The sequence below is a fragment of the Mirounga angustirostris genome, unplaced genomic scaffold, assembly GCF_029215605.1.
Source record: "Mirounga angustirostris isolate CCGP_5_RB_7025 unplaced genomic scaffold, mMirAng1.0.hap1 SCAF_1, whole genome shotgun sequence".
Lineage (NCBI taxonomy): Eukaryota > Metazoa > Chordata > Mammalia > Carnivora > Phocidae > Mirounga > Mirounga angustirostris.
Window position 1 is genome coordinate 194804013 of NW_026991709.1, and position 68830 is coordinate 194872842.

General features: G+C 57.5%; 2 protein-coding genes across 5 annotated transcripts in view; one reads left to right on the top strand and one right to left on the bottom strand.

Annotated features, from left to right (window-relative positions):
- The first annotated feature begins 2038 nt into the window (after window positions 1-2038).
- Window positions 2039-27350, top strand: TKT (transketolase). The gene is made up of 14 exons (XM_045862177.3): window positions 2039-2251; window positions 11532-11649; window positions 12500-12613; window positions 13360-13457; window positions 17131-17322; window positions 19338-19456; window positions 20868-21061; window positions 22388-22552; window positions 23636-23792; window positions 23933-24063; window positions 24678-24761; window positions 24867-24960; window positions 26261-26383; window positions 27068-27350. The coding sequence occupies exons 1-14, from the start codon at window positions 2145-2147 to the stop codon at window positions 27241-27243; spliced, it is 1872 nt and encodes a 623-aa protein (XP_045718133.1). The 5' UTR covers window positions 2039-2144; the 3' UTR covers window positions 27244-27350.
- A 16732-nt stretch (window positions 27351-44082) lies between these two features.
- The window catches only part of PRKCD (protein kinase C delta), a 28236-nt gene continuing 3488 nt past the window's right edge, over window positions 44083-68830 (bottom strand). The window contains exons 2-19 of one of the 4 annotated variants that reach the window (XM_045862179.3): window positions 68664-68772; window positions 56451-56584; window positions 55196-55395; window positions 53817-53877; window positions 53483-53645; window positions 53361-53392; window positions 52177-52262; window positions 51796-51925; window positions 50994-51085; window positions 50469-50556; window positions 50151-50248; window positions 49818-49991; window positions 49522-49613; window positions 48904-48966; window positions 47738-47876; window positions 47393-47581; window positions 46660-46788; window positions 44083-44586 (exon numbers count right to left, since the gene is read on the bottom strand). In XM_045862179.3, the coding sequence (XP_045718135.1) occupies window positions 44428-44586; window positions 46660-46788; window positions 47393-47581; window positions 47738-47876; window positions 48904-48966; window positions 49522-49613; window positions 49818-49991; window positions 50151-50248; window positions 50469-50556; window positions 50994-51085; window positions 51796-51925; window positions 52177-52262; window positions 53361-53392; window positions 53483-53645; window positions 53817-53877; window positions 55196-55395; window positions 56451-56565 (2010 nt within the window). In that variant the 5' untranslated portion in view covers window positions 56566-56584; window positions 68664-68772 and the 3' untranslated portion in view covers window positions 44083-44427. Of the gene's footprint in view, window positions 44587-46659; window positions 47013-47392; window positions 47582-47737; window positions 47877-48903; window positions 48967-49521; window positions 49614-49817; window positions 49992-50150; window positions 50249-50468; window positions 50557-50984; window positions 51086-51795; window positions 51926-52176; window positions 52263-53360; window positions 53393-53482; window positions 53646-53816; window positions 53878-55195; window positions 55396-56450; window positions 56585-68663; window positions 68773-68830 lie in introns of those variants that run through there. The other 3 variants (XM_045862178.3, XM_064595167.1, XM_064595176.1) reach the window with 3 other exon arrangements.

A 68830-nucleotide genomic window follows, 5' to 3' on the forward strand; every position in this document is an offset into this window, starting at 1 on the left:
ATTAGAAGACACAGCCCTCTCAAGTAGTTTCAAAGCTGTGTCTTCTTTTTTTTTTTTAAAGATTTTATTTATTTATTTGAGAGAGAGAGAGAATGAGAGAGAGAGAGCATGAGGAGGGGAGGGTCAGAGGGAGAAGCAGACTCCCCGCCGAGCAGGGAGCCCGATGCGGGACTCGATCCCAGGACCCTGGGATCATAACCTGAGCCGAAGGCAGTTGCTTAACCAACTGAGCCACCCAGGTGCCCCCACAAGACCTAGTTTAAATCCTTTTTTTTTTTTTTTAAAGATTTTATTTATTTGACAGAGAGAGACACAGTGAAAGAGGGAACACAAGCAGAGGGAGTCGGAGAGGGAGAAGCAGGCTTCCCGCCGAGCAGGGAGCCCGATGCAGGACTCGATCCCAGGACCCTGGGATCACGACCTGAGCCGAAGGCAGATGCTTAATGACTGAGCCACTCAGGTGCCCCTAAATCCTTTTTTTTTTTTTTTAAGATTTTATTTATTTATTTGAGAGAGAGAGAATGAGAGACAGAGCATGAGAGGGAAGAGGGTCAGAGGGAGAAGCAGACTCCCTGCCGAGCAGGGAGCCCGATGCGGGACTCGATCCCAGGACTCCAGGATCATGACCTGAGCCGAAGGCAGTCGCTTAACCAACTGAGCCACCCAGGCCCCCGCTGTGTCTTCTTTTAACAAACTGTGAGCAGCCTGAGGGCAAAGGTGGCCCCTTCCAGGCCTCTGACCATGGTACAGATACCTCGCCCTGATTCTGCAGCCCTCACCAGCTATGGGGCCAGCCTTGGGTGGGTGGACCTGTGCAGGCTAGCTGCCATGACATGCCCCTCTTGGGGTCTGACCAGGCATCTGGGAACCAGACCAGTTGAGGAGCAGCCAACGAGCATCTGGGGGTGGGGTGGGGGACTCACTGTCCCCCATGACCCAGAGCCCTGAATGTGGACTAGGCAAAGGCCACAGAGGGGACACAGGCAGGGCGTGTCCACTGGTCCCTCCCTTGGCTCTCTCAGAGGCTCAGCATCAGGCAGTTCTGGTGCACGCCCCTGCCCAGCCACCAATTTGAGAGGCCCCTCTTTATCTCTCTGTAAAATGGAGCTTCCTTCTGTGTGAGGCATCCACCCTAAAAGGTATCAACCTCATGGGGCATGGGTGTTGGGCATAAACAGTGTCTGTGATGGCAGTCCCCTCCCTACCCGCCACTATGGGGAGCCCCATTGCCCTGGGGGTCAAAGGGTCTGGTAAGAGCAGAGGTGGGTGCACCTGTCCCTACAGACTTGGATCCAAACCCAATAGTCTCCCTAAGGGTCATCAGTGTTATTAGGCTCTAATAATTTGTGAAAGGCCTACCACTTGTAATTTCTCAGTTAACGTCAGCTGGTAGTATCATTACTACTGCTGTGATTCTCATTTTCATAATCCCCATCCCTCTTACAGGCCCCTAAAGCCCTGGGCTTGCTCTCTTGGGGCTGCGGCTTGTAGATGGAGCCATTCTGCTAGGACAGAGCCCCGCATCCACCAGCTCTGTGACCTTGATTGATCCTGCAGGTCTCAATTTGCTCATCTGTAAAATGGGTTACCAATGAGGGTTTCCCCCTCTCAATTCCACCCAGGGCTGCGTGGAGGGGAAGAAGGCGGTGAAGATGCGAGTCAGGCAAACTGTGAGCCCAGCCTAGAACCTGGAGTGACTATTATTACTTGTATATGTAGTCAATTCCCGCAGGGCAGTTCTGCTTCAGGAGCCTGGCAGCCCGGGGGAGGGGCCCAGCAAATGCCGGGGGACGGGCCGGGGGAAGGGAAAGTTAGGCAAGTGGATAGACTCGGGCTGGGTCCCTAGGCGCGCCCGGGCCTGGGCTTCCCGGAACGGCGCCGGAAGGCTCTGGCGCAGCTCGGGCGGCCGGGGGGCGGGGCGGGGCGGGGCGGGGCGGGGCGGGGGCGGGCCGAGGTCGGCCCACCGCGGCTCGGAGGCCTGGGGTGATGCCGGCGCCCCGCCCCCGTGGGCGGGCCCGGGGAGTCTTAACGCGCCCCCGCGCGGTGCCCGGCCTCGGCCGCCGCCAGTCGCCCCCGGAGCCGCCGCGCCGCTTGTCCGTCTCCGCGTCCTCGTCCTCCCCATCCTCTGCCCGCCCGGTCGCGCCATGGAGGGCTACCACAAGCCTGACCAGCAGAAGCTGCAGGCCCTGAAGGACATGGCCAACCGCCTGCGCATCGGCTCCATCCAGGCCACCACGGCGGCCGGCTCGGGGTGAGTGCCCGCCGCGGAGCCCGGGAGGGCGCTGTTCCGGAGGCCGCGGTCACTGCGGGCGCGCCGGCTCCGTGTCGCGCTGCACGAAGCCTCCTCGAGGGAGGCGGCCGGGGCGCGGTCAGGTGGCGGGGACGCGCGCCTCGCCCGGCCCGGGCCGGAGGCGCCTTCCGCTGCGGCGCGCGCTCTCGCCCGGGCTTCCGTCCGCTGGGCCGCGGGGCTCCCGCTGCGCCTCGGGCCGGCCCTGCCCCTGGCCGGGCGCCGGCTCCGCAGCTGCTCCGCGGCGCGGGGACGGGGCTCGGGAACCCGGGCGGGGAGGCCCACCGTGACTGCGCCGTCGCCGAGAGCCCGGCCCTGCGCGGTGCGCTCTGCACGCGCGGCCCTGTGTGGGCGCCACTGCCTACGTTCCACCTTGCGGATGGGGAGGGAAACCGTGGCCCCGAGTTTGAGTCAGTTGCCCAGTGCGACACACAGCGAGAGCTGGAATTGAAATGCAAGCTGCCCGACGCGAGAGCGCCTGTTTTAATCCCTCATTTTGCAGGGAGACTGGGGCCCGGTCCTCTCCCCACCTCACACGACTCCGCCCCTTCGCCGCTTCACGTTCCTGCCAGCCTTGGTTTGGGGTCCGAGTCTGGAGCAGGGCCTCTGCTGAGATGCCAGGCTTGGGGAGTGGGGAGGAAGGTGGTCATGTGGGTGCAGAACCCGGGCACGCGGCGTGCAGGGGAGGTCGAAGATGTGACCTGCGGCTGGAGGCGGGAGGAGTGGGAGGGGAGACTTGCAAGGCTAAGAGAACCGAGGACCGAGTTCCAGGGCCAGGCCCGCTGCCAGATGCACTTTCCCCAAAGGAGGGACAGGAGGCCCATCCCCCAACATGCTTTCCCGCCAGCCTTTCTGGCTCAGAAGGTGCAGAAAGGCAGCTGCTGATCCCAAGGAGCCTCCTCTGAAGGTAGCAGGGACGCTGATAATAACAGGCCACCTTGCAGCTGGAGGTGTTGGGGAGGTGGTTGGGAGGGTGAGCCAGTGAGTTACTTCAGAGGCTGTTTCCCACTCTGTAAAATGGGAACAATAGTAGCTCCCATGCACTGGATGGTTTCAAGGGTTCCAGCGCCACCCTTGGGCCCTGGCATGAGGCCTGGGAGACTGCACTGTGTGGGACTGAAGTGATAGGGGGTAGGGGGTGATTTCCAGGAACCCTTCCAACCGAGCTGTGTCCTGGGAACAATGACAAAATTCTAGCTTCTGGCCAGTGTCATACAGGATATATTGTTAATGAGTAAATCTCTTTTGACTTTCAGGATGGGTACTCACTCACCATTTGTGCCTTTAAGACATCCAGTTCTCAGAAGGGATTAGACCTCTCCTGGCAGGCGGCTTCTCTCCCACCCCAACCCCATGAATGCTTTGGATCCATTATCTCCATTGGGTTTATGTCAAACTTACCCATTCTTTGTGGTGTCGCTTGCTTAGGCAGGGCTTTGGCTTACTCGCGGTGCCCTCTCCATAGCCTGGCACACAGTAGGTCCGCATACCTTGTATTGCTTGCTGGGTACTACTGGGTCCCCTTCCCTTGACCATTTCAGGGGGTCACTCACCCCGAAGGGCTTTATTGAGCCCTACTGTGTGCTAGGAACTGTCTAGCCAGGCTCTTGGGGATCTAGCTGGAGAGACAGCAGTTACCTGATTAAGTAGTGTTACATATCTGAGCATCTTGCAGGGCTAGACATGACCTGCAGACAATTACAGGGTCACCAAGCACCCAAATAGGTATCCCTGGCGTGACACAGAGCATCCTTTATTGCTAATCTTTCCTCGTGCAATTTGAGAATAACTGTTTGAGGGAGATGCTCTTACATTTCCTGAGACCAGGGTGTTCGGCGAGTTGCCCAAGCTGGTCTTTGGTGGCTGTCTGTTCCGCGCTGCCCAGCGAGGGGCTTGTCTTGATTGTAAGACTTCTGGGGCTGGCCAGGCAGGGCCAGGCCGGACAACAGAAGTTGGAAAGGAGGACAGGTGCAGTGATGGAGGGTATCAGTCGGGTCAGCTTGAAGGCACTCGGAGAAATGACCTAACATTACAACCTTAGGGGGCTCCCAAAGGGAAGTTGGGACGACCAGGTGCAGCAATAGCAGATGTCAGTCAGTCTGGGGGCGCTCAGAGAGAAATAACGCAACATTACAGCTGTGGGGAGGCTCCCAAAGAAAGGGGTGTGGGGTGGGTCTCCTGGGACTTTGTTAGGTAGTTAAAAACCTACAGGCAAAAGATACAGTTTGTACTGGCTGAGAGTTACATGCAGGTTTACATTGTAATGCCTTTGGAGGAGCTCCCTGAGCTCAAAAGTGTCCAGTCGCCAAAACAAAGAGTGTCTGAGACTGATTCCTGTGTGTTTGCCAGTGTGTAAAGACGCAGGAGAGACTTAGAGAACAACTTTGTTTTTCCAGTAGGAAGTAATGCTGCTACACAACCACGGTCACAAGAGGGGTGGTTAGGGGTGTGTGCTGAGCGTTGTGTGCGCGCCCGAGATGGCTGCAGAGGACTTGGGGACAGGGCGCTCTTCCGATCCCTGCATGTTCACCTTGAGGCCCTGGCCCAGTCTGGGCAGTAGCCACAGCCCAAGTGAGCCTCCCCAAGGATGCCCCTTTTGTGGGGAGCTGACGCCCTGGGGTCTTTCCGTGGTCCCCCCCAGGGACTGTGCTCACACGTTCCGGGTTCAGGATGCGGGGAGGTCCCGATTTCTTGGTAGCTTTCCCATTCCTGTGCCATCACTGACCCGATGTCCGCGGAGCTCCGCAGGCCCTCGGCAGTGAGGACACCGGCCTCTGTGTCGGAGGAGCTGAGGGACAAAGCCCTCACAGAGAGCCCTTTATGGGGGCAGCACTGACAATGGCCGGAGCTGCTGCGGGGTCCTGTCCCTCCACGTGCTGCGGGAACGGTGGCAGGAGCCAGCTCATCCAGGCTTCACAAAAGTGAAACCTGGTGGCCTTGTCAGAAGTGGCCCGGCTGCTGAGGCTGGTGATGAAGCTTTTCTAGTTCTCATCCTCCCAGGCTCGGCTGTGGCGTTGTCCAAACAGCGCTAAGTGTTGTCTGTGGACCCCTTCAGGGTTAGGCCTGAATGGCGGTGGGGGCCGTGCCTTTAACAAGTCCCCAGGGCTCTGACCCACAGTGTTGGGAGGGCTGCCCGGGGCTGTCATGTCTGGCCAGACCTGGCTGGTGGGCACCAGGAGACAGGAACCTAACCCCAGCTCTGTTCTGAGCGGCTGTGCCCTTGTCAGGAAGGCCCTTCCCATCCCAGGGAAGTTTCTCTATCTTTAAAGAAGTCCATAGATAGGTGGTTTTTCCAAGTGGATCCCTCAGGAGTGGGACTGGGGGAGTGGAATGAGCAAGCTCTGGGGTCCTGCCACCTGCTCTTACGGGCTTCACATCCTGGAGGCCCATGTGACTTTGAAGGGGCTGGAAGCACCTGCTCCCCAGCTCTGGCTTTTGGGGATGCTTTGGCTGACTGCTCAGAGGGCCCCTTCATGGCCCAGGCCCCTTTGAGTCTCTGGCCCCAGGGAAGCCCTGTCTTTCTGGTCAGAAAGCTGCTGCCAGGGCCTCCTCCTTTGGGGCTGCTTTCTACCCCAGCCTGGTGCTGACTGAGGCAAGAGTACAGCCCGTTGAGATTGCCCCAGCAGCAGCATTTCCCAACTCGGTGTGAAAACACGAGGCTGTCCTAGAGTGACTCAGTTCTTTGCCTGAGTGACCTCTGAACTCAGCAGGGCTGGTGGTCCGTGTTTCTGGAAACCGGAAATCTGCTTAGGGTCTGGCTGAGATGTTTTCATGGTTTCTCATCAGCCCTGCCTGCATTGTGGCCCCTGTCAGAGCACTGATCCCTGGACTTTGTTAGGCAGGCCTGTGGTCACTAGAGCCTGGTCCCACAAAACCCGGAACTTTCTTGTTGCCACAGACCACCGCTATCTGCCCTGGATGTCAGGGGCACTCTGAGGGCTGGGACCTGCCCAGAGGTGGGTCCTTAGGCAGTCTCTGTGCTCTTGTCCTGAACGATGAGGCAGGGTCTGCTCAGAGTTGAGGGGGGCCTGTGGGGGCCGAGGGGATAGACTCCAGCAGCAGGTGGGTCTGGCTGACTAGGGCATGCACCGTTCAGGCTTCTTGCTCAGAAGTTGCACTTGGAGCCTGAATGAATCTCTGAGGGCTGCACAACTGGACGGGGGAATGTGGACATTTGAGAACTTCCTCTACTGGCTGCTCCCCATCTTTTATCCTCCTTTGAAAAACAAACCTGCAACAGCTCTGTTGAGGTATAATATGCAAATCATAATATTTTACGTGTACAGTTCAGTGGCTTTTAGTAAACTTAGTAAATTTTTTAAAGATTTTATTTTTTTGAAAGATCGAGTGCGAGCAGGGGGAGGGGGAGAGGGAGAGGGAGAAGCAGGCTCCCTGCTGAGCGGAGACCTGACTCGATCCCAGGACCTTGAGATCATGACCTGAGCTGAAGGCAGATGCTTAACTGACTGAGCCACCCAGGTGCCCCATAAATTTAGTAAATTAACAGTTATTTACAATAAGTTTTAGGGAATTTACCACATCCAATTTTTAGGACACTTCATCACTCCTGAAAGGTCCCTCGTGCTCATTTGTACCATCCCCAGCTCCCAGGCAACCACTAATCTACTTTTTGTAAATCTAATTCTTCCAGACATTTCGTATCAGTGGAATCATACAGAATGGGATTTTGGGGGTCTGACTTTTTTCACTTAGCATGTTTGGAAGGCCCTGCATATGGTCATGTGGCAGTACTTAATTTTTATTCCTGAATATTCCATTGTGTGGATGTACCTCATTTTATGTGCTCGTCAGTTTCTCTTAGCATTTTGCTTGTGTCCTTGCCCTTCTAATGGTAGAATCTGTGACCTTGGGCAAGTCACTTCCCTTCTGTGGGCCTTAGAGGTTCCATCTTCAAAATGAGGAAGAGGTTAGACTTAATCTCTGATACGTTAAACAAAAATACTGAACAACTGCCATTTTTCTGGGAACTGTGCCAAGCTCTTTACACACACACACTCCCTCATTCGGCAAGGTTCTGTTACTATTCCCAAGTTCACTGAGGCTCAGAGAGGTCACATCCCTAGGATCTCAGAGCCAAGATACATCATTTATTCATTTGTGCACTTTGTGCCAGGTGCTGTTCAGGCCCAAGACTACAACAATGGAAAGGCTCAAAGTCCCTACCTTTGTGGGGCTTGTGTTGCAGTAGGATAAACAGGCAGTAAATAGCCATGTCATGTCAGGTGGTGGCAGGTGTAAGTGAGGGGAAGAAGAGGTCTTTGTAGATAGTGTGGTCAGGGAGGGCTTCTCAGAGGAGGTGGCATGGGGGTTAAACCTCAGAAGAATTACTGTGAGGTCTGGAGGCAGAGTCTTTCCAGCTAGGGCAGTTCCGGGAACAGGAAGAACAAGGACTGCTTCCAAGGGTCACTTCCACCCTGCATGCTGGGATTCCCTTCTGAGTATTTTTGTTTAAATAAATATATACCTCAAAAAGAGTGTAAATGATGCACGTATGTTATAAATAATACACCTAGATGTGCCTACCACCAAGCTTAAGAACTAGGACATTGCAGTGCTTTAAAACTCCTGGGTGTCCCTCCACCTTCAGAAAGAGCTACACCCTGAACTGTGCATTTTCATTCCATTGTTTTCCTTCTCGTTTTATAACATTTGTATATTTCCATAAATAGGATGGTCTTCTCTGGTCTGCAGATCTTCTGCAGTGCACTTTGCTCGCATGGTATAGTTGTGAGAGAAGGCTGGTGTTGGATCTGTGTAGTTCACTCATTGTCACTGCCCTGCAGAGCATTCTGTTCTGTGAGCGGAGTGTGATTACCCTATTGTGCTGATGCACACGTGGGTGCCTCCCGGTGTGGCCACTGCAGACAATGCAAGGACAGCCCCTGTCCTTCCTGGAGCACATCTGAAGCGAGGCACGTGCACATTTGGCTGGGGGAGGGTTTCTGTGATGCAGTTGCTGGGCCTTAGGGAATGTGCATCTGCCCCTGCTGATTGGTTTCTTTGTAACCGTTAAAAGATGACTCGGGTTTTCTATTTCTTCTTGAGTCAGTTTTGGTAAGTTATTATTATTTTTGGTAAGTTATTTTTTCCTAGACATTTTTCTGTTTTGAAATTTATTTGCATCAGGTTGTTTGGAGTAGCCTATCATCTGTTAGGCCTGTCCTTCCATTTTTGGGACTTGCCCTTTCTTTTTCTAGATCCTGCCTTATCAGAAGTTTACTAAATTTATACTCTTTTTTTTTTTTAGGAGCTAACTCTTAGCTTTTTTTTTTTTTTTTGGTATATTTGCTTCCCATTCCATGAGTTTCTATTCTTTATTATCTCTCTACTGTCTTTTTAAGTTGTTTCTTAGCTATGGGTTTTCAATTCTTGTGGTTTTTAGTTTCTTCGTTGGGTACTACATATTTCTTTTTCACAGCAGATTATATCTCTTTGTACTTCTACACACTGAGGCTTGCCTCCGTGAGGCTGTTGTAGGTGCTTGGCCTCCCTGGTTTGTTCATTTGCCGAGGAGCCTTGTGGCTCCTTGTGATGTGGGCCCAGCTGGAGTATGGCAGAAGAGGGGTCATTTTATGGAGCTAGCAGCCATATGTCCTAGTAATGGAGAGCAGCCTTGCCAAGGGGTGAGGGACCTTCTCTCTACTCCTGCAGGGAAGCTGGTGAGCAGGTGGAGTGTGTGCTAAAGGGAGGAGAGTGGGAATGCCTGGAAGAATGTGTCTTCCGCTAGGTGGGACCTTTGAGACACTTAGGCCTTGCTCTCCCCATCAGTGCCCCCTTCACAGACTGGCTAAACTGGGACTGGGAGTGACTGTTCAGGCCAGTGCAGGTTTGGGACAAACTTGTAGCCCCCTGTGCGTCACAAAGGGTAGGACAGAAAGTGTCCTCTCTCCCCCACGCTGCGCCCCGCCAGCTGTCTAGCCAGTTTGCATCCATGGGTGTGTCACAACACCCGGGGGGGGCTCCACCCACAGATGTCCCCCTCCCCCCAGACAAGTTGGGGTTGCAGGGGAAGCCACAGGCTCCATACACTCTCGGCCCTGAAGGTCCTGTAGTAGGTTGAGCTCACAAGTAACCATCTCAGTCTTTGGCTTGGTTCTTCCCTCCCTCCTGTCCTCAGGGCGTCACGGTTCCCACCAGCACATGAAGAGTTGGAAGCACCGGGCGGTTTGGCATCTGGTCTTCCAGGAGATGGTGGTGGCCAGTGATGAACTGGCTTCAGATGCATTATCTTATAGGGCCTCCTCATGCCCCCACCTAGCATCCCCATTTACAAATGAAGGACCTGAGCCTCAGGGAGGTGAAGCACTTGGTCTGTACGTCTTGTCTCCGTGGGTACGAGGACAGGCAAGCAGCGAGGCCAGGATGTGGGCTCTGGAGGGAATAACCTTGTAGGCTCGCCCCTCATGGGCCTAGCAGGGAAGGGTTACTCTTCAGCTTCTGGTGTCTCTTCCTACCTGACCTTCTCCCTCCCACCACATCTCTGGCCAGGCCTGGGCATGCTTCCACCACGTGTAGAAAGGGCTTGAGCCACATCATCGATCCCTGAAGCCCCTGTCGGGGAATGTTGCCCTGGGCTCACCGGGTGGGCGGGGCAGGGGGAGCTCCTGCATCTGTCTGCTGTCTGTCTGCCCACCTTCTCCCCTGCGCAGGTTGGCCCACTCTCCACCCACCCCCTTCCCCAACTTCTCCTCATGGGGTCAGCACATTTCTGAGACAGGATCCTCAGAGACTGGGCTGCCCTGGGAGGCCGGGGAGGCAGGAGGTCAGCCTGACTGGTGTTGACTGGGCTGTCCTCCAGCTAAGTTCAGCACGAGGGACAAGGGAGAGGGGTCCCAGCCCCGCAGAGCAAGGTTTCCTATTTATGTCTCCTCACCTCCCTCTTTCAGGCCTAGTGTCTTTTCCCCATGACCGGGAGTTCATAGAGATGGCTAAGTATAAGCTGAGTGTATGCTGGGAACGTGGTACTAAACCAGCATGGACAGTTCTGGGATTTCTCTACTAATGTGTCTGCGTGGGGAGTGACTCACCCCCTAACCCAGTATGGGGGGTCAACTGGCAGGGGAGGAGGGAGGCGCGTGAACTCCAGGTGCTGCATGTGCCCTTGGGTTTGGCATCGGGCATGTTTCCGTGTCAGACCCCTGAGCAGCGCCAGGTGCTGCATGTGCCCTTGGGTTTGGCATCGGGCATGTTTCCGTGTCAGACCCCTGAGCAGCGCCGAGGGCTGCACTAAGCTGCATGGAGCGGGCAGCTGGGAGGCCCGTGCCCTGAGGCTGTACCTGTTCACAGAACTGTGGACCAGGAATTCCAGCATGTCCTGGCCCCCCGACTGGCTGACTCACAAGGGTCCTAAGAGACCTCATCGAGTCTCTGCTAAGGTGTGACCCTTGCATTTTCTGTTGCTCATGCAAATTGTTACTTGTAAGGAACTGCATTTAGTAGAGCAAAAGGCAAAAAAAAAAAAAAAAAAAGGAGGAGACCCCTTGACCCCACCACTCCAGGGCTGGAAGGGCAGCCTCTTGCTTTTGTCAGCAGCCCCTCTGCCCCTGTGACAGGCAGAAAGGGTTGTTGTTTTTCCATGATCGGAGCCTTTGTGGAAGATGAGATAATATGTGTTGCCTTTTAAATTCTGCACAAAAGCTTGGCTCCTAATGGCTAGCCTTTCCCATGCCAGTTGAAAAACGGCCAAGTAGCTCAGTGATGCCTCGGAGAGTCCGAAGCCCCACTTTCCTGGCTGCCAACTCCAGGTACTGAGGCTGCTGGGAGCTTTGTGGCCATTCCATGAGCCTTCACCCTTGCCGCCTGCCCATGGCCTGAGAGAACCAGCACCTCTGGCGGCTGGGAAGGCAGGGTGCCCCTCGCGACTGGGCAGCATCCTGAGCAGGGCCCCTGGGACGTAGCTTGCTGGTCAGACACAGCGGGGCCCCCGCTCCTCGGCTGCTGCTAGAAGCCTAGAATCTAGGCTCTAACCTCTAGCCTCCGCGCTGCCTTGCATGGGGTCCGTTCTGGGCTCTGGGAGAGGGTGACCCCGTGCCACCCATAGTGGCGTCCTTAGGACCCCACGCAGCCGTCCCAGGAGCAGGAGTGTGTGGCTCTCTGATTAGCCAGGCCTGCGGCTCCTTGGCATATGTACCCCTAGGTCCCCGTATGTGGGCCTGGGGTGAGCCCTGTCTCCCCAAGGCTCGGGGCCGTGATGCATGGGTCTTGTCTCTCTCCTGGCCCACAGCCACCCCACTTCATGCTGCAGTGCCGCGGAGATCATGGCTGTCCTCTTTTTCCACACCATGCGCTACAAGCCCCAGGACCCCCGGAACCCCCACAACGACCGCTTTGTGCTCTCCAAGGTAGGAGCCCAGCCGGCCCCCCTTCACCTGGGCCAGGTGGCGCATGGGCCTGGAGCAGTGAGAAGGTGCTGGCAGCGAGGGATCTCTGAGGGGACCTCCCCCCTGGTGTCAGCCTGGCCCCAGCCCTCCCTTTCCACCCGCACTCCGTCTGCCGGCCTAGCCCGGCCCCGCTCCTTGGTGCCTTACTCTGTGCTGACCCAGCCGCTGTACTTAGGAAATAAACAGCTGAATCCCTCGGGGACTGTGAGAATGATCTGCCAGATCTTCTGCCCCTGTTTCATATGAATAGGCAGGACTCAAGTGCAGGTCTGGGGTACAGCTTTGAGGCTTGGTGCACATGTGTTTCTGGGCCGGGCCGGCGCCCCAGGGCCCGCGCTTGCTGGCTGGGGAGTGGGGGAGCACTGTAGCAGGCTTTGGGCCGAGGCGCCCGGTCCCACCACTCATGCATGAGACTCCCAGCCAAAAACCATGCCACGGACCCCTGAAATCCACCTGCGCCCAGGCCTGGCCCCGTGGCCTCTGGGCTCCCAGGGCAGGCATGAGAGCTTAGAAGTCTGTCCAAGTCTGCTCCCATGCCAGAAACCGGGGATTAGGGCGGCCGGCTGCCTGCTGGGGTTTTGGCATCGGCGGGCCTCACAGCTGTGCGCCCCCTGCACCTGTCCCAGGGCCCATTCGGCCTTGGCTGTGGTTAGCTTCGGGCTGCAGAGGGATGGAAGGGGGATGTGGCCTTCACTTGCCACCTCCCTGAAAGGGCTGACGGGCTCATCCAGACCCCACTTTCAGTGTGCCCCCCAGTATTGACGCCCCAGCTGACGCCCCCTCCGCCGCTCATCCCCCCCACCCTCGACAGGGCCACGCGGCTCCCATCCTGTACGCCGTCTGGGCCGAGGCCGGCTTCCTGCCCGAGGAGGAGCTGCTGAACCTGAGGAAGATCACCTCTGACTTGGACGGGCACCCCGTCCCGGTGAGCACACCCCAGCAGGAGCAGCAGAGCTCTCTGTGTCCACTTCCTGTTTTTCAGGGCATGTGGGAAGGGAGGCGGGGTGCCCGCCGAGAAACTGAGGGTGTTGAAAGTGGGAGAAGAGGGCGTTGAGGTGAAGAAGGAAGGAAGTCGGTGTCTCCAGGGCACACTCTTCACCCCAAGCAGGTGCTTAAGGGCAAGGCCTTTGGAGGCCCCAGCCCAGGGGTCAGCTGCAGAGAAGACCTCTCCCCAGCCCCATGCGCCCAGCCTCCCTGCCCCCACGGGGCCGCCCTGGCCTCGTCAACACAGCTGGGGAGAAGAGGTTCACCGCGAGGTCAATAAGGGGGTCGCAGCAGGTGCTGGGGACACCCCAGGGAAGGGTCCCAGCTTACTCCCTGAGGTGCTGGCGCCTGCAAGTGTTTGGAGTTCATAGGTTACCATGAAAACTCACCCTCCATCTGGGCACCCGGTGGGGCTAGGTGTTTCATGAGTCTTGTCATGGGTGGGGGTGAGGTGGGTGATGTGGGAGCCTGAGGTCGCCCAGCTCCCTTGTGAGCACTGCTGGTATGTGAACCGCACCCACCGTGACCGTTCCCGGAGGGTGAGAGCTCACACTCCAGGTGCAGGCTGCCCTGGGGCTGGGCCTTTCTGCACACCCAGCCTGCACCTGGATCACCTGGGAGGGTGGGTGGGTTAATGCTCCTGCCTGCTCTTTGCTGTGACTAACTGTGGCCCTCTTGCTATGACAGAAACAAGCCTTCACCGACGTGGCCACTGGCTCCCTGGGCCAGGGCCTTGGGGCCGCTTGTGGGATGGCCTACACAGGCAAATACTTCGACAAAGCCAGGTAAGGCTTCCACTCCCCAACCCTACCCTCAGTAGTTTTGGGAGGGGTCCTCAGTGACCAAGCCTTAACCATTGCCCCCAGGTACCTCCTCTTGGGCCCCATGGCCCCATTGTCTAAAGAAGCGCCACATGCCAGGCTCGAGCCACTTGCCTTTATCTTGGGGAAGGAGATTATGTGTTCTGCAGGGTTCTGGGCATCCCCAAGCCCCACCTGTCAGTCAGAGAAGAGACAAACATTGGGGAGAAGGACCAGCAGAGGGTGGGCAGGCAGCCTGGTCCAGCACGGGGCAGTTTGGAAGAGAACCCCGTTGTGGCAGATCTCAGTCACAAGGCTGTGTGGTGTGGCAAGATTTGGCCTGCAGACAGGGATCTTTATTGGTAAGGAGGGGAGAAGAGTTGGCCTCAGACTCAAGGAAAGCATGAGTCAGATGGCTCCTTCATTCCTTTACTGACTGGGACCCCGCACTCGGTGTTTTATAGGGTTTCACCCCGATAAGCCCCCTGAGGGCTGGGTGGTGACATGAGTACACGTACCCCTCTCACAGATGGGAAACTGAGGTAAAATGCTTGCCTCGTGGTGGAGGCAGGATTTGAACCCAGGGTGTGTATCCAGAGTATATTAAGAGTCCCCAGGTTGCTCTGAGGGACCCGTGAGTAGGAGGATTCCTGGAGGAGGGGCTAGTGAAGCCTGGCCTGCGGGTGGCAGGAAGGGCCCAGCTCTGCAGCTGGGCTTCCCCAGTGCCCTACAGTCCACCCCACTGGCAAGAGAAGGGCCGTAGGCAGGGCAGTCATGATGGTGTGGTGGTGACCGTGGGCCCAGAGAAGAGAGGGACCGCAGTGAGCACCTACTTTATGCGGTGGCGGGGGAGGGAATCCTGAGACCGCTCTCTAGGAGTGGAGCTGAGGCTGTGAGGCCTTCCAGACCCTCTTGGGGCCAAGCTCAGCTCCACCAGAAGTGATTCACCGTGAAGTGAAGAAAGGCACAAAGAATGGGATGTATGTTTAAGAGTATTTTATTTGGCACAGAACCAGAGATGTGAGTTAATTATTCCCTACAGATGCTTGAAGTAATTCCCTGTGAAGGGTCATTTCCTGACCCTAACATAATGGAACAAGCCAGTGTAGGGAGAAGTTTAGCTGGGTTCCCAGCAGCCAGGGTTGGCTAAGGCTCAGGCCCTTGGACTGTACCTTGCAGGGAGGAGGGGGCGGGGCTGTCCGGGGAACTACCCTGCTCCTGGAGCTGGGGGCCTGATAGACTAGATCTGGCCTCTGGTCACGTCTCTCCTGTCCACCTACCAGGGAGCGTAGGTCAAGCTGGCTCTCTTTCTTTTCTCTTTGAAATAATTTTGTTTGAATTATCGAATACCAACTCATGTGAAAAATATGGAAACGCATTAAAAGGAAATGAACGTTTTCCTATTCTCAACTACCTCCCATTTGAATCTCACTTAACATATCCTATTTCCTCCATGTTATTGTGAGAAGAAACTTATGGATTGGTAACCTCGTGAACTCCTCAGTGGCCAAGCCTTAACGTTAACATTGCCGCCAGGTACCTCCTCTTGGGCCCCATGGCCCCATTGTCTGACGAAGCGCTTAGTATGTATACAGTTGTACATTCTTCTTTTTAGAAAAATAGAAAACTCTAAACATGGTGCACATTTTCTCCCCTAACTGTCAAGAGCTGGTTTTAACGATTGCGTAATGGTCTTTCTGTTTTATGGATCTGCTGTAACCCGTTGGGCAGGCCTGTTGTGGTGGGACATTTGAGGTGCTTTTCAAACACGTCTGGGGCACACGTTAGGGTCCCTTGTCTTCAGGGTAGTTCATGACTGTGGGCCTTGGCAGCCCCCTCTCCAAATCCAGCAGCTTTTTTTTTTTTTTAAAGATTTTATTTATTTATTTGAAGAGAGAGAGATCGTGAAAGCAGGAACACAAGCAGGGGGAGTGGGTGAGGGAGAAGCAGGCCTCCTGCCGAGCAGGGAGCCCGATGTGGGACTCGATCCAGGGACTCCAGGATCATGACCTGAGCCGAAGGCAGTCACTCAACCAACTGAGCCACCCAGGCACCCCAAATCCAGCAGCTTTAATACACAGCTTCTGCAGGCCTCCCCGGCGTCTCCTCGGGGACCCTAGCACGCCCTCGTGACTGGAGCCTGAGGCTGTGTCCACCCTTGGCCCCAGTCTGCCTTCCACAGCAGGGGGTGCGGGCTGGGGAAGGCGGCCGTGTGTTTCCCTGGAATCCCTTCCCAGGTAAATCAGATTCCCTCCAGTCTCTCTGGCCTTGGTGCCGTTAGGCGGCTCACTCTGGGGAGCTGCTGAGCCAGATGCAACCCCCTGCAGCGTCCCTGGGCCCCCACTGTGGCGTGCCGAGGGGAGAGGAGACCAGCCGCGGGGACAGACCCCTGCGAGTGCGGGCCCCGAGACCCCTGCTCTCGGCCCAGGCCCCGGGGGCCTGGCCTGCTGAGGGCCACAGAAGGGAAGGCAGGGCAGAGGGAGGATGCAGGAACCTCCCTGACCTGGCAGCTGGCAGAGGTGCTGAGTCATGCCGAGTCATGCTGACGGCGTGCCCTGGCGGTCCCTCCCGCCTCTTTCCCAGCTCCAGGGCTGTTGCCTGCTGCAGCGGCAAGGCGGCTGTGTCCCCTCTGAGCCTGTCCCTGTCCCCGCACGAGCCTCACCCCGTGGGGCCACACAGCTGGACGCTGGGCCGGGAGGGGGAGAACGGCCAGGCCCTGCGCTGCCCCAGCTGTGCGCGTTCCTGGACAGCAAGGAGTGGACCGCGCGGGCCAGGCGGTCCGACCTGTGTGTGAATCCCCGCTCGGCTGCTCCCCAGCTGTGTGACCTTTAGACAAGTCCCTTGACCTTTGAGCCTCTTTTCTTATCTGTGTGATTTGGGAGTAACAACTGTACCTACCTCAAGGACAGGGCCGCTCGGCTCGGGGAGCCCCTGGGTGCCACGCACCGGCCTGGGGATGATGGGGCCATGTCTGACACCCTCCCTGGGGTCAGAGCAGGCTCTGTTCACTGGGTAACTTGCCCCAAGTTCAGTGCTCTTTTTACCAGGTCCCACTGCCTTTGACGCCATCGTGGTTGCCTTGTTGACCCAGGACAAGGCCCCTGGGGTGGAAGTGGGGCTGGGCATGAATCTTGGGGTGAGAGCCAGCCTTGGAACCTTGGGGACAGCCCATCCTATGAGGCACTGTCCCCACCATGATCCCGGTCCTCAGCTGCCCTTGTTAGTGACCCATCTCCCACCTGACAGCTTACCCTGGGTTGCCCCTGGTGGCACATCTTGGCCCCCCCAGCCCACTCCTGGGATCAAGTTCCCAGGGCTCCCCAGTACTCCTAGTTCCTACATGGGTGGAGAGAAGCAGACCCACCCCATGCAGGTGGCTCAAGCCCTGTCCCCACAGTGAGAGTAGTCGCCCCCTCCCGCCACCAGTTCTTGCTCATTTTACTAGCGCCCTAATAACCCCTGTTCTCTGGATCTTGGAGAGCAGAACCCTGGGTGTGGACGCGGGGTGGCCAGCAGGGACCTGACGGACAGCACTGTTGCGTGTCACATATGGCTGCTACTCCCGTCCCCAGGGGGACAGGCTCTCCAGGAGGGACAGTCTGGCAGCATGGTGCCCCGGGTGAGGGGGGCTAGCCCCTGACCCACCGCCTCTCCACAGCTACCGCGTCTACTGCATGCTGGGAGACGGGGAGCTGTCCGAGGGCTCCGTGTGGGAGGCCATGGCCTTCGCCAGCATCTACAAGCTGGACAACCTGATTGCCATTCTTGACATCAACCGCCTGGGCCAGAGCGACCCCACCCCCCTGCAGCACCAGGTGGACGTCTACCAGAAGCGTTGCGAGGCCTTCGGGTAAGTCCGGGGCTGTGGCCCGAGCGGGGAGCTTTTCAGGTTCAGGGCCTGAGTCAGCAGGAGGCCACGCCCTACCTAAGAAGGCGTCTGTTCTTCAGCGTTTGGCTCACAATTTCAGACTTAAAAGTGGCGACCCAGGCCACCAGCCTGGAGCTGTGGGCTGAGGCCCAGTGTGAGTGAGTTCCTTTACTGGTGAGGCTGTGGGACAGGATAGTCCTCAGAGCATCCACATCCACGTAACATGACTGCACCCTTCCTCGCTTGGTCCTTGGCTGAGGTGGGACGAGGGGCCCCATGTGAACCAGGCCAGCTCCGTGAGGCTAAGGGACATGTGGCTCTTGAGGGTTTGAGACTCCGTCTGGGGGCCGCCTCCTGTGCCAGCCTGAGGGGGCAGAACAGGCCGCCTCTCTAAGTGGGACACGGGGTTTTCTGACCTTCACCGTAGGGCATGAGTGGTTGAGAATTCAGAGTTCCATGTTACAAAGCAGGGAGGTCATCTGGGTGGGTGTTAGCCAGAGGGGCCCTCACCTCAGTGTCCCTCTCCTGCCCCAAATAAAAGCCTAGCTGCTCCTGGGGCTCCAGGGGACCTGGGCCCCCATGCTCAGCCTCAGCTGAGGAGTCTGAAAGACCCTGGGCCTCCGGGGCCACGCTTTGTAGATGAGTCTGCCTGGAGAAGGTCGAGGTGGGGTTGCAGTCCCTGGTTACACAGCAGCCGCAGGTTTGTTATCTCTGATGACTGACCTGATAGAGAAAGCGAGGAGAGGAAATACTCTTGTCGGACAGGGGAGGAAACTGGGCCGCCAGGTGTCCCAGGAGCCTCCTCAGGCCACACCGGTTGGGGACCTGGAGCATAACCCTGGCAGCGTCCCTGGGTCTGTAACCTGTGTCCTGAAGTCCTGGTTGTGTCACCAGCTTGCCTTGTGTTCTTGGGCAGGTTATCCCAACCTCAGTGTCAGTCTCCATTTATGTGTCTATAAAATGGGGGCAGCCACAGCACCCCAGGGGTCATACTGAGGCTTCGGTGGGTTCGTGTGTGTGGCGCTCGGCCCGGGGCCTGCACAGAGCGGGCGCTCAGTGCACGTTAGCTGCTACCTTATTACTCTTGATGTGACCGAGGCCCAGAAAGGACTGCCTTAAAGGGAAAGTGCGCCCTGCCCCGGCTCCTTCCCTTACATGTTTGGTGGCCTGGCTTGTTTTTCTTTTCTTTTTTTTAAGATTTTATTTATTTATTTGAGAGAGAGTGAGAGTACAAGCAGGGGGGGCGGCAGGCAGAGGGAGAGGGAGACTCCCTGCTGAGCAAGGAGCCCGATGCGGAGCTCAATCCCAGGACCCTGGGATCATGACCTGAGCTGAAGGCAGACGCTTAACCGACTGAGCCACCCAGGCACCCTGGCCCGTTTGATAAATGTTTCCAGCACCTCACATCCAGCATCTGTGGAGTGACCAGATGCGTTCCCTAAACAAAAGTCAGGCCAAAACGTTCTTGAAGAATCTAACAGCAGACAGATTCCAGACCCAGGGCATTGTCCCCAATGCAGCATTCAGGAAACACAAGTAGATCAGGAGCAAAAGAGAAAATAAATGAACCAAGCTTTGAAAGAGAAGAAAATCTTAAGAAAGAGAAAGAAAATCTGTTCAGAGGCAAGTAGGAGGAAGTAAAATAATTTAAAAAGGATAAAGAAAAAATAAAACCAAAAGTGGAAACAAAGTCTTTAGTGTTTTTGTTTTTTTTTTAATATTTTATTTATTGATTTGACAGAGAGAGCCAGAGAGCACAAGTGGGGCGAGCAGCAGAGGGAGAGGGAGAGGCAGGCTTCCCGCTGAGCAGGGAGCCCGATGCGGGGCTCGATCCCAGGACCCCGGGATCATGACCTGAGCTGAAGGCAGATGCTTCACCGACTGAGCCCCCCAGGCACCCCTTTAGTGTTTCCCAGGCCGCAGCCGTGTGGCAGAGCGAGGGCAGCCCTTCCCGGGGGCCCGGCCCCTGCCGCTCACTCTCACCCATCTGTCCGTAGCTGGCACACCGTCATCGTGGACGGACACAGCGTGGAGGAACTGTGCAAAGCCTTCGGCCAGGCCAAGCACCAGCCAACGGCCATCATTGCCAAGACCTTCAAGGGCCGGGGGCTCCCAGGTTCGTCCTCACGCCCTTCTCCCCCCGACCCCTGCCACTGGGCCCTGTGGCCAACCGAGGTGGTGGGACCTCTCTGAGGTCCCATGTCTGGGGAAGTGCCAGGCCTTTGGCACCTTATACCAAGTGCACTGAGCTGGGGAAGGGGGAGCCAGGGACGCTGTGCCCCATGAGGTAACTCAGCGGTCCGCGTGGCTGAGCCAGGATTGGAGCCCAGGTTGGGCGGGAGGACCCGCGGGTAAGGAGAAAGGACAGGTGTGACACAGTCCCCCACACCCTCCTCGGGTGTCATCTGCACCGCATCCAGCTGTCTGCCTTGAGCGGAAGGGCTGACACAGAGTCCGGAGAACCTGGGAAGACCAGGTTCTCCCCAAAGAGGTAAGCGGGGTATCCTGCGCACCGTGGTAAGGGGCTTCCAAGGTCCTGTTGGGCAGAGAGCCCTGAAGGGTCTGGAAGGTGGTTCCTGGCTGGGCCTGAGAGTGGTGCTGCCGCCCAGCACGCAGGCCCCTTGGACTCCAAACCCCTCGGGCGGAGACAGCCCTAGCCCGTTACACATGGGAAAACATGGCTAGAAGGGGTCAGGCACGTGCCCAGGCACATGGGGCCTAACTGCAGACCCAGCTTCTCTGTGCCACACGCCCCCCTCTGGCCCACCTGCCCACGTGGACTTGGGGCAAATGAGGACATGCACTGCTGTGTGGGGGAAGGTACATGGCTCCGGAACCTTCCAGGGAGGGGGCAGATGTTGAGGAGAGGACTCTGGGGTATTGTCAGCACCTGGCATGGATGCCTCAGGTGTTAGCACCAAGTAGGGTCTGGAAACCTCAAAGCTTCTGGGGGCTCCTGGGGGCCTATAGGGGGGCTGGGTGCTATGTGGGAGAGTCAGTCCTCGGCTCTGCCTGGGCTGAGGTGACCTCAGAGGAGGGGGCTTGCTGGTCCCGACACAGCAAGGCAGCGTGGTGAGGGATGCCCCTGGATGCCATTCTGCTGCACACCAGTGCACTGGGGGACCTGGATAGTGCTCACCCTGCTCTGGGCCTCAGCTTCCCCTCTAACGGCCAGGCTCCCTCTTGACCGACCCATTCAACAAACCGAGCAGGATTTCTGCAGCAGGTCCCTCCCTGCAGGTGGGGAGGTGGTGCGGAGGCTCATGCATGCCCCCCTCCCCCCCGCACTTGGCTGTGAGCCAGCTCCTGGAGACCTGGCAGCTGTTCAGTGGGTGCCGGGCACACAGACTCCTGGTCATCTGACCAGGGTCACCCAACACAGGACTCTGCTTCACAGCATTCCTGCCCTGGCCAAGGCCTCCTGGCTTGCCCTCAACTGTTGGAGAGTCAGCCCCACAGAGCAGTTTCCTGATCCTCGGGAGCTACGGTCTTACCAGGCCCTCTGCCCTCCTCTGTCGTACCCGCAGGGATAGAGGATAAGGAGGCTTGGCATGGGAAGCCCCTCCCCAAAAACATGGCTGATCAGATTGTCCAGGAAATACACAACCAGATCCAGAGCAAAAAGAAGATCCTCGTGACTCCTCCACAAGAGGATGCCCCTTCGGTGAACATCACCAACATCCGCATGCCCAGCCCACCCAGCTACAAAGTTGGGGAGAAGGTACGGAGTTGGGCCTTGCTTTTCTGGTCTGGCTGGGGTGGCCATGATTCTCTGGTTCCCTGAGGCTGGGGCCGAGATGTGTCCCTGGGGGGCTGGGAAAGGGAGAGAGGAGAGATTAGTTCAGGGAGAGGAGGAATCCTAGGTGTTGATCCTGCCATCTCCTCCATGGGGACAGCCAACTGTGAAATTATTTACCTGCAGAGGCTCAGAGAGGGCAAGAGACTGGCCCACAGTCACACAGCAAGCTACTGGCAGCGCTGGGATCAAAGCCCATAGCACCTGATCTTATCCCCTTATCTCTGGCCCTGTAGCCTGAGTCCCTGGGTCTGAGCTCAGGACTGCCCCGTGTCTGGCCTAGCAGAGCCTAGGCAGGCCTGTCCTGCTCCAGGGCCCTCCCCCATATGAACCCACACCAGGCTTGCGGACTGCCTGGCCCTCTGTGTATTCCTGTGCAGGGTGGGGTGAGCTCAGACCTCTGTCACAGGGGTGTTAGAACATCTTCTGCAGCTCCAGTGGCTCACAGCTGGGCTGGGAATCAGGGCCTCTAGGGACTTCGGAGACATCCAATGTAGACGTTCCCACTGGCATTTGCAACGACGTGGATGGAACTGGAGGGTATTATGTTGAGTGAAATAAGTCAAAAAGAGAAAGACGTATCATATGATCTCACTGATATGAGGAATTCTTAATCTCAGGAAACAAACTGAGTGTTGTTGGAGTGGGGGGTGGGGTGGGAGGGATGGGGTGACTGGGTGATAGACATTGGGGAGGGTACGTGCTATGGTGAGCGCTGTGAATTGTGCAAGACTGTTGAATCTCAGATCTGTACCTCTGAAACAAATAATGCAATATATGTTAAGAAAAAAAAAAAAAAGAAGAAGAAGGTAGCGGGAGGGGAAGAATGAAGCGGGGGAAATCGGAGGGGTAGACGAACCATGAGAGACGATGGACTCTGAAAAACAAACTGAGGGTTCTAGAGGGGAGGGGGTGGGAGGATGGGTTAGCCTGGTGGTGGGTATTGAGGAGGGCACATTCTGCATGGAGCACTGGGTGTTGTGCACAAACAATGAATCATGGAACACTTCATCTAAAACTAATGATGTAATGTATGGGGATTAACATAAGAATAAAAAAAAAAAAAGTTCCCACTGGCAACCTTACAGAACTTACATTTCCCCGGGACTGTGTGTTGTTGAACTTCCCTTTTCTACCCTTATTTTAATCCTTTTCCTCCCTAAAAGCTGTGACCTCCAGGGGCTGACCCAGGCTTCAGGCCACATGCCTACCCCAGTGCTCAGGGCACTTCCCATGCTCTCCTCCCCACAGATAGCCACCCGCAAGGCCTATGGACAGGCCCTGGCCAAGCTGGGCCGTGCCCACGACCGCATCATCGCCCTCGATGGGGACACCAAGAATTCCACCTTCTCAGACATCTTCAGAAAGGAGCACCCAGACCGCTTCATTGAGTGCTACATTGCTGAACAGAACATGGTGGGTGCGAGGGGTGGGCAGGTGGGCACAGGGCCAGCCACAGCCTGGGGCTGAGGTCCGATGGGTGTGGGGCAGGGCTGAAGTCCTCCTGCTCCTCTGGGCTATGTTGGCAATGCCAGGTGTGTGCTGGAGGCGAGCCCGGGGAGACCCCAGGAACAGCTAGGACCCGGCACTGACCTCAAGTGACTGCAGCGGCGAGGGAGAGGCATGTATGTGTGATGCTCGGGAGCAGACGTACTAGATGAGTGTACAGACAGGAGAGCTGAATGGGCTGCAGGTGCAAACCGGAAGTGCTGTCTGTAGGCCACGTGTGGTGGTCAGTGGGCTGTCTCTTGGGGTAAAGGCCTTCCAGGTGGTGGGGAGCCCCAGTCACAAGGCTGGAACCTAATGGGTCCAGCAGCCACGGTCGTCTCGCCGAGGAGCCCAGCCTGGCCTGCAGGCCCCTAGCACCTAGAGCTTCCTCTCTCTGAAGGCCGCCAGGCCCTACCATATCCAGAGTTCCTTCTCCAGCTGTACTTGAACTTGTCTCTCTGGGGCTTCTGGTCTTGGCAGCTGGAGGGTTCGGACTAAATGGGCACGGTGTGTGGGCTGGGGAGGCCACAGCAGGTGGCTCACATCAGGGGGCAGGTTCCAGAGCTGATTTGTAGCCACGGCCTGCCGGGATTTGGGTCTGGAGCTTCCTCAGGCATAGAAGTGCAGAGGGAGGCCTGGTCTCCACAGAGGGCTGGGGTTGGCGAGGACGATGGGGACGGGGTTTGCAGAAGCCTGGGAAGGATAGAACGTCTGTGTCCGAGCCTCCTAGCCTACTCTCTGAAAGGCCTTCCTTGTTTGCTAGGAAAAAAATGATCCCCAGGAATATAATTTCAAAGAATTTTTGAAGGGGTCATTTCAAATCAAAGGAGTTTGATATCAGACAGACTGTGGAATCCATGCATGCACAGGAATCTCCTGCATGGGAAGAGGAGAATTTAGTCCCTAGGATGACTGAATCCCCCAGCCCTCAGGAGGGGCATGAGCTCCTGGGCTCCCCGGCCACCCTCTCCCTCCTCTTTGGGGCTGACGCTGTCCCCGTCTGCTCCCCAGGTCAGCGTCGCGGTGGGCTGTGCCACGCGCAACAGGACGGTGCCCTTCTGCAGCACTTTTGGGGCCTTCTTCACGCGGACCTTCGATCAGATTCGCATGGCGGCCATCTCTGGGAGCAGTGTCAACTTCTGTGGTTCGCACTGCGGTGTGTCCATCGGTGAGTTGAACGGGTCCAGGAGGCTTGCACCTGTAACTTCTCCAGGCTTCTGGACCAGGAGGCTGGGGGGGTGGGGGCGGGCCGGATTCCATTCCATGGGTGAGGGGCTTACTTCCGCTGTGTCCTGTCCCGTACCCCAGGGGAAGATGGGCCCTCTCAGATGGCTCTGGAAGATCTGGCCATGTTTCGGTCAATCCCCACTGCAACGGTCTTTTACCCAAGTGACGGGGTGTCTACAGAGAAGGCGGTGGAATTAGCAGCCAATACAAAGGTTGGTCACATGGCCGTTCGCGACGTGGGGCTGGGGGTCAGCATGCCGGCGTAGCGCTGGCCGTTCACTGCCCCACAGGGTGTCTCCTGACCTCGCCGCTCGCTGGTGCCTGTGGCTTGTGGAAGTTAGACCAGGAAACGCAAAACACACGCCACGCTTTCTGCTGCCGACCGATCACTGAGCCCGTGAGGATCCTGGCAGCCCGTGTCTGTCTGGCTGTTGATGCCTGTCTCCTCCCGGAGTTGGGTTCTCCAAGACAGAGAATGAGCGGGGAACTATGAGCCACAATGTCACAGACCAGAGCACCGTGCGGGGTGCAGGCCCACTGAGAGACCAGCCTGCCTGAAAGAAAAGCCGTTTTCCGTGTGGGGCTTGGGGCTGGCAAAGCCACGGGGCTGCTCTCCCTCAGGACGAGTGTCCGGAGGGGGTGCATGCTACAGAGGACAAGACTGTCCCTTTTCCGGGGGTGGGGGGGTAGCCGGCATGAGGTGGGGACGCTGGCGTGGTGGACATTTGCGAGTGAGAAGCAGTGGCCTTTCTAGAAAGAATCCACTCCCCAAGGCTGCCCGTGCATGCCACATCCTGTCATCCTTTGTCACTGTGTTTCATTCTAGGGCATCTGCTTCATCCGGACCAGCCGCCCAGAAAACGCCATCATCTATAACAACAACGAGGACTTCCAAGTCAAGCAAGCCAAGGTCAGTCCTGCGCACGCCCCAGTGAGACCCCAAAGCACGTCTGAAGCCAGGGCCCGCCCCCGGCCACCAGTCCCTGAGCCTCACCGGCCCCGGTGTCCTCCCCAGGTGGTCCTGAAGAGCAAGGATGACCAGGTGACTGTGATCGGGGCCGGAGTGACCCTGCATGAGGCCTTGGCTGCTGCCGACCTGCTGAAGAAAGGTGAGGGGAACCCAGCCAGTCTTAGATCAGGCGCCGACGGCGGACACGGTCTCGGGAGTGAGAAGGAATTTCATTCGATTAAATGCTGATAGTAATAAAAGGCGCCTTGTATCAACACAGGGCTTGAACTCACGACTCTGAGATCAAGGGTTGGACGCTTAACTGACTGAGCCGCTCAGGCGCCCCACTGAAACCACCTTTTGAGCACTTTTGACTGTGCGGCCAGTGTGATGGGGAGAGCTGGGGCTGCGGTGGCCACAGGCCCTGCCCCTGCCCCTGCCCCATGGCCCTGGGGTTGAGGTGCCCCAGCACGGTGGTCCGATCAGCGGTCCTAGAGCCTGCCAGGAGGCCTGAACTGATTATTCAGCATCTCCATGCCTCAGTTTCCCCATCCACAAAGTGGAGATAATGTCACCTTCCCAGGAGGGCTGTCCTGAGGATTTAATCCATGTGACCTAGCATTATTATTATTATTATCATCAGCATTGCAGGCTCACAAATGTCAGCTACTGACACGGTAGGGGACGTAGGAGCTCCACAGAGTCACAGCGGCCGCCACGGTGTAGCCGTGCTGAGCAGGAAGGAGAAGGCAGACAGGGGTGTCCTTAGGAAAATGACCTCAGATGCGAGTAGGAACTGATAAGCAGAGGCCCGGGCAGAAGGAGCCACGTGTCCAGAGCTCCAGGGAGCTGGAGAGAAGCCAGGGGAGGCCCAGCCCTGTCAGGGCTGGAGATCCCGGGGGAGGGCTTGAGGAGGCATGGCAGAGACGGACTCGTCCTTCTGAGGCCGTTCAGCTGGGTCCTCGCCCGACCTGGCCCCTGTACCTGCAGCCGCAGCTCCCCTCCCCTCCTCCGGTGAGCCCCTGGCCCTGTCTCACATCAGACACTGGGAACTGTCCTCCGGCTTCCCCTGCATCTTCAAAGGCGTCTGGGAAGATGAAGTGAAGCTGTGTGGGCCCCTGCCAGGCCACGCAGTGTTCTTTGATGGTCCAAAGGCTGAGATCCTCTGGCCCCGGATGTGAGGGGAGAGAGAAGGGCATTTCTCCTCTTTGAGACCAGACGCTCCAGAATCAGTGGGTGCAGGATGCTAGAGGACATGGGCATCGCGGATAAGCAGAGGGAGGGGGCAAGCCACTGGGGGGGCTGCCCACCACCACCCAGGTGATGGGAACAGAACGACAGCTGGTCTCCCCAGCATAGGGATAGGCCCAGGCTTTTAATTATGTGACAACTCTTGGGACACCCCCACGGCACCCAGCGCCTCCCCCTCAGCCCCGCCCCTGTGTTTTCTCCTCTCACAGAGAAGATCAGCATCCGTGTGTTGGACCCCTTCACCATCAAGCCCCTGGACAGGAATCTCATTCTTGAAAGTGCCCGTGCTACCAAAGGCAAGATCCTCACCGTGGAGGACCATTACTATGAAGGTAACAGGCCGTGGGCCAGAGAGCCAGGGGCAGACGCGTCAGGGAAGGGCTGGGGGCCCAGGGCCACAGGCAAAGGGCCTCAGAGGGCTGGACGTCCCTCCTCCATCCTGCCCCAGGACGGCAGCTGGCACCTGGCCTCCTGTTGGCCCCGGGCTTGGCCAGGGACCCAGCAAACTTGGCGGCTGCTGGCATGGCTCCTTGGAACCCCTGCTGCCCTGGGAGCCCAGAAGGATCGTGACTTTGCTGCTAAGAGGAGAAAGGCGCTTGTGTGCCTGACATAGTTGAGCGTTCGGTCCGTTGTGCAGAATTTCTGTCTTCTACGGGTCCTTCGCAAAGCAGCCCTCCGCAAGCACACACCGCCCCTCCTCCAGGGCAGGATCCGGGGAAAGAGATGGGCTCAGACTGTGGGGTCAGGTACAAATGCTCATTCATCCAGGACAGCTTCCCAGAGCTTGGGGTTCAGAATGATTCAGAGGCCACATTTGGGCTTAGGAGGACGCATAAGTATCACGATCGATTGATGATGTCTGCTCTGGCTATGGGCATGGGGGAGGGTGATGGATGTGCTGTGTCCGCCCTCCTTGGGCAAGGGAAGGAACTCGGGTTGGCAGAGGGCCGAGGACGCCGCACCCACTGCCCACCCTGAGGCCGCGTCTCCTGACTCGTCTCCTTTCCTTTACGCAGGTGGCATAGGGGAGGCGGTGTGCTCTGCCTTAGCGGGCGAGCCTGGCATCACCGTCTCCCGCCTCGCTGTGGGCGAGGTCCCGAGGAGCGGGAAGCCGGCCGAGCTGCTGAAGATGTTTGGCATCGACAGGGACGCCATCGCACAGGCTGTGAGGGACCTTGTCGCCAAGGCCTAGGGAGGGTAGGGGGATCGAGAGGGGGGAATCTTCACATTCCTGAAATTCTGGCAAAGGTGCTCAAAGATGTACGGAGAGGAGTGATAAAATGTATGTTTTGAGAAAAATGAATTGGCCCGGAAGTGTTTCTTTGAGGAGAACGCAGCCAGTGCTGGAAGAGGCGGAGGTGAGACTTCCGAGTCTTGGGCGGTCACCTCCCCTGGGCCCAGCGTCTGCCCTCAACCACCAGACCTGCTGCTCCCCCCCAAGCACCACCGGGAGACCTTCGGCCGCAGAGGCTGGAACCCACTCTGGCCTCACCCTCAGCCGGCTGGCCCCCGCCTCCCCTCCCTCAAGGCCCCACGCCCTGTGGTCAGAGATCCCCCCCGGGGAAGGGAAGTGCATTTGCTTATAGGCCCAGCTCCTCCCCATAGCCTCCCGAACCAGTAACCTCAGAGGAGCAGAGGGAAACGGCAGTCCCCGTCCTGGGGAAGGGGACCCTCAGGTTGGGTGGCATCAGAGCGGCGGGGGGCGAGGGGAACCGGGAGGCCCGGCTCCCGCCCGGCACCACCACCCCGAAGTTCTCAATCCCATGTGCAGAACTGCCTCCCCTCAATTTGCTAAGGCGCAGGTCCCCGGGCCTTGCCTCTGCTGCCTGGGATCCCACCTGACAGCTGGCCCAGGAGCTTGTCACACCGAGAGGGGCTGGACGCCGCTGGGTCTCACTCCTGTGACCGCAGGATTCTAGCGCCCTCTGCTGGCCGCGCTCCGCCGCCGGAGGCCTCGCTTGTGGCCAGACGCACAGAACCCGGCCCAGGACACACCAACGCTGGGGAAAGACTGGATGCTCCCGGCCACTGGTGGGGGGGGCCCCAGGAAATTAGCGCCCTTGGGGAGGAGGAGACGCATTTGTAGACATGCCCGCTTGCCCGTCCAGCTATCCGCTCCAGCAGTATGAACCAGTCAAACCCACAGAGGGTGAACAGCCCCTCACAGAGCCCCTCAGCCTGGTGTGGCTGTGCTGGGGGCCATGCCCGCCTTCAACACCACCAGTTCCAGAAGGAGCCAAGAGCAGGGCTGGCCTGTTGTCCAGCTCGGGGCCAGGGCTTCCCAGCCTGCTAGCATTAGCTGGAGGTGACCAGCACTAGGCGGGGAGGTCGAGGCAGGTGCCAGGCGCCGCACAAGGCCCACGTGGGGCTGGGGGGCAGCTGTCAAGCCCGCTCTTCCTGCATGGGAAAGTGAGGTAGAGGGGAGGACAGTTCACAGCCAGAGCTCTGGGTCCTGACACAATTCTAATACCCCTTCCTGTCAACTAAGAACAGTAAAACCATAGAATGAGGAAATGCACAGCGGCGGTGGGTGCGCCACCTGGTGGCCATGCCTGGTACCGCACCGCCTGGTACGACGCTGCCCGGTACCGGCTGAGGTCAGCCGGCCCCACGCCTGCCGCAGGACACACTCCTGGTCCCAGTGAAAGGTCCTCCCCACCCAGCTGGCGGAGGCGGGGGACCCCATTACCTCACACCACACAGTCACCACATGACATGGCTGGAGGGGGCATGGGGGGGTCCTTTCCACAGTCCCCAACCTCGAAGGAGGCTGCAACTCGCAGAGCCTGACCAAGGGTGACAAAGCCTGGCCGAAGCCCTGCCAGTGTTCTGCTCCCCCCGGGGCTCATCTCCCCAAACCTCAGTTTCCTCATCTATGAAATGGGCTGGCGGCACCTCGGAAGGCTGCCGCGAGGACGCAGGAAGGGGCGCAGGAGTAACCCCATCGGCCCTGGGCCGGGGAGCTGGGCTCCGAAGCCATGGACGCGGACTCGGGGAGCACAGGCTCTGCCTGCAGAGCTGGGGCCTCGGGCTAGAAGCCGCCCACCTCCGGGCACCGTGCGGGGGCTCTCAGCACATGGACGGAGCCGCGCGGCCATCACCACGGTGAACTGCAGGACACGTCCATCCCGAAAGAAACTCCGTGCCCTTACCGGGCAGCTCCACACCGGCCTCCTCCATTCCCGGCCACTGTCGTGGGCTCTCGGTGGCTAATCCGTCCGCCTGTTCTGGACGTGCCAGTGAGCACGACAATAGGCCGTGGGGCCTTCTGCTCGGGCTTCTTTCGGTTGGCGTGCGCGCCGGCGTCCCCCGTGTGTCGGTGCTCCATTTGTTTTTATTGCCAACTACTACTCTGTCGTCGGCGAGGCCAGATTTTATTGCTCCATCCATCGGTTAGTGGACGCGTGAGTTGCTTCCCCCTTCCGGCTGTTAGAAATAATGCTGCTGTAAGTATTTGTGGTGGGGGGTTTTCACTTCCCTAACGGTAGATTTATATATAAACTAGATTCTATATACTTAGGAGTGGAATTGCCGGTGACCCTCTGTTTAACTTTTTGAGGACCGGTTTGGTGGCTGCACCCTTTTGCATTCCCGCTGGCAACGCGTGAGGGGCCCACTTCGTCTACATCTTCACCGCCAACATTTGTGGGTCATTTTTCTTTTTATTATTCGGTTGTTTGTGTCCCCTCAAAATGTGTATGTTGAAACTCTGATAATCCCCAGGGTGACGGTATTTGGAGGTGGGGAGTTTTAGAGGTAATTACAACTCAATAAGGTCATGAGGGTGGGGCTCTCAGGACGGGATTAATGCCCTTTTATTTTTTATTTCTTTTTTTTTTAAAGATTTTATTTATTTATTTGACAGAGAGAGAGACAGCGAGAGCAGTAACACAAGCAGGGGGAGTGGGAGAGGGAGAGGCAGGCTTCCTGCCGAGCAGGGAGCCCTCCGAAGATTCCCTACCAGATGGCGTATTGTAGGTAGGGACTCAGGTCCCATTACAAGAAAAACCACGACCTCAAACAGCCTCTCCTGCTTCCCAGGCTCCAGGGTTTTGGAAGGTATTACTTTAATAACTGAAGCATTTCAGAGGCAGGCTCCAGCTACACCCCACCCCCAAGAGGATGGCCTGCCTGGGGCTCCCTTGTGCCCTCTGTCCCCCTCTGGGAATGGAGAGAGGTAATAGGAGATCAAGGGGACACTGGGCAAGTGCCCTGGGCAGGATTCCAGAAATCACTGACCCTCGGGAATCTGGGGGTTGTGGATCTGTGGATTGGAAGTACAGATCACAGAAAATAAAAGTACAGGAAGTGGGAAGAAGGCACAATCCTAAGGCTCCTTCCCCTGCCCCAAGTGGCAGCCCAGTGAGGCCCCCCAGGCCAGGTCTCCTGCTCCCACTGTCCACTCCAGAGAAAGGGGGTCACCCAGACACGGCCCCTAGGGCAAGAGAAAGAAAGTTTCCCCCGAGTTGGGTGCTGCCAAGAGGCCGAGGCAGCGGCTGCTTGTGGCCCAGGCTGGGCGCACAGGGCATGCATGTGCGGGTCCCTGCCGACACGCTCTAGGCCAGGCACAGTCGTGAGAAGAGTGAGCCTTGGGTCCGGCCGGAAAGGCTGGGGGAGCTTTCCAGGGCTGTCCTCAGGGTTGAGCGTCCTGCGACTGGCCCTATGGCCTGGGCCTGACCCAGGAGGTGTCCTGCTCCCAGCCCCTCTGGGACCTGAGAGGGACAGTGTCAGCGGCAGGGAGCCCAGGCCCCTGTGTGTCCGTCAGCTCGGGCCGCCACCACAAGATGCCTCAGGCTTGGGGCTTACACAACGGAAACGAAGTTCTCACAGTTCTGGAGGCTGGGAGGCCCCAGATGGACATGCCAGCCGGCTTCTGCGAGGGGCAGTATGGTGGCCTGTAGATGTGGCCTGCTTCCCTCTGTGAGCGTGCCCCTGCGGTCTCTTCCCTAAGGGCGCCAATCCTGTGGGGTCAGGGTCCCACGCTTCTAGCCTCACTTAACCTCACTCCCCTTCTTGGAGGCTCCATCCCCAAACCCAGCCACACTGGGGGGTTAGGGCTTCAACCTAGGAGTGTAGGAGGGATGTGGTCCAGTGCGTAGCAGCCTCCACATCGGCCAAGTTCACAGCGTACCAGCTGCTCGGGCCTGAGTCTCCATCCCTGCACCGAGAGGGAGTTTATTGGTACACGAGTTATACGTGACCCGTCTGTATGCTCTGGTCGGCGACTCCAGATCTGAGCATTCGATAAATACGCTTGTCACATCTTTTCGCAGCAGGGGTGGCGGGTGGGGGGCAGCTGACCAGAGTTTTAACAAAAACTTCCCGTCCGTACGCCACGCCTTAAATTCAGGAGGCTTCTACCGCTACTGCTCCATGCTCAAGAGGCTGGCGGAACCACCACCCAACTCAGAACTGGATGAGAAGCTTTATCCCCACGAGAGGGTATTTGGAGACAAGCCAGGGTCCAGGACGGCAGGAGTTGGGTTGGGGGGGGGGTGTCTAAAGTTTGGACCCCACCTGGAATTTCACGCTAGCTGATCTCAAGGACACCAGCTCAGCAGCTAGCCGGTCTGGCCATCCGCAGAGGTCCGGGTTGCGTTGCGAGGGGAGCAACCTGCGCCCCCACCTGCAGGGCCAGGGAGGGATGGACTCATGGACCAGAGACCCCGGGCTGCAGCACCGCCTCCTGGCAGTCACACGGCACCAAAACTGCAACAGACATGCTGGAACAAAGAGGAAGCTTTCAGGCAGCTCCCCCCGCCCCTTCCCGTGAGACTGCAGAGGGCTCTCCCCCACTAACTCCAGGTCCTCTTGAGTTGACTTCCTAAGTGACCCCAACGTGCCACCTCCTGCCTCATCCTGGTCCAGACCTCCATTACCTCTCCCTGTCCAGGTGACAGTCAGCGGCCTCCAGCTGCCTCTTGACCTCCTTCCATGCCCCCAGCTCATTCTCTGTGTGGCAGCCCAAGGAACCTTCTAGAACCTGGCACAAGCACTCTCTTGTTCAACGGCCCCCTTCCCACGGCTCCCACTGGATGAGGCCCAGATGCTGGCTGAGGCCCTGAATGGCTTCCTCCTGCCCCCCTTCCAGCCTCATTTGAAATCATCTCCCCCGCGCTGTCCAAGCCCCAGCTCCAGCCTAGCTTCTCTTGGTTCTCTCCCACTTCCTCTTCTGCCTCCTACCCCTCCCCCGTCTGGGCGGCTGCCTGAACACTTAAGGGCTGAGGAAAACACAAGTCAGTGTGGCCCAGGAAGAGAACAGGGACCAAAGAGGAAGAAGCCAGAGCTTGGTGGGGGTGGGGGGTGTAATCAGAAGAGACTTCCGGGAGGAGGCGGCATCTATGGGACAAACTGGATTCTGACAGAGCGAGCTGTGTGTAACCCGGGGGCGGGTAAGGGCCTTCCAAGAGGAGGGCACAGCCTATCTGGGCAACAGTAAGCATCTAGTTTGACTAGAGGCCTCACGGAGGGGTGCAGTGACATGCCCTTGAACGTTCACGTCATCATGCTTGAAAAGACTTCCAGTTTTACTTTTGCAGGAAGAAGAACGTCTTCCTTTCCTTCTCCAGTGTTTTACTGAATGCTTTCCGTTGCCCAGGTTCTGTGCAAAGAGGAATCCAAAGGGGAGTCAGCCCCAGTCCTCACCTTCCAGGCCCAAGGCTTCCGGAAGCTGGCTAGTGAACAGATGGGAGATCTCCACAGACATTGAGCCTAGGCCCCAAGCCGTTCCCGTGTGGCTTTCCTTCACAAAGACAACGCAGGCTAAACGTCTCCGAAAGGAGTTAGCTAGACCAAGATGAAATAAACGCAGAGAGCACTGGAAGTCTGAGATTAAATCCAATTTGGAGTCATCAGACTTTCCACAGGGTCCTGAACCTCCCACACCAGAGAGTCCTCCATCTTTCTGCTCACCTCCCCCACACACTGAGAAGTCTGCACAGAAAGCTGAAGCACCATCATCATTTCCAGGGCCGCTCACCCTCTCACCAGATAGCTAATCTCCATATCCTGGTGGTGAACACGATCTTCCTCCACTCTGCAGCTTCTCCACCCCTTATCAGTCCTCTCTTCTGCCTCAAACACAGTAGAATAACAGAAGGGGGGCCGGGGCAGTGAAGGAGAAAGAAAAATTTTAATATTTCACCAGAAATTTAATATTTTCATCAGAAGTTGTCAATAAACGACAAATCAGATGCAGCCTTTCTTAATGAAATATATCTGAATTCTCATGCTTCTGAGGGTTACCTAGAAAATGGCCTTCCTTAGATCTCTGGCTAGGAGAAATCTCTTCCTCCCCCACCCCCTCTATATTTCTTCCTTTCATAAGGGAATTATATTTATTACTTTCTATCATGGCGATGTGTTCTGGACTGTGAAATCCTTAAATCCTGTGTAATCTTCTGGTTCATCTTTTTTTTTTTTAGAGAGTGGGAGAGAGAGAATCTTAAGCATGCTCCATGACCAGTGAAAAGCCTGACCCGGGGCTCAATCTCATGACCCTGAGATCATGACATGAGCCAAAATCAAGAGCCAGTCGCTTAACCGACTGAGCCCACCTAGGGGCCCCTGAATTTTACCTGATTGAGTTGGTTATTTTTTTTAATTCCCATAAAAATTATCAGGCTTTGTTCTAGGATGTACTTTCTGGGTACTCTATATAGTAAACCCCAAATCATGAGGTTCTCCATTTTGGGCTTCTAGGAACAGGCCCTATTCCTAACCTGTGTGAGTTCTGAGGATCGTTAGCTCCAATCCACGCAGAGGGTTCTTTCCGCCAGCCTTGGGTCTTTTCCCTACACGCCCGTAGCTATGGGCACTCAGCTGAGTACTCAGAGAAGATCCTCGGCAGCTCTGCAGTCTTCTCTCTCTCATCTTCCGTGGGATACACTGTGAATTCTAGTCACCTTGGCTTCCCTGAACTTCCAGCTGCTTCTTCTCAACTTGGGGAGCCCCTTGGGCCCCACCTGTGTTCCCCCTCTCTATCCTCAGCCTGGAGACTGTCTGCAGGCAATAAAGTGATGGCAATCACAGGGTTCACCTCCTTTGTTCCCCATCTCCAGGGAGTACTAACCTTCATTGCTTAATGCCCAGCATCTTGAGAACTGTTGCTTCATTGATTTTATCTTGTTTTTTTAAGGTTTTTTTTCAGGCAGAAAGGTAAATCCAGCCCCTTTACCCCATCTTGGCTGAAAGCAGGATTCCATATCATTTATTTGGATAAATGAATGGTGGTAAGTTTGTATGATGGAATATACAACCACGAAAAGGAATGCTTTAACCAGAAGATTATATATTGCATGATTCTATTTATTTTAAATGTCCTGAATAGGCAAATCAATTGTCAGAAAGTAGATTAGTAGCTGTCTAGAGTTGGGGTATGGGAGAATTGGGGGTAGTGGTTAAAGGATATGGGGTATCTTTTTGGGTGATGAAATGGTTCTAACATGGATTGTGGTGATGGTCACACAACTCCATGAACACACTGAAAACCACTAAATTGTACTCCTTACGTGGGTGGATTGTACGGTATGTGAATTTCAAAGCGCTCACAGAAAGAAAAAATGCACTTGGCAAAAATCAATTTTGAAATCATGCCAAGGGGATATCCAGGGGCAGAAGGATCCTCGGTACACAGATACTGTTCATATGAAGCTTAAAAACAACTCCCCAGACTATGTTCAGGGACACAGAGAAGTGCTCCTCACTCTGAAAGCAGGTTCTGGTCCCTCCAGAAGAACACAGACAAAAGGAAGAGGCTGTGGGCTAGGGAGGGAGGTCTGAGGGGGGGTCTGGGGCAGAATCCTCTATACTTTCCTCTAGGTCTGAGAATTTTCTTAATAGGATTACTTGTCAGATCAATCACGGCACATCCGGCTGACGTCAGTCAGGTGCACCTGCCCCCTGTGCTGTCCCCACCCCGTGCCCAGGCTCTGACTTCCCGTCACGGACGCAGAAAGAACACCAAAGGTTTAAGAACCCAACCTTTGCCGCTTGAAACTTGTTTTTGGCTTCCTCCAGAGTAATGCAATTTTGCAATCACCCTTGCACGTGCTGGGTCTCCCCCAACCTTCCAAAAGTCCGGGAAAACCTACCGAGCTCCTAAAGACAGCCACCAGTGGAACCATGTGGAGTACTCCTCTGCGCCTCCGCCCAGGGCCGCTCTGCCCTCTCCTGCCTGCCCTTCCCCACTAGCACAGCCACCCCCCACCCCCCACGCCAAGAAATGCCAGGCTCCCAGTAACCCCCACCTGCAGGCCACACACCCAGCAGATGCTGGTTGAACCACTTCTCGAAGCCATCCCCTTACCTCCAGTGGGTGTCCCTCTCGGAGAGCTCACCTTCCAGCCAGCCTCGTGCAGGCTTGGGGCTGAATCAGGCCTGGCCCTTTTGGCAGCTGGGGAGCAGAGGGCCCCACCACAGGTAGGCGGGGGCTGGGAGCAGGGCTGCCACTCAGAAGACCAAGTAGCCCTGGGCCCTGCATATACAGGGCTCTGCCCAACTCCCAGGCCTCTGCTCTCTTCCATCCCTCTGCCTGGGACTGTTTCTCTGAACCTAGCATCTCACTTGCTCATTCTTTCTAACTTTTAAAAACTAAGATGTCACCTCCATCAAGAAAAGCACATAGAACAGATATACAGTGTTAACAAATCATTCTAAAGAGATACCTGGTCACCAGCAGTCGGGTCAAGAGACAGAATGCCTAGCTGTTCTTTAAAAAACACCTCTAGGGCTGCCTCAGTGGCTCAGTTGGTTGAGCGTCTGACTCTTGATTTCCACTCAGGTCAAGATCTCAGGGTCTTGAGATCAGCCCAGGGCAGGCCCCGTGCTCAGCAGGGAGGATGCTTCTCTCCCTCTGCCCCTCCTCCCTCTCTCTCTCGCTCTCAAATAAATAATCTTTAGAAAACACCTTTAAACGTTATGAAACGTTTTGAACGTCAAGATAGGCACAGAGATTAAAATAGCATCCACAGACCGTCCACTGAGTTCTATGAACCTCTAAAGGTTTTCCTTACATACATAAAACATTTGCTTTAAGAGGCAAAACATTACAGCCCTTCGGGTACCCTCCAGCCCTTCCTTACCCTCCAGTGGTGGCCAGGGTCCTGGTCCAACATTCCCACCACTGCTCTGTGAACTTGTACCTCACACAGAAGTGCAGCCTGAGCTCGGGCTGCATGATTTCATCACCCTGCACACTCGTCCTTCCCCATTGTGCTTTGCCCGCAACAGGGGTTTGAGATTTTATCAGCATTGACGCACGTGGCTTTCTCCCACAGAGAAAGTGGATGAGCCAGTATTCTGCTGCCCGAATTCACCTGCAGCTCCTGATCTCATCTCCTGTCGATGACATTCGGGCTACGTCCAACTCAGTATTCCATAGACTACGAGCCAATGCACATTCTTGCACCCGTGACTCTCGATGTCACCACCACGACTTTCACCAGCACAAAAACTCTGGGTCTTCGGTACTCCCAAAGAGTGCCAAATTGCCTTCCAGGGGGAGCGGGCCAATGTACATCCCCAGCCTCGCTAACAAGGACCCACAGCTTCTTTGCATTTCAGCAATAAGCAGACTGTAGGTGTTGCGGGGACCTACTTGTACTATAGGTCTCCAGATTAGATGTCTCTCTCTTCCTCCAGAAGGCCTTTCCAGGTCCCTGCTGCTCTCCCAGGAAGAGCCAGGATGTCCTCTGTGTACCCACAGCCCAGTGGGCGCCCCACCCCAAGCCCCAGTCATTGTCTCCTTCCGCACCTGCCTCCCCCAAGAGACCATGAGGCCTGTTCCTTGCTCCCTGCAGAGGCCCCGAGATGCAGTCAGCAGTTACTGAATGCTCACAGAATGAATCGAGTCCAGCCTTCATCTCAGATCAGGACCACAAATGTACAGGCAAGCCCCCAGCACAGGATCTGACCTTAGTAGATATTCTAGAAACATCAGTGCAACCAGCCTGTCCGCAGCCCGGATGCCACCCACAGCACATGCATTTGGGGACCTCCGGCAGGGTCTCCAGCTCTGCCTCTGGAACAAACTGGGGAGGGGCATGAGGGCTGAGGGGAGACTTTAGTGTGGGCTGTAAGACCCAATAAGAGAGGGCAGCGAAGTCTCTGGGCGCTGGCTGTTCTTTCTGCGGCAGCCTTAACATCCCACAGAATTTCACGACAGTGATAATTACTGCCTTTCATATCATTTGGCTTTAACTTGAGCCAAGAATGGTGGCATTTGACATTCAAATTTTCTTTTTCATAATTTAAATCTACACGAGACCCACTCGCCATTCATACCATTCTTAGACACTCATTTTCCTGCTGTCGAGCTGGCTCCTGGCCCAGAGCCCACAGCGAGGGCAGGAGCGGAGCGAGGATCCTGCTGCCGGGTCTGGAGCCCACTCCTCACTCGTGGGCCGCAGCTCTTCGCTCCCAACCCAGGGAGACTCTGTCCCCTCCCTTTCTACACGATTCCTGGACACTATTAGCCAGGGCCCAACCATGCCTTGTACTCAGAGCATTGTTAGGAGACAAACACGTAAGGAGTAAAATGTTCACGAGCTCAGAGTAAGAACAATGGGCTTAGATTTCCTGAGTAGTCACCGCGTGCCAAGCTGCACGAAGAGTTTTCCACGCAGCAGCTTCACAGCCGTGGAGGGCAGGTTACGCACAAGCTACAGGTGAAACGCTGAGGCTCCGAGAGGCCGAGGAACAGCTGGGGATGGGCAGGCAGGTGTAGACCCAGCTGGGGCCCCACACCTGTATCCTATGAGTTGGTCATCAGCACGGTCACCTGCTCGCCTGATCAAAACAGGGGCATTGGATATCCAGCTATCGACAAACCTAAGCCAGGGTGTAAAGACAATCTTTTTTTTTTTTTTTTGGGAAACATACCTTGTTTCCAAACAGAGCATTCGAGAACATTTAAGCTTAACAAAATCCGTTTTCGATTCAATGCAAGCCTTTTGTGAAGTGTGTTATTTTTAACTTGTTATTGACGCAAAGTGCGCCTAATTCACTTAATTGTTTCTGAATTCATGATTTAAAACCCAGGAAGCTGCTTGGAGAGGACTGGCCAGTATTATTGATGGCAGGTTTGTACTGGACTCTGGCCAGCCGCAGCTGCCTTGCTCTTGAACAGGGTCCCAGCCCTCAGCTGAGGCTTTGGGCCTCTGCCACTCACCAGCTGGTGGACATTGTCTTCTGAGGTCCCTGGACTTTGGTCACCCGCCGCTGCTAAGTCCACAAGGCGGGACTGGCAGCCTTCCCTGCTTGTGCCTACTTGTCACCCTGGGCCCCTCCCCACACCAGAGCAGGGCCAAGGGAGCAGAGAGGGAGGCGCAGGATGGAGCTGGGGGTCTAGCGAGGGCTCAGTGGACGCGCCATGCTCATTCATCAGCGTTTACTGACCGCCCGCTGTGTGCCAGGCTCAGGGTGAGCCTGAAGTGGGCAGAAAGGAGGAGCCACGCTGCTGTCCTACAGGAGGGGGAGGTTTGGGGACACAGCTGGCTGTTCCGAGGGTCTGCCTTTGTCCCAGCCTCTGCCTCCCCGTGTGACCTGGCCCAGCCCCTTTTCTTCTCTACCTCCGTGTTCTATTGTGAATCCATAGAGACCCCCACTGACGATCCATGATCCCTGAGGGTCCTTCCAGCTCCAAGGCAGCCTGCCTGTGCCCCATCCTAGCTGCCCTCCACTATCTCTGCCCGTCACTGGGCTCACCTTCCCTCTTCCTGGGGCCGCTGAGGACCGGGACGAGGGACCAGAGCGCTCTCCCTGATAGGTCCTGAGCCAGCCTGGGAGAATGCTTGTGTCTGTGGAAAACATCACAGCAGAGCCTCAGCCCGGAGCCTCGGGCAAGTTGTCCTTAACCTCTCAGAGCCTCAGTCTGTGGATGTGAATCCTCACAACGGACTGTCATTTCCTCCTGGGGCTGTTGTGAGGATTCATTGCCTTTGATGATGCAGGGAAAGCGTCAAGCGCAGTGCTGGACCCAGAGCGTCACCTTCATGAGCTCTTGAGACACACGCAGTGGGTGCTAGATCAGCCCTGTTGAGTGACAGCTACAGATGATGCCTGTTGAGCTCCTGGCACAGAGTAGGCACCTGTTCTATGAGGGAATGCATGAATTTGGGAACAGAGCCCAAACCGCCACCCCACCCCCAGTGCTTGCTCCACCATCACAGGTGCAATCAACAGAAAGCTAACCTGCCCCTCTCAGAGGATGAGTAAGGAAAATACCTTCCCCGGAGGGCTTTGAGCTTTGCATGCTGCTTAAGGTGGGCTGGGCGGCTAACGGCAGGGCTTTCGGAATATGTATTTCTCGGCAGGGAAAGAGAAGAAACTGGGGGGTTCTTCTAAGGCCGCTGAAAGTGCCTGATTTGGGGACTGGTATTAAAGTTCCAAAGGCTCAAATCATTGAGGCTACAGCTAGCGAGGGTTGGATTCGATCATCTGAGAGATCCAGGGAGTAGCCCAGCGCCCCAAACCTCACAGGTCTGGCCTCACCTGGGCCGCACTGACTCAGGCCTGGCTCCCACCTTTGGGGGGTCTTCCTTTGCCCCTTCTTTGCTACCGGGTTCCGTTTTTCAGTTGCGTGCCTCTCCCCTTCGCCAGCATCAAGGAGGTAAGGAGGTGCCTGGGAGGGTAGTCAGGACTCAGAGGAAACAAAACTGGGATTTCCAGCCTCTAGCCTCACACAGGGCAGCCTGAGGTCACCTGCTGGGTACCGTCGGGGTGCAGGAGGGAGCCAGGTCCCAGCCAGCGTGGAGGGGCCAAGGAGGAGGCAGGTGCATGGTGGGTTGCAGAGGGGCAAACCCCCAGCCTGCTGACCAAGAGCATCAGAGGGAAGTCCTGGAGCCCACTAGCCCCTCCCTCCTTATTTCCTGCTATTAAAACCTGCGATAAACCTCCCAGCTCATATCAGCTGTGCACACCTTAATAAGGAATAAATTGAGGAAATGTGACCGAAATGTTGGGATGAATGCCAGAGACTGGATTGGAGATATGGACTAGCCCCGGGACCCTGTTAAAGGTCAGGGTAGATATCTAGATGTATAACTTTCGCATCCCTGAGCCTCTGCAAAATGGTCCTCCAACACCTGCTTGCTGGAACTTTTCCCCAGGGACTAACTTTTCCCCAGAGGTGGGTTAAGAACACAACACAGTATTGGTGCAGAGCGGGTCCTCCCAGGCCTGAGCCAGCAGCGGCGCCCGCCAGCCGGATGACCACCAGAGGGCGCTGTAGCCCAGCCAGTCCGGGGGCTTCTCTCCCGGAACCTCTGGGACCCGGGGTCTGGGAGGTACAGGCTGGTTGGTGACTTTGCCTTCCAGGGTGTGGCCTGTCCAGCGCAGCGTTTCCTGACTTCACTTGGATGACCGGGCAAAATGCAGGTTCCTGGCTCTCGATCCCGATGCAGCTTGGACCCTCCGGGGAGCTCTGAAAATACTGATGCCCTGTCCTCCTCCGGAGATCACCGTTTTATTAGACCAGAGGCAGCCCAGGCATGGGGGTTCCAACGTGCCGCCAGCACTGAGACCTGCTGCTTGGAACTTGGCATGGTGGCCATGTCTCATCGGCACGCGAAGTACACCGGATTGGGATCCACTGCCTTACAGGGACTTGCGTGGTCATTCATTCACTCATTCACTCATTCACCCCTCTCTGTAGTCCCGCCCTTTGCTTCCGGACCTCTGCGTGCCTTCCTAAGCTGGCACATGGAACTACAGGGTGGAATCATTCTGAACCTTTCTCTCTAACTTGCTCATTTTGGTCCCTCGGCCTTGCTGGTATCCAGTCAGCTCCCCTACTGCTGGGCTTTCTGCTTACTTCCCAATTCATCTATGCAATGGCGGGCATCCTGGGCCAGCCTCCTGGGGCCTGTGGGTGAGGGTCCTCTGCACAGCTCTGCCTAAGAAGGGGGAATGGCTGGGACAGGGGACAGGTGCCTCGTAGGTTTTCATCCAAACTGCCAAGTGGTCCCCCCACCCCCGTAGTCCAGTGAGAAGCCCGGCTGGCAGGCCTTCCGTCCTGAGCATGTTTCATCCTGTTGAGGGGATGGAGTCACAGTGGCTGCTGATTACGGAGCATATTTGTGTGTCCATGGGGTACACTTACAAACCTCATCCTCTCCCACACACAGCGGCACGGTTATCCCCATTTGACAGAAAAGGAAGCTGAAGCTCTGGGAGGTTGTCACTCACTGAGGTCACCAACTAGGGACACTAGGGATTTGAACCCAGAACCATCTGACAGCAGAGCCCATGCTCCTGCCCCCCAGCCCTCTTGCATCCGTGTTACCCTGCCCAGCTCTGACGGCGGGGCCTGGTGTGCAGTGGGCACAGTGCTCCACCTGGACCTGGCCGTGGGGGCCAGAGGCTCTGCTGTTTGCACACCTGCTTGGTAGGTGGGGGGGAGGAGCCTGCCTGCTTCTAGAGGACCCCCAGATTCCAGGGAAAATGTGGCTCGGGGCCCAGCCACGAGAGGCATTTCCTGAGGCCGTTGGGTCAGGCCTGGCACCTCCCCAGCTCTGAGAACAGGCCCGGAGGCACTCAGCCTCCAGCCTCCCAGGCAGCTGGGCAGCATCCCGGCGGCTGCTTCCCTGTCGCCGTCCCCCGGCTGCTTGAGGTGGGCCTCACAGGCCCAGCCCCTGCCCTTTCTTGGGCTTTGCCTGGCACCATGGGGGACCAGCATCCATCCTTAAGGGGATCCCCAGAACCAGGAGCTCCTCCAAGCAGCAGGATTGTCTCATTTTATAGATGAGGGGATTGAGTCCCAGTGAAAAAACTTGTGGATGGGGCGCCTGGGTGGCTCAGTTGGTTAAGCAACTGCCTTCGGCTCAGGTCATGATCCTGGAGTCCCGGGATCGAGTCCCGCATCGGGCTCCCTGCTCAGCAGGGAGTCTGCTTCTCCCTCTGGCCCTCCTCCCTCTCATGCTCTCATTCTCTCTGTCTCAAATAAATAAATAAAATCTTTAAAAAAAAAAAAAAAAAACTTGTGGATGGCAGAGTGGAAACTCAAACTCCAGGCTCCTGACTCTGGGCACCATGTTCTCCCTGCCACCCTCCACTTACCCCTCTCCACACAGGAGGAAGCTGGGGTTCTTGGTGCAAGGCTCTGCCTTGGAGCTGACGGACAATGGGGAGAGCCTTGGAATTCAAACACCAACCAACCGTATTTTGTTCTAAACCCACTCTGGACAGCCCCAGGGGAGCTCTTGGCGCCCGTGTCGGGGACAGGGGTGCCCCAGCACATCCCATGCCCTGCTGGCTCCCCCACCTGACTGTGAGCCCAAGGGACCAAGCCTCACTTCCGGGCTTTTCTTCCCTGCCGTAGAGCAGAGCAGGGATTCAACCAGAGTGTTTCCTGAAGAGGATGGCTGGTGGATGGAGAGGGGAGGGGGACTTTAGCCTGTCTAGGGAGTTTGCCCCGCCCATCCCCACAGCCCCCTCCCCTGGCCAGCACCAGCCCCACCTCGTCCCACCTCTCTCCAGCCTTGGAAACTTGTACCTCAGCCCAGAAAAATGAACTTGCTGGAAGTCTGCTGCTGGCTGTCAGGGCCAGCCAATCAGGTGCCGGGGCACTTGGCCCACCTCTAGGGCTGGAGGGCCAGGGGCTGGCCCAGAGGGGCTGGACCCTGGAGAGCAGGGGAACAGAGGGAGGGGGAGCCAGAGAGTAGGAGACCCTGAGGTGGTGGGAAGGGAGAGCTGCCCAGGCTCAGGGGTCAGGGCCGCCACCTCTGACTCCTGGAGCCCCTGTCCTCACTGCACCGCGGGCACACTGGAGCATGGCCCTCAGCCTCGACACAGCCACTCAGCATTTTCTCATCCTCTTCTCCCTCCCTGCTCCCCTCCCCTTCCCCAGGTAGCAAGGACTCTTGAGAAGTAGATTCTAGAACTCTAACACAGGCTCTTCTGTGGCAGGGACAGGGATACATAACAATGAGAAGTGGAGTTCCATCTAGCATCACCTTGCCTTGTCCCCATTTTACAGATGAGGAAGCTGAGGCTTAAGACGACTGACATGCCCACGTCTTTTGGCTACTCTGGGATTTGAATCCAGATGGGCCTGAGGCCTGAGCTCTATTTCCTTCCTCTTCCCTGTCCTCTTCCCCAGTCTGGGCCAGCCTCCGAGCCTCTGCTCACGCCTCTCTGCCCGCACTCTCCTGACACACTGTCTGCATCTGGGCCCACCTCCTCCCATCCATCGCCCCACAGACACACTCAGGGATCCCTTCAGCCACCCAGAAAAGCCTTCTTCCTCAGGCCCAGGGCCCCAGAGCCACAGGAAACCCATAAATACAAACACATTTGCATGAAAACCCAGGGGTCTGTGTCTGTCGCTAAGAGCTCACTCGGCTTCCAGGACAGGGCTGCCAGAGGTGGGAGCAGCTTCCTGGGACAGCCATGTCCCGACAGCCAGGTCAGTACCATTCGGTGTTTATTTAGACACACAGATAAAAGAACCTGGCGGTCCAAACAGTTTGTGATCCTTTTTCGTTTTTTTGTTCTGATATATATATGTGTGTATGTGTATATGTGTGTATATATATATATTTTAAAAAATCAACACATCGGGGCGCCTGGGTGGCTCAGTCGGTTAAGCGACTGCCTTCGGCTCAGGTCATGATCCTGGAGTCCCGGGATCGAGTCCCGCATCGGGCTCCCTGCTCAGTGGGGAGCCTGCTTCTGCCTCTGACCCTCCTCCCTCTCATGCTCTCTGTCTCTCATTCTCTGTCAAATAAATAAATAAAATCTTCAAAAATAAATAAATAGGGCGCCTGGGTGGCTCAGTTGGTTAAGCGACTGCCTTCGGCTCAGGTCATGATCCTGGAGTCCCGGGATCGAGTCCCGCATCGGGCTCCCGGCTCGGCGGGGAGTCTGCTTCTCCCTCTGACCCTCCTCCCTCTCATGCTCTCTGTCTCTCATTCTCTCTGTCTCAAATAAATAAATAAAATCTTTAAAAAAAAAAAAAAATCAACACATCACCAGTCCCCCATACGTTTCTTCTCTACTGAGCAATATATACAGCCTATTATATATATGTGTGTGTGTGTATATATATATAATATATTTTTTCAATAGATAACTACATTCAAGTAATGAAACACAGGATTTACAATTTCCCTCTGACGGCAGAGGAAAAGCAAATTCACACACAGTTCACAGAAGTACCATAAGGGCCCAGTCAGACAGGAGCTGAGGCCCCTCTTGGGGGCCAGGCAGCGGCTGCAGCAGGAACCAGACAATCACACTGTTGCTAACTGTGGGAGGCGGGCAGGTGCCGATGAAGGGGGACGCCGCCCAGCCTGCTCTGTCCAGGCTGTGTGGGCAGGCCATGCTGGCTGACCCAGGCTCCCCGGCTGGGCTGGGCTGGGGGGCATGTCTGGAATCCTCACTTTTCCAGGAATCTCTCAAATTTGGGGTTCACAAAGGAGAAGCCAGCGAATGCTGTTTGGTCCATGGAGTCGATGAGGTTCTTATCAGTGTAGGAGAGACGTGCCTTCTCGTTCAGGAACTCTTGGTCGAAGTTGCTGTAGTCTCCAGGGGACTTCTGCGGGCAGAGGGAAGTGGCACATGAGCGGGACCCAAGGGGCGGCCCTCCAAAGGTCCCCAAGTTCCCGAGACTGCCTCCCACACACCTCAAAATCCCTGTGGTGCTGGGCCAGGCCAGAGCTGGCCTTATTAAGAACAGAAAGAGAGACAAACCATAAGAGACTCTTAACTCTAGGGAACAAACTGAAGGTTGCTGGAGGGGAGGCTGGTGGGGGGCATGGAGTAACGGGGTGATGGGCATGAAGGAGGGCTCGCGATGTGAGGAGCACTGGGTGTTATACGCAACTGATGAATCACTAAACTCTACCCTAAAACTAATAATACACTATATGTTAACTAACTTGAATTAAAAAAAAAAAAGAGAGAGGGCGAGTACAGAAAAGGAGTCTCTCCTAACAGCCTAAGAGGAGCCCAGCTGGACAGTGGATCATCCCCCCAAGGGGATGAAGGAAGCCAACAAAGAGCCCTGGGCCTGGATAAGGAGAGGTGGCATCATCCTGAACGGGACTCCAGCAAACTACAGCCCATGAGCAAACCCCACCCACCACCTGTTTTTATAGGCCCCAAGAGCTGTAAGAACAGATTTCACACTTTTAGTGCTTAGGGAAAAAAATCAAAAAGGAGATTAATATTTTATGACATGTAAACATGAGATGAAACCCAAATTCCAGTGTCCATAAGTGAAGTTTTATTCATACAAAACTATACCCATTCATTGACATATTTTCTATGGCTGCTTTATTGAGACCGTCTGGCCTGCAAAGCCTAAAATATGTACCATCAGACTGTTCCAGGAAAAGTTTGCCAACTCTCTGCTTCTGAGGATACAATGAAATGGGAATAGAAGAGATCTCAGGCCGGTGGCCTTTAGGCCAAACTAAGCAGGCAGGTACAATCATTTTGACTGGCACTGGGTTTTAATGAGATTGGAGCCAGTTACTTTAAAATTGGGCAATTTGACGTAAAAATCCAGATTTCTGGCTTCTTTTGAAAACTGGCAGCCTTGGGCCCATTTCCCGGCGTGTGCACTCCTGGTGTGGAGGTCCCCTCGGACAGCTCACCCTAGGCCCCCGACCATTTCCCATGGACCCACACACCTGCCCTGTGCTTCTTGGTGCAGAGAAAGAAATCTACCCCTCTTTCTATCAAAAGCAAGAAACTGCGAGCAGACTGTGTGATTTTCCTCCAGCCAGCCTGGCCCAGTAATAAGGTGCCCAGCCCAGGAGGCCCCCGAATTTCAGCTCCCTGGAGCTGGGGAAGCTCTCCGGCCTCAAGGGACAATTCGGGGCACATTACACAAGCTGCCGGGGGGTCCTGACAGAGAGAAAGCCAGAGGGAAGAGCTGCGGTCAGAGAAGGGCCATGGAGTCCAACTCCTTATCTGAGAACTCTGGCCCCAACCTGCCTCTGCTCTCCTGCTGGCTCCTCTGTAGATTCCGGGCCTCTGTGGGAACATCCCTCCTCCATCTGGAACGCCCCCCAGCTGCCCTCCCCGCCCCGCCCAGATCCCGCTTCTTCTCAGCCCCGCTCCGTTCTTTGCATCTGGGCTCCTGCTGACAGACTCCCCCGGTGACAACTGATCATGTGTGGTCTTGTGACAGTTCTTGCATTGTTGTCTTATATCATAAACAATCATCAGTGCGCAAGCTTCTTATCTCTCTGAGGAGCTGGAGCTCCTCTGGCTCTGGGCCTCCTGCTCTGTGCTTTGCACCCAACACTCAGCATTTCCAAGATGTACTGGAAGATGGATTGGGTGGATGGAGGGAGGGAGAGGCCTTAACTCTGATTCCCGAAGCATAGTCCCCTGCAGACGGTCTACTGATGGGTGGCTGGATCTACAGTTCCCACTGTTTGTTGACTGACTGACTGACTGACTGACTGAGGGGGGTTGTGCGGAGAGAACACAAAGGTAGAGGCAGAGACAGAAGGTGCCGGGGCTGCCAGGGAAGCAGGCTTGCTGGAAGAATGGAGAGGAGGAAAACATGCAAATGAAGCAAGAGGAGAGGCAGGGCCTGGAAGGCAGTGGAGGGCAACAGCAAGTGGATGGCCCCCACAGGAGTGGGATCACCTACCACTTTGGGCTTGAAGGGCGGCTCCACGGCCCGTTTCTCCAGCAGAGTCCAGTTGATGGTCTTGAAGAAGGGGTGGATTTTGATGTTCCCATTCACTCCCAGCCTCTTGGTTGTATCCCTTTCAAGCAGCTGCAACCCAGCAGGGGCCCTGGTTAGCCCCAAGGACGTCGGGAAATCCAGAGCCTCAGCGAACCCCAAGCAGGCCCAGGGGTGTCCAGGCGGGCCTAGCCCAGCCCTGTAGCCCAGCCCAGGGCCTCTGGACCTGAGAGGGTCCTCTCTGGCCTGCTACCCTCCTGGGTCCCCCAGACATAACAGGCCATGCAGGAGGCCTGCCGGGACTTTCTGCCGTGGGCCTGTGAGCAAAAGCAGTGGTGTTTACCGGGTGTTCACGATCTGCCTAGCACAGACCCGAGTACCACACGTTTATGTTCCCTTCCCCAAAACTCTGTAAGGCAGGTTCTCCCACAGCCTCCATTTGGCAGATAAGGAGACAGACTCAGAGTTTAGCTTCAGGTCTGTCTCCTGACCCTAAGCTCATAATCATTGTACCAGGCTGATTCGGCATGGTGGACTCAGGAGCTCTTGGGAACGTGGAGAGCGAGCAATACCCCCAGTGTGTTAGGACCAGAGCATCAGTGAGGCTGCCATTCCAGAGACGAGGGGCTCCTGGCCTACCTATGACCCGCATGTCTGCTGGGCCCTGACCCAGCCAGCCTGGCCCAGAGTCTCCCACCTTCTCCAGGATGTCCTTGGACTCCTTGGTGATCCAGCGGGGATAATGCGGTGTGTCCACACGGATGGACTCAAAGAGTTCGTCCTCATCGTCACCATGGAAGGGGGACTGACCAATGAGCATCTCGTAGAGAAGGACTCCAAAGGACCACCAGTCCACGGAGAATGAGTACTTCAGGCCCTGCAGGATCTGGGGCAGGAGAAGGGGGGCCGGAGCTGAGAGGAGCCCCCGAGCAGGAGGCCTGGCCAGGCTTCCTCATCCTCCCACCTGTGGCTCGGGACTGTCTCCCACCCTCTTGGGACAAGGTATCTGAGCGGGCTGGTGGCCGGGAGGATGCCCACTCACCTCAGGGGCGATGTAGTCAGGAGTGCCACAGAAGGTGCTAGCCTGTTTGTCCCCGAATATGTTCTCCTTGCACATCCCAAAGTCGGCAATCTTGATGTGGCCATCCTGGTCCAGCATCACGTTGTCCAACTTGAGGTCCCTGAGAGGGGGCAGGAGAGGGAGTCACCGGGGGCCAATTCCCCTCCTCTCCTCCCAGCCCCCATGTCTCCATTTCCAACCCTGTAAGCCTAGGACCCCCCCAGGGAACAAGGGAATGAGGAAGAGAAAAGGAAGCCAAAGGAGAAAGAGGTGCTAAAAACAGGTGTTTCCTGCAAAACACCTGCTGGTGTGCCACGTGCCGAATACACACCACCTGACTTCCTAAAGCCCACACTGAAGATCAGAGAGGTGACGTCACTCGCTCAGGGTCACCTAGCTAGCGGTCAGCCGCGGACATGGCCCTGGGCTCGGGTTTGCCTGACTCCACAAGGGCAGGGACCAGGTCTGTTTTATACAGTTTGTGGTTTCAGTAGATAATTGATGCACATGGAGTACTAGAAAAGGGCAAACAGCAGAAGTCCATCTTCACTAACCTCGGTAACCAGGCCCACCCCAGAGCGGTCCTAGGCACGGGCAAGCACACTACGGTGTGAGGCTCCCCCCAGCACCTTCTCAAACCCAAGCGCCAACATTTGATCCACACTGTCCCATGGGTTCCATTTCCCCTTGACAAGGCATCTTGGCTTTGTCCCACACCAGTGCCCAGAGCTCAGCATCAGCCTTATTGATCGGGTCCCTACTCATTCACTGCAGGATGGGACTGTCATTTATTGAGCGAGAACTGATGGAAGCCGGCCCTACTGACAGCTCAGATGGGGCTTGGGAGCAAGATTAATCGCTCCCAGGAAGGGAGACGGCGTCCCAGGCAGTTCCGCGCTCCCACCAATGGCGCCAAGTATGGGCAACGAGCTCCCAGTCCCTGGTGCTGGGCCAGCCTCAGCAGAGGGGCCACAGGAATCCGAGCAATGGAGTAGGAGGCTTAGGCAAATACCCAACTAAAGCCTGACTCCGAGTGGAGATGGGGCCATGGCTGGACTGGGCCTCACGCAGAGCATTTTGGGGGATATGATGGGGTTGGAGCTTTCCCTCCTAAAACCCCCCCAATACACGCCCCCCCACCCCCGCACCTGTAAATGATCCCTTTGCTGTGCAGAAACTGTAGTCCACAGACTATCTCGGCTGCATAAAACCTGGAGGACAGAGAGAGACAAAGTGTTCTGGGATTTCTATGACCAGTTCCTGCTTCTCCCTGGGCCCCCATCCCCGCCCCCAGGGTCAGGAAATGCTGCAAATAACTCCATGGACAACCTGGGCCTGTATCAGGCAGGAACAGGCTGGCAAACAAGGCTAAAAAGAAAATGATGAAGGAAAAGCTCCAAATGAGACAATGCTCTGTCCTAAGAGCGTACACCTTTATACAGATAAACATATGTGCACACACACACAGTTGGGGGGTACATGCCCGTCTGGGGGCCACACACCAGGGTCCTGTGTTGTACAGCATCACCATCTGCAAGGCTGCCCAGGCCCAGGCTCAGGGAGGGGACAGGACCCTGGCACGTCTGTGTTGTGACACTAGCCACTCACTCACCATCCATGGCTTCCCATATGCTGGGGACAGTCCCAGCTACCCCAAGTCTCCCCATCCCCAGCTCTAGCCCAGGCTGACTTCTCCGGGGAGAGGGAAGAAGGAACAAACGGTAGACCAGCAGTGCGCTCCCCCCCGCAACAGGGCCCTCACATACATGGCACGGTAGAGCTCGAAGCGGCCTTTGTCCTGGATGTGGTACATCAGGTCCCCCCCATTGAGGAACTCCATCACAAAGAACAGGTGGTCCTGCGGTCGGAAGAGGGATGAATAGGGGCACAGCAAAGGGCAGAAGGCTCTCTACTGAGAGCCACCGAGGGCAAGCCCCAACAGGAAGTAGGGGACACCTCTTTGCCCTGGAGGACCCGGGGGCAGGGGGGACGTGGCCCTGCCCCGGGGGGCTGAGGGAGGGGCTGTGGCTCCAGAGGCAATAACAGTGGGAGAGCCGGGCACCTTGGTCTGGAACGTGCAGAAGAGGTGGGTGAGAAAGGGATTCTCCCAGGCGAGTGCCAGCACCCGCTTCTCCACCATGGTGCACTCCACATCATCATCGATCAGCACCACATCCTTCTTGAGGGCCTTGATAGCAAAGAACTCCTTTTTGCTCTTCAACTCTGCGAGCAGCACCTGATGGGCAGGCAGGATGCTGAGTAGGAGAAAGCCAGGCCAAAGGGCCAGGGTACCACAACCCCACCCCATCAGGAAGAAGCCAGGTAGGGTGGGGATACAGGTGCCCTTGCTGGGCCCAGGTCCCCTGAGCTGCCCCAAGGCCCAACGGCCCCTTACCTTTCCAAAGCTGCCTTTGCCCAGGACCTTGTGGAAGGTGAAGTTCTCAATGTTGCACCTGGTGCTGCCCTCCCAGATCTTGCCGTAGGTCCCGCTGTCTGCCCAAGAGATGGTGCTTTAGACTCCGGTCTCTATCTGCCGAGTCCCCTCCCTTGGGGCCAAGGGGTGGGGTGGGGTGAGGGGCCTCAGAGAAGAAGGGGTTCCCTCTCCAGAGGTGGTGCCTCCTCTCAGGTCTTGGCCATGGAGGGAGGTCAGGCCCCCATCTCGGGTCCTCGTGGGGAGTGGGGGCTTTCCTGGGGGAAATGGGCCCAGCTTCACCTGGGACAATATCTCCAGAGACTCCTGGCTTCCTCTCAAAATTCTGGTAGATTCCAACAGTCTCTGTTTCTGATTTCCGGGCGGGTCTCTGGAGGACGGGATAGAGGTTGGGGAGCCAGACAGTCATACCATCATCAGAACTCCCAGCCCAGAGGGAGGACCCCCACCATCCCTAACTCTACTCTCAAAACCAATGGGGGCCAGCAGGGGCAAAGCCCAGGACCTCCAGGTAGTGCACGTGCGCGTGCATGCACACACACACACACACGCACACTTCCTGTGGCATAGGGACACCTTGATGGTCTGGAAGGCACTGATTACAAACAAAAGTTTTGTACACTGAGCCCCAGCCTCCCAACCACTTACTCAATAGATTGTTATTTGTGTTGCCTTCGCTTGTAATTGATTCTAGAATTTTACCTTGAAGTTTTATGGCATTCCTCAAGCCCCACCCACACCTCTATAAACACCCCCACCCACCCACCCCCCGCCAGGATTCCCACAGTGCCTGCCCACCTGGCTCACTTGGTTCAATGCCTCAGCCAGGAGCTTCTGGTTAATGCCACAGAGGTTGGCTACCTTCTTCTGGCACTTATGGTGTACATTCATGCCGCAGTCTGGGGGAAGTAGACAGGGCCATCAGGGCCCCTGCTCAGGCAGGACCAGGCAGGGCACCAGCAGGCTCGGGAAGAACTGTCCCCCTTCCCCCAGGCTCAGCCAAGGGCAGGGAGGAGGGGAGGAGAAAGTAGAAGGAAGCAGACCTTTGGTGGGGTCTGCTGGGTTTCCTGTCTTTAGAAAAAAATGCATCTGAAGCACCATGAGCACTTCAAATTTTTCATTATTTAAAGAAGAAAAAGCAAAAGCAGAAGCTATGAGGTCTGATTCTAAACCCTTTAAAGAATGTCTAGGACAACCTAGACAAGTCACTTTCCCTCTAGGGGGTCTCCTGTTTCTGCCTCGCTAAAGCCTGGGGAGGGGGCGGGGGTCTGTGAGGCACGTTTGCTGAGCACCGGCTAGTGTGCGTCAGGTCTCGGCTGAACACCTGTCTGCTTGCCCCTCACGGCTCTCTGGGCCCCACTCGACTCTGACCCTACCTTACTCATGAGGACACTGAGCTCGGAGGGGTGGGGCCGCCTGGTCACACAGCAGGTAACCGGGAGAGGCAGACGTGGTGGGGCCAGCGGAGAGGGGCCACCGAGCCCCCCTCCTCCAGCCACGGAGCCACGGCTACATTAGTTAGTCGGAGTTTACGAGGTCTGGGTGGGTCGGCGCCAGCGGGGAGGGCCCTCCTGCCCTGTCCGAGCCCCCAGAGCTGGGGAGCACGCACCTTCACATTTTAATCCCTGCTTCACCAGCCCCCAGAGCAGGCTGCCACAGTGGTCACAGAAGGTGGGGCTCATGTAGTTGTAAACCTTGAATCGGTGCGGCATGTCAATGTTGAAACGTTCTTTCTGGAACTGGGGGAGCGGGGCAGTCACAGGTTGAGGGTCACAGGCCAGCGTCAGCTCCTTCCTCAACCCCTAGCTCTCCCCCAACCCCATGCATGGCAAGATACCCAAAAGGGCTCCACTGGGGACTGGGCAATCCAGAAGTCTCAGGACGGACCAGGAAAAATGGGGAGAAGGGTGAGCTCCACGGTGAAAGGCTGGGGAGAATCCCTCCCAGGTGGCCAAGCCCCCCCCGGCCCCCCCCCGGGGCCCGGCCTCACTATGGTGTCCCGGCTGTTGGCTGCAGTGCCCGTGCACCGGCCGATGATCTTGTCGATGCATTTCTTGTGGATGGCCGCGTTGCATTCTTGAGGAGGCACAGGACAGGAGGGGGATGGGAAGGCAGCAGGAGGGGCAGGGCTGTGAGCTGGCGCCACTGGGCCAGTCCAGCCCTCCTCTACAAAGCCACTGTTCTCCCTGACCGCCCACCCCCTCACCCCACACAGGCCTGGGGCCCACAGCTTGCTTTTTCTCTCCTCCTGCCTGCCCTGGCAGGACGGGCCTGGGAAGAGTAGTGGCAGGGAGGACAGGCCAATCCGGAGGATCTCAGAGATTAGGGAAGTCTCGAGGGGGCCTAGCGGGCAGCTGGGGGGCAGCAGTGAGGGGCATGGAGTGTCGCCGCAAGAGGACCACAGGCAGGACAGCAAACGGGTCCCAAGCTCTCTCTCATGCTCCTGCACACACACACACACACACACCCAACACACACACACCCAACACACACACACCCAATCCAAAGACCCTGGGACATACGTACTGATGCATAATAACGACAGTGGGCTCTCTGTATAGAATTGTTACTATGTGCCTGTCACCTAAAATGCAGCTTTATATGTTTTATCCCATTTGATCTTCATAATGGTTACTATCCCTATTTTACTGAGGCACAGAGAGGTTAAGTCATTCTGCCTAAGGCCCTCCAGGTAGGAAGTAGCAGAACTGGGATTCGAACCCAGGCCATCTGGCTCCAGAGCCCACATTCAGAGCCACCGCCATGGTGTGTACGTGTGTACCTGGACACACACGTACCCCCAGAGAAGCACGTGTGCAGCCAGGGGTGTACTGGAAAAGGTCGAACAGCCTGTCTGGGGGAAAAGAGCCACGACGGGTGGCACTGGCGGATTTCTGTGTACATACGACACCAAGGCCCATTTCAGGCTACCAGGGTAACGCTCCCGAACGTGAGGGGCAGGGAAGCGACACAGGGAACTGGCTTCCGAGAGCAGAGCAAAGCCCGCCCGTGCGCCCGCGGGACGTGGCTCTCCTATGGACGCTCAGACGTGGGAATCTCCACGCACACCCTCAAGCACACAGGGCGCCCCCATCCAGGCACACAGTCCTAACACAGGGACACAGGGCGCTGGCGGGCACGCGGGCGTGCAAACCGGGCCGAGGAGACACTTACGCCTGCATTTGTAGCCTTGCTTGTTGAGACCCCTGAAAGACAAATCCCCAGGCGGGGTCAGGGCTGGCTATGGGGCCCTCCCTACCCCCACCCCACCCTCAGCAGGCACAGCCAGCCCTCACCAAACAAAGTCTTTGCACACAGAACAGAAGGTGGGCTGTCTGAAGAAGGTGGCAATAAACTCGTGGTTCTTGATGTAGTGGATTTTGGCCTGTTTGATGGCTCCACGGCGGTTCATTGTTGGGAACTTGGCCTCGTCTTCACCGCGCATAGACTGTTTGCAATCTGGGGACCATGGAGGCATGAGAGGTCAGTCCCAACCCCCGGGGAAGGACAACATTCCTGGAGTCCCTCCCAGGATGGCTCCGGGTAGACTGTTGATAGGGACTGCTTCTCTAAGCTTCCGCCCTGGCTCTAGCCTCTGAACCTACGTCCCCAGCCCAGGGAGGGTCTTACCTACATCTTCCAGGAAATACTGCACAGACATCAACACCTTGGCCTGGGGTTGCAGGTCCAGCTGCAGGGGTGAGGGTTGGGGGAGGGGGGCATCAATGAGGGCGGGCTCCAGCCAAGCTGGACTCAGAACCCGCCCCCATGGTTGGTCCCCCAAGCCCAAGGGAGTCCTGGCAGCCTAGCCAGACACCTATCTGCCCACTGTGGGCATGGCCCCGCCCTTGAGCCCTGCCCTCACCCCCACCCCAGGGGTATTATTACATTTGGGGAAGTGAAAGGATCCAGCCCACACCCAGCCCGGCCACATGGCCCAGGAACAGAGTGGGAAGGGAAACTCCCCACCCCCTCCCCTGGCTGCCCAAGGATCTTAGAATAGAGCCCCCCCCCCAGCCCCTGCAGATGCAGAGACACAGACACATGCATGCTGACACCCCCACGCCGGTGCTCTCTGTGGCGGGGGCTCTGTACGCCCAGTCTCCTTACACAGTTCTGAAGGCAGGAACTTTACCGCGCCCAGGACCCACGCCTGGTGCCTGACATTGTTCCTCGGTGGAGTGGACAGACAGCACAGCAAGTATCTCTGCCTGACCCGCCAAGGGTTGGTACAGCCCTGGGTCAACTTCTCTCCTGGCCTGGTCCCTTCATGCCTCCCTGGAGGCTGACCAGAGTCCCTGAGGGTCTAGGATCTTTTCCCATGGGGACATCTTGGCTGCAGGAGCCCACATGTAACCCCAGGGGGCAAGAGATGCCCTGGCAGTGCGGACATCCTGTGGCCATGAGGGACACAGGGCCACGTGCGTGCGTGGAGGCCAGGCTCCCCCAGGGGAGTAGTGGCCCTCGGCCTTCCCCTCCTCCCGCCTTCTCACTGCCTAAGACACAGAACTGTGCTGCCTCCTGCCTGCACCTGGAATATCGGTGAAGGTTCCAAACAGAACTCGCAACAATGGGTGCCTCTGAGAGGGGCCTGGCGCCTGGGGCGGGGCGGGGGGGGGCAGGAATCCCCCTACGTACATTTTGCCATGTCTTACTATGTGCCTATCCTGCTTCTACGAAACTAAAAGGGAAAAAAGTAGTCGCCGTGGCGAGGGTGGCTCTCTTCAGCACCTACCATGTGCCCAGCGCTCCAGTAAGCCCTTGGCATCCAGGGGCTCATTTCCCCTGAACAACTGACCCTGAGGTAGGGTCTTTCCCTGGCTTCCCTTACGGGTTCGCACACAGGCTCAGAGGGGCTGGGACCGATCAATCACAGGGCTGGTATCAGCTGCACAGCCGCTCAGGCGGCCAGACAGGGCCCGCACACATGCGTGCACCACTGCGGCCCGCGCGCCCTCACCCACGCCTGTGCACACGTGCGTGCGCCACTGCGGCCCGCGCGCCCTCACCCAGAACTCGGCCTTGCCATTGTTCTTCTTGCAGCGCTCGGCCAGCACCGACACGCCCACCGTCACCTCGGACACCGGCTCTTCGGCTGCCCGCATCAGCACGATCTGGATGACACGGCCCTCGTAGATGTGGGCGTCGAACGTGGACTTCCACTCGGGGTACATGGTGGGCTTCTTCTGCACCAGCGTCTTCCCGCGCTCTGCAACACGGCCAGGCAAAGGTCTGGCTGGGGCCCCTCTGTCCCACCCTCCCCCGACTCCCTACAGCCTTCAGCCCGGAGAGTGGGCCTGGCTCCCCAACCCCCGAGGGCCCTCCTGAGGCTATTTCCACTCCTCAGTCTTCACAGCTGCGCTCTGCTCACCTCTCCAGCCTCACGTCATTGCTAACACTCCAGAACACGGAATTGTCAGCAGCTCCTCTAGGATGTCCCGCTAGGTCCCACCTAGGTCCTGCTGCTCCCTGGTCCTGTGACCCTCGTCCTTTGGCCCCACTTAGCTGTCACCTCCCCTCGTGCACTCACTCAGTGAACACACACCGAGGCCCCTCATGCCAGCCACGGCACTGGAGGTGAGGAACACGGCAGAAAGAGAAGTTAAAACCAGTGCCCGTCCCCCGAGAGCCCAGTCCAGGACAGAGACAGGAGCCCATTAATCCCTCAAGTAAACATTAAATCACAGCTGGGATGAGACTGAAGAAGGCAGGGCCAGGGTTCTAGACCTGGTCTGGGTCATGGTCAGCTGGTGTGCCCCAGCCTAAGGGACAGGGAATTCTTCCTGGAGGAAAGGACAGCTCAGCTATGACCTAAGGGATGAGTCAGGGGTTCAGCAGGTGAGGGCAAAAGCCAGAAGGAATGGTGGGAGATATTTACCTCTTTCAGGAAGACCTCCCTGACCCCAGCTCTGGGCTTCCCTATCACAGGACTCAGTGTCTGGCTCCCACACCTGCCCACCTGAACGTGAGCCCCATGAGGGCAGGGCCAAGTCAGCCCTGGAGCATGGCAGTGTCCTCAGGGCCCAGCACAGAGTCCGACACAGATGGACGTGAGGAAATTGTTGGGTGAAACCACCAGTGGGGGGAGGGAGCCAGTGCTGGGGGCTCTATGGGCGCTCGGTGGCCTCTACCTACGGTCCTGCATCCATAGCAGGGCTGGGCAGGGAGAGGAGCATGAGGAAGAGAAGGATCCCTCAGAAGTTCTAGAGGAACAAAGCACAGGCCCTCCAGGGCCTCTTACTGGGCCCCAATTCCCAGTCCTACCTGTGCTGAGCGCCTCTTTCATCTTCACGGCACAGAAGGGCTGGCTGGCCTCATCGGTGGGCTGCAGGGAGCCCAACTCATAGGAGGTGAAGGCGATGCGCAGGAACGGTGCCATGTAGGGGCCTGCAGTGGGGCTGCCAAGACAGAAGACGTGAGGCCGGGCAGTGAGGGACGGCCCTGGGAGGTGCTCGGGTGCCCCCAGGGGGGCTCTCACCGCATTGAGTTTGGCCCCCATGGTGTGCTGACAAGACACTAGTTCTAGTTGCCATTGGGAAACCTGAGAAGTTTTCTAGAAGTCTGGATCTGTGGCATCCCTGGTAAGACTGCTGGATGTGACGTCAAGCCCACTGGGCAGAAGCTGGCTGGTACGGCCCCCTTTGTTGAGTACCTACCAGTCTACTCCAGGCCAGGGGCCCCCTTTTCACTCCTCTCCAAACCCTTCCTGGGCCCTGGAGGTGGGAGTCTGTGACTCCAGGTCATTTATTTGGGGGGTCATTTAAGGCCTCCCTTAATACCCCACTGTGGTGCACTACCCCGGCCCAGGTACCCAGCATGTGCCGGCCAAGACGGGCAGGACAGTAACCCTACCTCCCTGCACCCTGCTCCTTGCAGCCCTTCTTGGGTTCAAAGTTTGCTCATAACTACTCACGCAGACCGACAGGGCCAAGATGACCACCCCCACTTTTCAGAATGAGAAACCAAAAGCCCGAGGCTGAGCCAAAGCCTAAAGCCGAGATTCCACTCACAAAGCACCCACTCCAGGGGCGCCTGGGTGGCTCAGTCGTTAAGCATCTGCCTTTGTCGGGTCATGATCCCAGGGTCCTGGGATCGAGCCCCCACATCGGGCTCCCTGCTCAGCGGGAAGCCTGCTTCTCCCTCTCCCACTCCCCCTGTTTGTGTTCCCTCTCTCGCTGTGTCTCTCTCTGTCAAATAAATAAAATCTTAAAAAAACAAAAAACAAAAACAAACAAACAAAAAAACAAAGCACCCACTCTATTCAGGGAGCAGGGCAGTGAAAGGGCCCAGCCACATCACTTACCTTCTGAACCTGAGCCCCTTGGGGACAGGTGCCTCTCACCTACAGAGATTGCCTGCACTCTCAAACTAATTTTTTCCAAACACAAAACTATTTTAAAGTTGAACTTACACTGACTTTGTTTTTTAGACTGCACAGGTCAGCCCCATGTTCCCCTATTCCCCGCTGTTCCTCAGATCAAGGCTCACTAGAGGCGACCCTGAGGGTCTTCTGGGTTGTCCTTCCCAGAGGATGGTCACACGAGCAAGCCCACGGGTGCACACACGAGGACGCTCTGTAAGTGTGGTTGGATGAACGCACACGCACACGCACACGGGTGTGTGCTCACTCCTTCCCGAGCAGAAGCCAGCACGGCGGTGGTCTCACACACGCACCCCCAGCCCCCCACACACACATGTGCCCACGCAGCAGCCCCCCAGCCCCTGGGATGGCTCCCCCAGCTCCTCCACAGGCAGCCGGAGGAACAGCGGGCTCTGCTGTTCCCTGCCTAGATGAGCTCACAGGAAACCCTGACCTCAGCCTGCAGCCCAGCCCAGGGGCCCCACCAGCCCTCCGCGGCCAGCAGCCAGAGGAGAGGGGAGGGGCCGGGCGAGGCAGACCCCACCGCGTCCAGGCCTGGCTCCGCCTCAGCGGGAGCGACAGGGGGTGTGTAAGCTTACATGGGAGCCCAGGTCCCAAAGCCTTCAGCCTAAGACCAGCCAAGCCAGCTACATGACCTCTTGGTCGGCAGCGGGGAGCAGCGGGCTGTGGGCGGCTGCTAGCTCCTCCCTGGGCTCGAGCACGTGGAGTGCGTGAGATGGTGTGTAGGAAGGTGTGCGGGCGTGGGCCTGCGAGGACGTGTGAGTGGCACGTGGGGGCACTGAGCTAACGTGGAAGACAAGGGCAAGCTGCACGGGCCTGGCTGCTGGGTGTAGGAGTCCGGGTGAGTGTCCCAAACTCTCAGGCCAAAAAGGACACCGTGCCCCTCCTGCCACCCTGCTGGGCCTGGGGTTCCAAGGTGCGGAGTTCTCCCTGGGGGTTCCAGAATGATCAGCAGGGCCATTGCACAACACATACCTGCCACAAGTTTGCATCCACAATCCCAGGGCCTGACCCCAGCAGACATGGCTGGGCCTCGTGCTTCCCAACAGGATAATCTTGAGACCCGGGTGGAGCACTAATGGGCTCTCTGAATGTCTCAGAGGATGAGGGCTGAGGGGGCAGGCAGGGAAAAAGGAGCCATAGTCATGTGCAGGGGACCTGAGCTCCTGGGAGAGAGGGGGTCAGGGTAGCCCAGGCGGCAAAACGACCTGGTCATTTTGGCCAAGTGGTCAAGCTGCCTCCCCAAGGCCTCCCCCTGGGGCCCAGTCCAGGTGGTCCTCGGACTCCATGACCCCTCCCACCTCTAGGTCGCCCAGCAAGAGCTGTCTGTGAGGACCGCCCCGGGGCTGCATGGAGGAGACGGAATCAGAGAAGCCCCGGGAATGGGAGGCACAGCCCAGCCCCGCAGGCTGCCAGTCAGACCTGCCCTCCAGCTCTCGGTGAGCAGAGCAGCTGCTACTCAGTTAGAAGCCACTGGAAGGAAACCACAACCACGGCAAGCCCCAACTCTGGCCCCAAACCCGTACAGCCAGGCCACAGTGCCATGAGGAGGGGGACCCAGGTGTTCCGTGGGCTGCCCTGGGGCTACTTGGCAGTGACCCTTGGGTTAGGTCACCCAGCCCCAACTTCCTAGACTAAACCTCTGCCCAACTGCCCTGCCCAGACCCCAGGAGGGAGAGAGACACCGCGCGCCGGCGTCTTCTTCCATCACCACGTGACCCTGGGAGAGGTCTCGGGCCCTGCGCACCGAGTGCCCCCCCTTCACAGCGGAGCCTGCGTTGCCCATCTACCTCGCAGAGTCTGAACACTGATGGGGAAACCAGGGAGTGAAGAAACGGCACAAAAGCAAGATGCGCCGATTATTTATAGCCCCCATGCAAATAGGCCCAGGCCCACAGGCCCCAAAGGGAGGCCACTGGCTCAGCCTCATGCTGTTCTGCAGGGCCATGGAGGGGGCAAGGGCATACCTCCCACGGGCCTCCATGGGGACCAGCTGAGGCCAGCCAGCCCTTTCCCAGCCATCAGTGGGCTCTGGATCTCTACCGTTCTGCTTCTCCAGAGGCAGCTCTACGAAGCAGGGAGGACCAGCCAGAGTCAGAGGATCTGGGGGTGAGTCTCAGCACCCCCACTTACAAGAAGGATCATCCTTCCCTGAGGCCAACACATACCAGATTAACCTCATCACGGCATTAGCTCACTCCATCCCGTGCTGGTTCTGGAAGTGGGTATTTTACTGATGAGTAAACAGGTGCAGAGAGGCTAAGTGACTTGCCCAAGGTCACACAGCCAGGAAGTGGTAGAAGGATTGGAATCCAGGCCTGCCTGATGTTGCAGCCAATGTTCTTTCCAGTATGCCATGCCAGGAAGAACTGATGAAGGGAAAGAGGGAGCAAAAGTAGAGACAGAGAGACATGCCAGGAGCAACACACACAAACACAGGACAGAGGAACCACGGAGAGGGGTAAGGGCACTGGTCTCCTGGTGCTCAACGAAGAGTCTGTTCACCCAACCCCTGTGGGCTGGTCCTAGGCCTGACCTTGAGGACCTCCTCCTTCTCTGTACGAGGATGATACTAACCCCTGAACTGCTCCCTTCCCTCCTGTCCCGGCCCCCTGGGCCAGCCTCTACTGCTTAAAACCTGGGGAAGGCTTGGCTGTTCTAGATTCCAGTCCCAGGGCATGAGGGCCCACAGACTCTGCCCCCACCCGCCCCTCCCCGCCCTTGACGAGCCACCCAGAGGTAAGGAAAGGTAGTGCTGGGCCAGACCAGAGCAGGCAGGTCGCCTCCTCCAGGGCAATGGAAACCTGTTCCCGGCCAGCTCAGGGCAAGTTGGACACGGCCAACCTTGAGGTGGCCAGAGTGACCCTGATGGTTGGAGCTCCCAGGGCGCAGAGGACAAGTGTGCATGTTGCACGTCTCCACATATATGCACGTGAGTGTGTTCCAGCAAAGGGGGTGGGGTGGGAGACGTGGCCTGAGGGGTGCCATCAGGAACAGAAATGTATTTCCCAATTTTTCTACAGCAATCACGTGTAACTTGTTTGATAATAGTTTTATAAATGGTGAAAAATAAAACCCAACAAGTCAAAATGTATCCAAGAGATGGGCCTTTAGAGACTAACATGCACATCTCCTCTTCGTAGGGACGTGGAAACCAAGGGCAAGGTCCTTCGGTGAGAGTCCCCAGGCCCCCAGATCCAACCTGGTCCCCTTGACCCCAGCCCTTCCCTGGCATGGGATTCTGCCTCACAGGCCACAGGGTGGGACAGAGGAGCAAAGTGGGGCCCTGAGAAGACAGACCTGGCCAGGCTCTCGGGGAGTGTGTGCAAATGTGGAGGGAGGCTCTCTTAGAAAGTCTGCTGGCGCAGGCTGAGGTCAAGCAAAGCAAGCCAGCCAGCAAAGCTGAGGCACCTGCTGGGTCTGCTCTTCCGTGAACAGACCCTTGGGGGTGGAAGATGCACCCCTCCCATGCAACCTTTCCTCACACATACCTGCCCAACCTTGGGGCCAGCCCTTGCCGCCTGCCCGTGGAAGGCACCACCTGCTGCCTGTCAAGGCTGGCTGGTGAGGGCAGCATCACCAGGGGGGAGTTCAACGTCCAGCCCACATGGGCCTTGAAGGATGAATGAAGGAGGGTGGACACATGAGGCCCAGAGAGTGGGAGGGAAGGAGAGCGAGAGGAAGTGTGATCAGTAGGAGGGAGCCGGGCTGGCTCAGGCAGAGCTGCAACAGGGCAAGGGGGCCTGGCTTGACAGGGAGGCTGGCCTCCCCAGATGGCCTTCCCAGACAGAAGCAAGTCAAGGAGGCCACAGGGGTTTCACAACCCAGGAAATGGGCTCAGCAAGAAGAGCAGGAGGTGGGGGAGGGGAAGGGCTAGCAAGGCCCTTCTAATGCCCTTCCACTGGGGCCTGTGCCCCAGCCTCCATATGCCCAGCCCTGTCCTGGGAGGAGGCCCAACTACGGTCTCAGGTCATGGCCAAGTCCCAGAGCAGGGGATGCTCCCGACACCTGCTCCTCCCCAGGACTAGCCCCTCATCCCCTCGCGGTGCTCCTTCTTGCCCCCGCCCTCATACCACACAGACCAACCCACTGCAGTGAACTCTCCTCCTTTTCCCCAGTGACCCCTCCCAGTTGCTACCACTCCTGGTCCCTCCCCAACCCATGGAATCTCCAGGGCTCCCACTGCCCTTGGAGAAAGCCCAGACCTCAGTCTGGCCCTGGCCTGCTCTCCACCTCAGACCTCACCTCTGGCTGCTCTGTGAACTCCAGTCTCTTTCAAGCCCCCTCTTTTTGCATATGCTATTCCCTCAGCCAGCATGTTCTCCATAATTCCTATATATCCTTCCAGACAGTTCTAAAGGCCATCCCTGGGGAATCGTTCCTCCCTCCTCCAGGAAGCCGACTGCTCCCCCACCTCATGTACCCCCCCCCCGCCAGGTACCCTGTGCAGTTGCTGGGAAGCTCATGCTGAGGACCCGGGTCTGTTCTCTGGGCACGGTCTCTGTCCCCTGCTCAGGCTTCTCAGCCCTGGCCACACATCTGAATGCCCTGAGGAGACATTCAAAAATCCTATTGCTGGGCTGGCCCAGCCCACTGGGATACAGTGGGAATCACAGGTGAGGCCTGGGCAGCGCGAATGAAGCCTTTGCACTCACAAGAGGGGGGGCGACACCCTGAGAACCAGTGAAGGACTCGGGCCCTCTTCCGAGGAAAACACGCACTGATGGCGACATAACTCCGCACACGATGGGCTGGGGGGCCGTAAGTTCCGAAGGCCCCGCCGGCAGGCACCAGTGACAAGATGCACGGGGCCATGGGACTCACAGCTCGGTGGGGGACAGTCACATAAACGTGTACCTAGAGAGTGATGTGAGTGCTGCTCAGGCAGTAAGTACAAGGCAGGGAGCGAGAGGAGCTGGGGTGCAGTGGGGATCAGGATGGGCTTCAATCTGACAGGCATGCAGGGGTGCAGCTGGCCCACCTGGCCTGAGGGGCTGGAAGAGTCCGAGGGCAGGACTTGGGACCAGCTGTCACGGGCTCACACTCACTCCTGCCAGCACGCGGTAGGGGGCGCAGGGAGGACAGGCCCTCTTGGGGGCAGAGTCCACACCAGGCCCAGGCCTTGAGTCACTCAGCTAGTCCTAGGACTGGGGAAGCCCCGGGGTCAGCCACAGGGAGGGCTCCAGGTACCCCCGAGGGAGGAACGAAGGCCCCTTCGTGGTAGGACTGAGGACAAGGGGGCCTCTGTGAGAAGCTGGGGTGGGGGGTACATGGGGGCCTCTCCCAGAATAACACACATGTGTGCACACACGGGCATACCCACCAGCCCAAACACAGTCACACATGGGGAACCCTGCTCGCAGCTGGACGCGCGCGCACGGTCGTAACCACAGGCACGATGACTCAGTGACACACATTAAAAAACACTGCCCCCCCCCCCCACGTTGACAGACATTCAGGCCCACGCAGGCCACCCAGGACTCTGACACCCTCACGCATTCCCCACCACAGGGAGCTCCAGCTGCACATGGCACACCACGAGCACAAGGTACACACGGGCAGAGATGCTCCAGGCCGACGCGGGCACAAGCACACGAGCCTGGAAGGACCCACACGCATCTGACTAGGCGCTGGTACCAGGGAGGTCCAGATGGAGCTTTTTCTAGCACAGCCCTTGGGGGTAATGGCTAAGGAGGGAAGGGCAGCCCGTGTCGGGCCGGCTGGGTGTCCCCGCTGAGGGAGGCAGAGAGAGTCCTTCCTGGCCCAGAGCAAAGTCCAAAGTGCACACGGGAAGGAGTGGGCCAGTCAGGCACATAGCTGGCCAGGCCTCCCCACCCACCTGTCTGAGGGGACCGCGGAGGCCAAGGACAAGGCTAGGGGTCAAAAGTGGCGGTCACAGGCCTGGTACGCCGGAGAAGGGGAGGGCGTACACCTGTTTCGGGTAGGACAGCCATGCCAGGCACCCCACACATGACCTCCATTGAGCTCCAGACTCACTGGGCAGAACGTAACAAAGAGAGATGGAGCAATTCACCCAAAACCACAAAGCCGATGGGGCAGCCCCAGGGGGAGGCAGCGCGGGACCCTCCAGTTCTAAACCTGGAACTGGCCACCTGCCTCCTGTGGGGTGAGGGCAAAGGTGTGTGCTTGGGCATGGGAATGGCTTCTCCGCCAGCCTCCACAGAGGGCAGCCCCAAGTCTGCTCCTCCACCCTGTCCCTCTGTACCCGTGGTTGTCCCCATGGTTGACAATCTTTGCTTGGGAAAAGTGAGATGGCCACCGAAGGCTTTTGCCGCCCATCCCCACAAGGTGAGCAGGACCCAGATCACACCTCCCCACTCTAGGGACGGGGAGAAGCTGGGAGAGAGGCACTGCCAGGGTGTGCCATCCCACGGCAGGCAGTGAACACGGGAACCTAGGAGTGGGGGTCTGGGTGTGGGCTGGACAGGTCTAGTTCAGACCCGATCTGCCTTCGGTGCCCTGCGAGCTTGGCCAAGGTGCTCTGGCGTCCTCGGCTGTAAAAGGGAATGATCTTGCCCTGCCTAGGAGGCTGGGCTGAGTGCAAGACCGTCATCCTTATCGCCACCGCCATCCTCTTAACTGGCCCTCTCCCCACCTGCCCCACTGCCCATTTCCAGTCATCCTGTCACCACAGGTACCCCCAAACTTCCTTGGATCAGTGGGTAAAGGGGCTCTCTCAAGCCTCCCACCCTGCAGTGCCCTGCTCTGGAATGCTGCTCTGGGAAGAGACCGGGCTGGGCAAAGGCAGCTCGAGACCCCCGGCCGGCCCTGGGCTGGCTGCCGTCTCTCTCAGGGCCTCAGTCTCCCTGTCTTAACAATGGAGAACCCAAAGCTTTCTCCAGCCCCAGTACTCCTGCAATCCTCTTATCTCCCCCCACCCCCCGCCCTGGCCCCACATCAAGCAGACAGCTGATCCAGCCGCTCTGCTGTGCCTGTTTACCCAACAAGCCGGTGACATGACCCAAAGCTTCCGGCGCTGTTGTGAAAACAGTGGCTCAGCCACCACAAGCCTGCCCTCCTGGACACCTTGGCAGGGACCTTCGAGGGACAACCATCCCAGCCCTGTGTCCAGGGCCTCTCAAACTTCCCTACCAAACACCCACCGAACCCCGTCCTCCCCAGCCCAGGCTTGCCTGATACCTCTTGACTCTCGGGTCTCCGCTTTCGGCCCAGGCCCCCCAACTCCAGGCCTGCCTGTGGGCCCCCCCTGCCTCCCCAGCCTCATCAGGCTCTAGAGCCACTCAAACACATGTGAAGCAGGCCTCCTGGTGTTCCCCAAGCAAATGCCACCTCATCTCCTAGCGGGGCCAGACGCTGTGGAGGTGTGGGGAGGGTAGGACGCTTCCTCCCCACGGGGTACCACTCTCAGTTCTGTCCTGAAGTTGTCTCTTCTCTTCTCTCCACCACTGCCCCCATCCTATCCCCATCACCCTCCCCAGGATCTGCACCCACCTGCTTTCCTTCCTCTGATCTGGCCCCACAGCCCCTCTGCCCCAAGGACTAAAGCAGATCTTGTCACTCCCTTTCCAGTAAGCCCAGACGCCTCTCCTGGGGCTGACCCACCCAAGCTGCTCCCATTACCTCCCTGACCTCCTTGGCCACTGCCCTCCCCTCACTCCTCTGCCCCAGCCACAGTGACCCCTTTCAGTTCCCTGAGCAGCCGGGTTCCTTCCTGCTTAGGAGGCTCTGCACTTGCTGTTCCGTCTTCCTGCCCCCTCCCCTGAAACACAGCCTGGCTCCTTATCATTCGGGTCTCAAATGGAAACTCCCTGATATGCCCATTGCATAGATGAGGCCACAGAGGCTCAAAACAGTCCAGTCGCTGGCTCAAGGGTACACAGCCAGTAAATATCAAGTGAGAATTCGAACCCAGGTCTGTCTGATGCCTGCAGAGGTCTTGCTCCTCAATCTCCAGCACGCCCTCACTCACACTTCTAGCCCAGGCCCCTGCCCCTCTCCCTCCCTCCAGTCTCCTGGCCCTTACCTACTCTACCACCATCATTATCACACCAACACCGGAGGCCCCCAGCCTCTTGGCCCTGGATAGCAAAGGGCCTCCCCCTCCCTGGGCTGACCCTCTGCATGTCCCCAGGAAGGCAGGTCCCTGCCACCAGCTGCCAGGTGTCAAGGATGTATGTAGGGATATGTGTGCAGGGGGAATTTCTAGCCCCGGATATCCACCCCCTTCCCAGTTCACAGGCGGACTCCAGGGGTCCGAAGGGTAGGCAGGCTGGCAGGAGGGCTCACCATCCACCCCTCACCGCCAGCCTCAGCTTCTCCAAGCCCAGCGTCCTGCGGGGGACCATGGTGGGGGAAGGGGCCCAGGGGAGGCCTGAGGGGGCAGCAGGCAGCTGCCTTTCTCTTCCCTGCATCCATTTGTCATGAGATCTATTTTTCTCCCTTTGAAAGGGAGCGAGGGGGCTGGGCTGCTGAGTGGGCACAGCTGCTCCACCCCGGAGCTCCTCTCCTCAGAGGACATGGATAGAACACTCCCCGCCCTGCAGGACTGCCCCTCGGAGGCGGAGGCAAGGGGGAATGAAGGAGCCTGAGACCTGGCTTCTTAGCCGGGCTGTGCGGCCACCTGGCCCTGTGACACTGGGCAGGTGTCCAGGTCTTCAGACAGTAATAACCCCATAATCAAGACCACTTGCTGTTTTTGGGGATAGTTACCACAAACCGAGTGCTAAGTGCTTTACATAACTACAGTTTCTACTCTTTAAACACTAATAAAGTGCCAGGCACGAAGCTAGCTGCTTTGCATACATTATCTGTAGTTTCCGGCACCAGCCCATGAAGATGGATGCTATCGTTGTCTCATCTGTCAGAGAAGAAAAATGAGGCACCAGGCCCCAAAGCCACTTGCCCAGGTTCATTCATATGGCTGCTCGGGGCTGCCTGATGCCAGAGACGCAACCCAGCGGATGCCAATTCACACAAGGCGGCTGCGCCTGCCAGAGTCAGTGCTCTGAGCCTCAGGGTAGAGCTCGGAGGGAAGGCGGAGCTGGGGTTCTGGGGGCTACAGGGGAGGTCATGGCCTCAGCCCCCGAGCCTTCTCCTTGGGCCTCCGGCAAGGCCTAGTCAGCCCTGGCAGTGGGAAGCCTGGTCAGTCGGCCTAACCCACTGGCCAGGCGCTGCTCCCCTCACAGGCAAGGCCAGGGCGGGGCAGGCCACAGACAGAGGGCTGGTCAGTCCCACTCTGAAACCACTTCCTGGGCAGCGCAGGGGAAGTGAGCCTCCGGAAACACCTCGGATGGACAGGCCTCTCCCTGGGCCCAGGCCTTGGAAAATGCACACACCACTCTGGGAGAAGCATCCTGCTTGCCTCCCGGTTGCCAGAGCCCAGCAACTCCACTTCCGCCAGGCATGGATGCTACGGGGGACAGAGGGGCTGACTGGACCCCCATCCACCTGCGAGCACCTTGGCCCCATGACCACAGGCAGCCCACTTCCTCCTCTGCGGCGGCGCCACAGTGTCGGCACAGCTCACATGGTCCCTCCCCCTCATCCCCAACTCCCCCACACCGAGTCCTGGTCAGCCTGGGGTCTGGCCCGGGAGAGCAGGATGGCCGGTGAATGCCTGGGCAGAGCCCGCCTCCCAGTGTGGCCCAGCCCCCTGGAGCACCCGCGGTCACTGCCACACCTCGAACCTCACCCTCAGTGCCAGACGCAGGCTGGGTTGTGACCCTGACCTAGGACCCCCCACTTCCTGACCCAGAATGGGCAGTATGGTGTGTGTGGGCAGGCTTCAGTGTACAAGGATGACTGGGTGAGCATCTGTGTGCGTGTTTGAGCGTGCCTGTGGTGAGTGCATGTGAAAAGCTGTGGACGTGTGTGTGCATGTGCGGTGCGTGTGTGGGCACTCGAGGCTTTGTGGGCATGGGCGCCGAATGCAGCTCAGTTCTATGTCCTTGTGTGAGCATACCTAGGTCTGCACGGGCAAGGTAAGTGATGTCTGAGCTTTGAAAGTGGGCTGACTCCAAGACTAACTGGTTGAACTTCTTAGGGAATGAGGCTCTGTCCTGGGAGAGGGTGGCCCCCTGACCTCAGGTAGCAGAGGCCCCCAGCCAGCCAAGGACATGTTACCTCCTGCCCTCTAGGTTTGATGGTAAGTTGAATAAACAGCAGACCCAGTGATGACCCTGCCCTTGTTCAGCCCCCACTCCCATCCCAGAAGCCAGGACCCTGACCTCCTGCTCCCCCTCCCCCCAGACTTAAGCTCTGAGAGCCCAGCCCCCACTGGTCCATTCACACCCCTCCCCAAATCTGTAGGTGCCCAACAGCCAGTAGGGAGGGGAGTGGGGGCTGATCAGGGAGGCCTCCTGGAGGAAAGACCACCTTGGCTATCCCTCCCCACCGTCACTCCCTAGGTTCCAGGTGCCCTCAGCAACGCCATCACACCCCCAGAATCTTGTCCACTGGACTTTGGACACTCAATGGATAACTCACAGGACTGTTTTCACTGCAGTGGGGGCTGAAGGAGGCAAGTCTGGCCCCAAAGGAAGGAATCTCTAGTTTTATAAGGGGCCTGAGAGAGTACAGCCTTCCCTAGTATTCCAACTCACCCAGAATCTGGGGGTTGGGGAGGGGGATTTTTGAGTCTCTCCTCTGCCCCAGAGAGGCTGGGGAAATGAGGGAACTGGGGTGTGGAAAAGACTGCAGGAAACCTCTTTCCATTCTCAGTTTGCTCAGGGCAACCATCAGGTCCCCTGTGTGATGATGATGAAGACAGCCTGAGGCCAAGCCAAGGGGCCCCAGAAAAGCTGATGTATCCCCCCTCAACCCTTGGCACATACACCACCGTCTTTCTAACTAACCAGCCAAGTGGCACCACTCCTCACCCCAAACTGCTGGCAGGCCCAGGCCTCTGAGCTCCAAGGCAGGGAGCCCTCATAGGCCAGGCAAAGTGCTGCCCTCCTCCGGGCACCCAGGCCCCACACCCAGCCCGAGGACTTTGTAGGACCCTCCCCCCGCCCAACCCAGCCCCTACCCCCAGCAGAAGGGGAGGAGCCCAAAGAGGAGGGCCGCCCCATGCACACTGTCCATATGTCCATCTGTCCAGGAGGATCCGGTCTTACCTGGGGCTCCTGGCTCCCCCTTGCCCTCAGTCCTGGAGCCTGCCGCAGGCCACACAGCCACCACCGGAGGTAGGCCTGCAGCCCTCACCTGGGCCAGTTCCAGGCAGACCTGCAGAAATGAGAAGCAGCAGCTGAGGTGGGAGCCCAAACAGGCTCTCCCCATCAGC

Coding starts and splice junctions, on each gene's coding strand:
- TKT (XM_045862177.3), top strand. CDS start 2,145: ATGGAGGGCTACCACAAGCCTGACCAGCAGAAGCTGCAGGCCCTGAAG. Junction 11,650..12,499: donor ACCGCTTTGTGCTCTCCAAG/GTAGGAGCCCAG, acceptor CACCCTCGACAG/GGCCACGCGGCTCCCATCCT. Junction 17,323..19,337: donor AAGCGTTGCGAGGCCTTCGG/GTAAGTCCGGGG, acceptor ATCTGTCCGTAG/CTGGCACACCGTCATCGTGG.